Source organism: Metopolophium dirhodum, chromosome 5, assembly GCF_019925205.1.
Source record: "Metopolophium dirhodum isolate CAU chromosome 5, ASM1992520v1, whole genome shotgun sequence".
NCBI lineage: Eukaryota > Metazoa > Arthropoda > Insecta > Hemiptera > Aphididae > Metopolophium > Metopolophium dirhodum.
This window is the reverse complement of record NC_083564.1, coordinates 30,495,539-30,557,263: the sequence shown is the minus strand read 5'-3', so window position 1 is coordinate 30,557,263 and position 61,725 is coordinate 30,495,539. Positions and strand designations below refer to the sequence as shown.

The following is a 61,725-nucleotide window of genomic DNA, read 5'->3' as shown; positions in this document are numbered from 1 at the left end:
TAATGTAATTATTGTACTTATGTGTGATTAAAGTAGCTCTTTTTTAGTTTACTTTTAGTCACTGCAATGGCCTCGACTATATTATAAGAATCGTCGGTGTCGAATGATATGTGTAATAAAATTATTAATATAATACGTAAACTCTGGAACGTTATAGCAGGTAGGTACGCCTTACCTGTATTACGTTATAATAATAAAATATATAGTTGGTACACCGTTGGTGATTAATGATTATATATCCTATGGATCAACACACGTCAATTCAGAAAATATTTGTTTGACATATAATTAGCTTATATAGGCGGTTACAAACATAAAGGCCTAAACTCAGAATAACATATCATACCTAAGGTCTAATGGTTGCAAAACGAGATTTTTGAATAAGGAAATTCAATCTTTTACCGTGTGTTCTGCTATGTTACGTGGATTAACAGTATGTTCATCCAACCAAAATGTTGGGAAATCCACTGAACAGGTTTAGACACAAAACTGATCCGTGCACCAAGTATAATTAACATTCAGTCCTAAAATAAACGTCCATACACTTATTTTATACCATAACATTGATTTAATAAGTTTTTAAATATTTTCATTTATAATTTGACCAAAATTAGAGATACTGCTTATTACGCTTAGCACGGCAGTATTATAGTTGTAATTTTTGTAAGTTTTTACTTTTTCCAATGACGACATACGTTTTTAATTTCAATGCAGAATATAGCACGAGTTATATTATATAAAAATAAAATTTTGGACACGAGTGTTTTATAAGTCATTAGTTTGGTTATTAAATCTTCCGGCGTACCCATAGCTCTGTCACTCTATCCTGCTCGCGTGTCAAAATTTTAAACACTTATTGACAACTCGTCCGGAATCTGAATTTTCAAAGCTATTATATATTATAATAAATTATCAAAATCTTCCTGTTTCGTTTTGCTTTGAAATATCAAATCAAAAATGTATGTTGTCATCTACATTACGCTTGTTAATTTCCTAGTGTATAGACTATAGGTATTTTCGGTTGTACCATATACGTGAGACTGTCGTAGATACCGACTGTAAGTATATGTACCATTGTATAAAAACAAAATATGTATTTGTGTATTAACATAATATTATGTATTATTGTGCAAATGTGCTGTATACCGATTACCGACACGGCTTATTTGTATACGATTTCGTTATTATGTCCAAGCGTTCAGCAACAATTAGTACGTCAACAACAACTCCGTCAGCGAGTTAACGTGTGCCGTTGATATTATAATTATTCCATTCGTTCGATTGGGACTATAGTCACTTTGTAATTTATATGCAACAACGAATAAACGAATAAGTACAAATTTCAATAAATAGAGTACCTAGCTATTAGTGCAACTGACCTGCCAGAATTATATATTTACTACCTATATAGATAAGCTGAAATAAGAACCATGTACGTATTTTGGAATACTTGATTATTATGTTTTTTACTAACTTGTAAGGGGGGAGGGGAAGCTTATCCATTTAGTGGTTTTTTTTTTTGTAATAATTTTGATTTTGAATATCCCTAGCTAAGGTTAGTCCATAATATTGTCATTTGAAAGTTAACACTTACTACGGCATGTCCAGATATCTATGAATACAAAAGGTACATGGAAGTAAATACATCTTGATAATAGTTACATAATAAATAGTATACAATTAATGCATAATATCATATTATATTAAATATTAATACATATCGTTCCAACTCAGTGTAACAATAATCCAAGTATAAAAAGACATGACATTTCTTTAGTTTGTGTTAACTAATATTACTTATATAAAATTAAAAATATTTAACATTTCGTTATGTAATAACAAATTCTGAAAACACCCAATATAAGATAATCAATATTATAAAATTAAACATATGTCAACATTTATTTTGGTGTTAATTAATAATAATGTTTAAATCACACATATTGAAAATGTTAAAATACCTACATATTATTTCTACCTCAAATTGTTTTCGTCCGATGAATAACTGTTGCATTTAACTTAATTGTCGCTTTCAATTTCTCTTCCTTCCTTATTTGATTAATTAATAGGTGGATCAAGCAAAACCCAAGTAATAAGAATATAACCTGTACCAAAGCAGTCCACAATATCACTTTTACGACACTTGCTGAAATACCTATAAATACCAAAAAGTTGTAAAACTTTCCAGCAATGGCCAACAAACGTCGAACAAAATTGTTGGATAGGTTTAAATGAATTATGTTACATAGGTGCCGCTAAGTTCACAAACGTATATTAATAGTGAAATTTTTAAATAATAATACAATTTTGATGTCCCTTAATTATTACAAATAATACAATAGATGATCAATATTAGGTTATATATTAGAAAAATCTTAGTATTTTAAATTAAATGATATTATATAACATATAACATTAATAAATAACACAAATATTAGTAGGTAACAGAAAACCAAATGCAATTGTAGCGATATTATTACTCCTAGATTATGTATTTATTTATGTTTTTAGTTAAGGTTTCGGAAAAAAAAGTCTGTAGGTTGTTATTAGCCTGAAGGTTATGTTTTAATCGGTTTTAACTGTGGGTGATGGTACGGTTTGGAACACGTGTAATGTGTATATTATGTGGCGAGGATTTGTCACTGAAAACCCGGGTGGTCACTCATCCAGGTGCTAGTTACCCCAGCCGATACTTGGCCTCAGAACACGTTAGTGACTCAGGCCAACCACCGTTACACACCAGGCAACAATTATACTACTATAGATTATTATAAGTATTTAAATTTCAAAACATATTATTTTTGCCATAACTGTTACTATTTTATAATATATTCACATTGGATCAACGTGTTTTTCATCTGACTGCTCATTTTCCCCAATCCTTCTCGAAACCAATATCAAAGATTAATAAAGGTTAAAACAAAATATAATATTAATAACCGTTGTCAAATTGTTTCACTAACCATAAATGTGATCCCCATCAAATTTGTTAGATGTAGAGTGTTTTTCTTTCTCCCGTTGAATAAATAATTGTATACCATTGGTTTCAATTAGATACATAATATAGCTTATAATGGGCAGTTAAACATCTTACTATTTTTAACTAACTAACATACTATTAATCTATTGGATTAATACTGAAATACAAAATGAAAATGAGTTATTTTAAATAAATTTAAATAAAGAACATGCTTATGAACGGATACCAAATTATATAGGAGCGATATTATTGCGTTTTTAATTATAAATAAATAAATAAAAATATTTTCGTAGAAATGTTCATTACTATTCCATAAATCCTATGCTATTAAATATAACTGTTATTGTGGAATAACTATTCAGATAGGACGAACGAATATTTTATTTGTGAAAAAATATAATTTTCACCAATGTCACAGTTTTTCATTATTCGCGCGTGTGGTCCCTTACTATCGAATTATAATATTGTATTATGTTTTGTATTTTGATCTTATAACTGAATGATAATATTATTAATTATTATTTTGTTATTTTATTATTTACCCATATTAATTGTACTGCTGTTTGCAGTTTCCATTGTAATGTTAACTGTTGTTTCGTCGGAACTATTTAAGTTACTAGCTTTACATGTATAAGAACCTAAATCCGATGTATTCGTTCGGAAGATGATCAATAGGTTTTCTAAAAAAAAAATTTTTTTTTATTAGTTTTTGAATCATTGGCAACACCTGTAAAGCGATTAGAATTTTCGTGGTTGATTACATTCGGTATTGAGTAACACGTTTGTATGTGGTGCGAGGATTCGTTAGTACTAAGTGGACACTTTACACGGGCATTTGTTGTCTCAGTTGTACAAGTACGTAAAACATCAAATTTACGCTCAGCATATCACGTTTACCATAGTTTGAAAAAACCCACACTTACAAACACATATTATAATAAATACTCATACCATCAAGTTTCATAATATCGATTGGATATAATTTTTTTAAATAACAAAGCTAAACGTGAATTTGCTATTTTACGTACTTGTAAAACTGAGACAACAAATGCCCGTGTATAGTGTCCACTTAGTACTATTCGCCTATGTATATATATTATATAGGTATATAAAAATATATAAAAAGGTATTCATTATTATGATTTGAATAATTTAAGTCAATCGTCGTGGCTTTGTCTATAGTTAGTATAGGTATACACGCTTACCGGTCGCTTTAGTACGTTCGTTGTCAAGTAGTAGTTGACCGTCTTTGTACCAGGTTACAGTGGGTATTGGATTACCCTCCACTGAACAAGGAATCATTAGATCTGAGCCGACGGGTATCATTGTACTAGGCAAAGATACATTTACTCGTACAGGAACTGCAGCAGAAAAATATTCAGTTAAAATCATTGCGTTGCGGTTTTAGTTTTATAAACGTACAAACATTATTTTTGATATTTTTGATTTCCAGTACACTTATATAACTTATATAATATAAATTAATAGTTTGCATTGAGATAAATATTTTAGATGCTACTGACAAATATTTATACATAATATTATTAACTATTTGTTAAAGTGTCTGCTAGGATAATACTTAATTAAAGGATGTGGCTTTCACTCCCCAATAATAAATGCGTTTTTCATCTACAATTATAAGTACAAACTATGAAAGCACCGTATGCCATAATTCAAAAATTGTTTTAAGAAATATTATTTACTGAAATAAATATTCACGTATGCATGTAATTTATTAAACTTGTAATTTGAAACCAATGTACCTATTCATAGTAATAGTACGTTATAATTAATATGTATACTTATTTATGTATGTACTTCAATTATTACTTAATTTTTTTGAATGCTCTTGTTGCCACGATTCATCGGCTAATAAAAATATTGCCAGAACTACCTTCGGTAAAATTCTCAACGGATTCGGGTGATCAATCATTTTTCTGAAATAAAAATAATGCCTTACTTATATAATACAATAAATAACATACAATTCCAGGTAGTTTTAATTAAATTATAAATATATAATATATAAAAAGGTCTGTTTTAATTAAAAAATATTCATATTTTAGATTTTCAGCAGTGCAATAAATGTATTGGTTTACATCATGTAGCAGTTAAAAATATATTTTCGAATTTAAGAGTGGTTTCTGAATTCTGATAACAAATTAAATTTATTTGAAATCTAGTTTGATAGGGCATCGAAATCAAAACTTAAATTTTAAAAATAATTGCATATTACGACCAAATAATATATTAATTAACAGTAACTGTAATTGTTGCACATCACAAGTTTATTTATTGAGTATCAATAAATTACTCTACAATAATACTATACATTTTCGGTAATCTAAACCTCTAAGCTTCTCTCCCAATTATAATTTTACGGATTATCAATTTCAAAACCGAAGCTATCAAACAAAACATTAGTCATGATTTTATAAATGAGAAATGGATTATGAAAAATCAAATAACTATTTTATTTTACTTTCTGTCACCATTAGCTATCTTATGTAGATAGTTATAAGCAAAATAATAATCGATTTTGTGTATGCCCATCTTTAAAATAATAGTTTTTCAGGGAAAAGGGATTTTTTACAAGAACTAGAATCGGACACTATTTTTTTTATATATATTCCTTATTTCCACATATTCCTTATATGTATATAGATCCAGCACTCATATACAATAAACGCCTAGTCAACATCACCAGTAAACGTCATATCATTCAAGAATACCCAGAATTTCAAAACGCCTTATTGGTACAATGGTACCAGACAACCTAGAAGAAACTTTTAATGATGACAGCAGCACAAAAAGCCTAGTTCCTAAAGCCTTTCTAACCAAAATTAGTATTATATAAAACGTTTGACTAGTATTAACCTAATCTAACATATAATTATATAAATGTAATAACGGAATGATAGCAGGTGGCCACACTGATAGCCGCCGCCGCCGCCGCCGCCGGTTCTCCAGGCCACCGCCCTGTCTAGGTACGCCTGCCTCCTTCTGTTTATACATGACCGCGGTGCACGACGTTTATGTGCTCCGCGACGTTGTAGCTGCCGTTTAAATTGTTTGTAATCGTTGATGTCATATCGCAAGACGCGACGTTGTTTAGTAAGAATAAATGTTTCAACCGACATTTTAACTGTTTTGTTTCAATCCTGATCTAGTCGCTAACGGGAGTATCTAAAACTCCTCCACTACGATTTAGGTCAAAAGAAAAATTCAAAACCAACTAAGAACAATATGACCTTACGTATACCTACCGACTACACTACTATTTTGATTTATATTCCTAGTCTCAACCAAATCACGGGAAACGAAAGAACCGAAGAAGCAAGCAATGCAATAACCTCTTCGGATGCCATATAACTCAATTGTTTTACCGTACACGATGCTAAATCTATAACCAAATTCATTCCGAACAACATATTATATGGCTACAAGGGTCTTCAAAACTAAACAAAATTAAAAACACCATACTCAGATGGCCCACACCACCGGACATCACAAGACAAATAGAAACCTCAATCAACAGAATGCGAAGCGGACACACATCGTTAATCCACCAGTACCTGATGAAGAGGGAAGACTCCCCCCCATATTTTCCAGTTGTATCACACCTCTCACAAGCAAACACATCATATCAGAATGCCTCACTTTTGAAACAGATAAACGTAAAGCAACAGTATGAAACATTCTCTCAGGGGCCCTCCATCAAGACAATATAAAAAACACAATTACATATTAAATAATTAAAACCATGTTAATTAATCTTTTGTATAAATCTGTATATACTTAATATTAATATAATTTAAGAAAAAATGTTAACCTTAATATAGTCCATGCAGCCAATGACCTCAGACGCCGAGGCTTTAATAAATAATAAAAAAAATGTAAAAACTTTTATATTTTAGCTTTTAATTTTAAATACCGATGTACACGAGGTAATATAACCTTAGTCGCAGAAGCCTAATAATTAATATTAATTTTGTAGTGATCTAAAAATATTATTTGTGGGAACTTTTGAAGTATAATATTATTACATTGTATTCACACAATGACATTTTTAAATGAAACGTTTTCGGTAGAAATTAATTCCAGCTAATGACGTATTTTTAAAAGTTGTAAAATAAACTAATTTACAGCAATATTCAATACCGTATTATAATATTATATACATATAGTAAAATAGTCTGATAAGTGATAAACCGTCTTCGCTCAGAATGATGTTTCATATACAATGGTGTTATATAATATCAATAATTTTAAATTTAACACACTCATACAGTGCTCACACGTCACCTAATGTACAACAATTTACAAAACTGATTTTGCGTAAAATACACTTTTTTAATTATTATTACTTTAATATTAACTTATTACAGTATTTAACAAATGAATATAAAATAATACATACACTTACTCGTCTTCTTAAATAACAGTACCTATATAGGTTAGGTTTTATTAACATGGATATAATCGATAATATATGTAATATGTACGTAGAATAAATAATTTGTTAAGAAGTCGTTTTTTTGCGTGCGATTGTGAATTAAATGGTAACTATTAGAGCATTTTTATGACTTAGCATATTATTATCTCTTCATCGTAACATTTGTTCTATATGTACCTATATACAAGATAAAGCGGGTGATATAATAATATTCTGATAATTTTATTTTTATTTTTTAATAATACTTAATTAATATTATGATTTATAAGGCACTAAGGAAGTATATAAAATTGCAATTAAAATGTTTGTATCAACTTTATTACACGTGTAATTTTATCAATATTAAATATTAAATATCAATATTATTTATTAATATTATCGGATGTAGACATTAATCTATGAATAACAATTTGACAACTCGGTTAGGTTAGGTTATTATTACTATTAATTTATATGCGATAAGCCTGTGTACAGAATGTATCGAGTTCGAACTACGGTTTCGGTGGACCAATTTTTTGCATTTTTTGATACTTAAGAGTTATATTTACACTTACGTACGCCTCACGCGGGGTCCACGTTCTACCACTATCTACCGCCTACTTGATAAATGATAATATACTGCTCACATAATCACAAGCGAATCTCACAAGCACCGCCGATCGCGATGGCTATAAATTAAAATATAATATAATTTACACTTAATAGGCTGTTTTCAAAAGACCCGAAGGACTTGAACAATTACAAAAACCTAGCAATTGTGTGTCAGCTACCTATATAATTATAAGCATTAAAATATAATACAAAAAATTAAAAACCATATTATGTTCAAAGTTTAAAATATATACCTATTGAATACAATTTAACTTACTTTTAGGTATATTTATATTATAATTTTCAAACATTAACAATAATAATTTTTTGTAAATTATTGTGTATAATTCAATAAACAATTCTGATATACAATAATTGCACACTTTATGTTTCCCAATAACTATTTAGTTTATTAAAAAGCTTTTTATTTTAACTAAAAATGTATCCAACACGGTATTTGGTTATGCGTAATGTATGTAGAATTTAAACTATGGGCGAAATCCCATCGAGTTAGTGACCATTGGATAAATTCTGAAATTCCATAACCTCCTCATCAAGAAAAATATCCTATACACGCCTTCAGCTTGCATGCGTACCCATATGTACCTATCTTGGAGAAACAATTCAATGTTCACACATGACCAAATGTATTGTAAATATTATTAAAGAATTGCAGTTTTAATAGCTGATACTGTTCTGGACTTCTCGGTTCTCGCCAGTTATACTAAAATAGAAAAATTACCATTTTTGAAATTGTTTTTGGCATTATCTAGTTCACCATTTGACTGAATTATTGTAACCCGGTTTCAAAATTTGCAACACACTTCTTTCCATTTTTTCATTAAAATACCCATCGGAGGTTACTTATAAAAATATCAACTACTTAACAGTATTGGGTTCTAAGAAATGTATGCAATTATTCAGGTACAGTAAAACTATATTGATTTTTTAATATATGATTATAGGTATTAACAATATTCAGTAATAATATTCGTAATTTGTGGAAATTGTTCAATAGATTTTAGAAACACGTGTTGTTGCTATCAATTATGATTGTCTAATTTACTGCTTTAGACATTTGGTACTGAATTTTCATATTAAAGTGACAAATATCATATATCTTCGGTATGTGGATGAATAATGGTTAAGTCAAATTTGTGTACATTTAAATCGAAAATAAAATCACTTTTATTTGTTAAACATAAATTATGTCAAACATTTTTTTTTGCGAATGTTTACGTTTTTGATCGTGAACAATATTGGCTGATAAAATATAGTTATAATTTAAACATTACATTTTTACTTGTAGTTTTACAATATCAATTGTGTTTTTTTAACATCAACATTACACAATATTATATAGATATTATTGACACATTCAATTAATCATGGATAAATTAATTGTATATTATGTAATAATTGATAATAAGATCAGCCTAACATTGTATAACACGTCATTTGAAATAGATACGCCATGTACCCGAATTGCCTATCCATATCGCCGTGTGACTATAATGTTACTAACAAAACCCGAAAACAAAATGTAACGAATATAATATTATGATAATTATTTAATTAATTTAGGTTGGTGCGAGGGAATGGATTCCCTATTATTTTTCAAAATTTTTTAGCGTATATTTTGTTAAAACGCCTTACCAAAATTTATATGTATCTATATCAGAATTCAAATGTGTAGTTTTTGAGTTGTTAAAATGTTTAGTCTAAGGATAAAAATCCTGGAAAAATATTTTAATAAATTATATACTTTGTGACTTTATTAGATGTAGTATTTATTATTTTATTATGCAGGGTCGTTTTAACAAATTATGCTTGGTATATTGCTTAATCAATAATAATTCCAAACGTTTTTCAATCATCTAAGTTTTCATATCTATTTTATCCATAACTATAGACATATTATAATTATTAGTATAAAATGTTATGTAACTGAAAAACTACTCGTTAAAATATTGGTTGTCAAATATATCGTCAACACAATGCACAATACATATAGTAATACTTATGAAACCATTAATGTGCAATGGAAAATTGATACAAATGTAGGTAGGTACTTATTATGATTAATTTTAATGAACAATTATTATAAGAACTGTTAAGAATTATAACACATAAGTAAACAGTTTACTATACGAAATACAAAATTTGATTCCAATTACAATTCAAATAAATTATTTTCATAACTTTACCATATAATTACATTGGACTTAACTATGTATGTTATACAGTCACGAATCCATTGAATGTGGTACTTAACTTCTGTAAAAATTGCGAATGGATTATTTGCTTCTGAATCCTTGAGGCTCATTACTTCCGCAAAATAATAACAATTAGAGTGTAAAAAGCATAATTCTGCACCGCATTCTCCCTCACAAACACCAAGTTCTGAAACTAAAAATATTTTATTCGTAATACTTAATTTAATCATACGACTGTCATTGGGTAGTAGCGAGGAACAATATAGATTTACATTATATTACAATATTATGTGATAAAGTACCTGTAGTATGTGGTAGATGTGGTTTAAAACTACAAATATTTTGTGTTGTCTTGTACACACGTCCTCAATTAAATTATTGTATATAACATTATTATACACTTATTAGATACAAAATATAATTAAGTAGTACAATAGTAGTTGTACATACACCCTTTAGAGTTCAGGCCAATGAAATAAAATCACTAAACAGTCCTTAATGACATCTAACAATGCGTAAACAATTAATGCACACCCATAGTCCCTCGTATAATATTATATAAACACGTATCTACTAATACATCAATTAACTATTAAGATATATATCCTAGCAGCAGGGTCTTCAGAACATTTCTTCTCCCAAGGTCGCAGAAAACTGCTCTTTACTACTGCAGTAGTATGTATTTGGCGACTTTGTCTCCATTTTACAAGAAGATGAAAAAAGTTAAAGGATGTGTAATCAACCTCATGTACACACCGTATCTTACTATTATAATCTGCAACCAATGGCAGTCATTTATAATCAAATAAAAGTTTGAATGTTCACGTGAACCTAAGATCTCTCTAAACACTTTAAAATGAGAATATCGTAAAATCCTTTCTTAATGCTCATCTAGATAATTATAGGAACCATTATTCCAAAATTCAAGTACGTACAATTTGTAGTTTTTGAATCGTAGCGGCGAATGAATGGGCTAGTGAGTGAGTGAGTGAGTGGTATTTTGGCCTATATATAAATGAATAAATGTACAATGTAAAATTAGTACACATTTACCTATTATGATTAATTATTACGAACAATTATACAACTGTTCAAAATTGTTAAACATAAGGAAAAAAAATATATTTGGTGGCCAATGTCACAATCCTAACCTACTATTCATCTGCCCCAGGCTATCAACATATCGTGACCACTTATTATCTCTTTTAAACTCCACCAACATCCCTTTCGATACAATAAATATATTCTCAAACCAACAAAAAAATATTATATTAAATATTTTATATTTTGTCAACCATACAGGCTTTTTCAGGCAATTACAATATGAATAAATAACTTTCATAACATTACCTTAATTATATTAGACTCTATTGTATGTGGTATATAGTCTACGAATCCATTCAATGTGGTAATGAACTGATGTAAAAAGTGCGATTGAATTATTTGCGTCTGCTTCCCTGAGGCTAACTACTCCGGTTAAATAATACAATTTAGAGTGTGAAAAGCATAAGCCTGCACCACTGTCTCCCTCATCTACACCATATCCTGGAACTAAAAAAAATGTACACATAATACTACATTTAATCATACGACTGCAGTCGGGTAATAAGGTAACTGTATATCAAAGTTCACATAATATGTATACAGTTTCCTGTGCTTTCGTTACATTATGTTGTAGGGTTTAAGTTTATTTATTTGAATAAATAACTAAATATATATAGATTTAACTTATTGTAATAACATATTATATACAGGGATATTACAAGGATATTTAATATTGTAGGTTATATTTAACTATAGTATATTATGGATAAATATATCGACGACCCCATCGACCAAAGTGTTTTTCCGCTATATACCATACAAAATATTCTAACCAGTACGTTTATATCTTTGATCCGAGAGTTAAATTTCGATGTGGGAACAAAATATTTTGATAAGCAGTATGTCGAGCAACCATATATTATAACAACATACATGGACCTACGTTAGTTGATCTTATTTTTGTTTTATATTTAACAAAGTTCTTTCCCACCATAAACATAATGCTATAATTTTTTTTCGATCGTTTGAAATTTGACCATAGAAGATGTTTAATTGTCATATTATAGGTTATTACCATTATGTAAGTCGATGACATCTCTTCTATCGAAAATCCTAGAGTATACACATTTTTTGTGTCAATGATGTCTTGCATACATAAATTGAATATTACTAAAATAATATTCTTATGTCGATTTACAACTGTGCCAGCCGGATTACTTTTTAGATTTTACTATTTTATAGATCATTAACTAGTTAAGAACGAATTCAATACATCATAAAGTATTATAATAATGTGTTAATCAATAGATACGAAAAAGTGGAGACCAACTCGTTATGTATATAGTTTGTTTGATATATTTTGAGTTATTACACTTATTGTAAAATGTGATTTATTAATTTAATAAAAGTAAAGTTTGTAAAAAAATCAATGATTTTATTATATTAATGTTTAAATATTTTATTACCCAATGGAAAACCGGCACAACACTTATCAGGAGTCACATATGATTCAAATCCCAATGTATACATATCCCGGCACGTTGTCATGTTGATGTATGGTAAACCAGTTTTTAATAAAATAGGACTTTCAATGCCTTCTTTCGTTTTTCCCCAACCAACAATCTGTAAAAGTGTCGATTTGAAAAATTCACATTAGCATTTTCTATATTATATTGTTTTTTTTAGCTATTTATAAATAGGTATACTTATTAAGAACATTTCCATTTTTATTAGTTTTTTTAAATTTATTGTCGATAAATTTCTGTGTCAAAATACTTGACAACTTAATATAAGGTTACTCATGTGTAGTTTTTATTACGAACTCACCCGGGAACATTACTTACTTAAGATTAATTAGTAAATCTACAATAGTTTTTGATCAATATCGGAAATCATAATATTGTTAAAATCCATCAAAATAATATTAATAAGAAAGTTGTTTATGGTTAGAAATAAATAATCATTTGTAAATATATATCTATCTATAAATCTAAGTTTTTAAAAATTTAATATAAGTATCCCTACCTATATCTAAAATAAATTTCTTTGGAAGTCAAACTAATTTTGTATGAGTTGCTTAGAGTTTGTTTCTGTAATTTATTTTCTGCCGTAAGTTAATGAATTCTGATCGATCGTATTTATTATTGATTGTAGTATTTTGTTCAACTTCAAAAGTGAAAAATTGGAAATACTTGAAGTTTTCACCGAATGTTTATTTTATTATATTTTACATATTTTCACATTGTACAGCTTTCATGATAGGTTAACACGTTTTGAGTTGTTTATAGTAATTTTAAATTTTATTAGTTTTTTTTCTATGAATGTTTTTCTTTGGTTTAAAAATTTAATAGAAGGTTACTCATAAATTAATATAAATACAGTTAAAAATAAAAATTCATAGAATCGATTTTGTATATAAACATTTTATAATTTGACGTAATACATACGTAAAAATATGAACATATTACAATAATTTTGTAACAATAAACTCTTATTCAATATTTATAGGTACGTAATTTACTGTAGTTAATTCGCATTTTAAATAAAAATACAAACCAACCTTTCCTTCATCTCCATTGGATACATTGTAGATACCATTCCAATCCATACAAACAGGTGTTATACCATTACTAAAAAAAACACTGTTATGTAACACAACAACAGCTATATCTACAGCATAATGCCCGAAAAATCCATAATAACCATCTTGCATTAGAATCCTATCCACCTGTACATTAATTGTCTTAATTTATATCATATATTATGCCTTACAAATTATTTGTAGACTTTTAATTACGTATGACTAACATTAATTATTTGAGGATATTCATTGTCAAAAATTTTAAAGTTTTTATAATATTTTCCAGCAGCAACTTTGTAAAGATCGTCGATTATTATTATAGTATATGGCATACCTTTTTTCCAAAAACAATGAGCCGCTAAAAATAATATTTAATTTTTTTCATTCTTTTTTTTTTTTAATTCATTGTATATATTTTACCAGAAACGACTAAATTTCGAGAAATAATTGATCCTCCACATTCGAATTCATAATTGGATTTTTTTTTATATATAGCGACATTCCAAGGTGCCGTTCCGACATTTGCTGTTTCACCATTATTGATCAATATTTGGGTTTTGATAAATGGTCTACCACAATCTAAAATAAGATTTAAATATAAATATAAATTAAAATAATAAGGATACAGTAAAAGTGAAGTAAATTAAAGAGTATATATATATTTATACAATTAAATATACAATCACCTGGCTCGCATATATATAGTTCTTTATCCCACAATCCGTTAGACTGACAATGTAATTCAATTGGAGTTTCAATTTTTCCATTTGGTAGAGAATAAGTATCCTTACATTTTGGTATCGCTATCGTGTCAGGTATCGATAGATTTGAGCAATTAGTCTTCTTACCATTATAAGTACATTTAATATCTAAGCTATCAGATAGTAGAGGTGGACACATTTCTATAAACATAAACAAATTATAATTAAACATAACCAAAAATCAAACTAATAATATGTAAATAACTAATATGTAATTATTATAATTTACAAATTACAATATAAAACTTACTCAAACATAATTTATCATAAGCTGTTTTCCATTTTCCATTTATCTGACAAACCCGAAAACTATTGGGATAAACATTATGATATCCAAATGTACAGTTTTCATTTACGGTAACGCCATGATTAATTAATGTCCCGTGAGATAAACTTTCATTAGAATATTCATAAGTATATACAACTCCTTCGACCTTTGGTAAAACGCATGTATTCACTGAAATAATTGATAATAAGTAATAATTATTAATAGGTACTATGGAATAGATATAATATTTCTGACGATTTAAAAATGTACATCAAACAATTACGCTTGACCTAACGATTTGATCTTCGTTAATTTTAACAATAGTAACACTAATAAAAGAATTCGGGTACAATAGAAGTAATGTAAATTAGTAACATAAATAAATTATATTTTTATGTTTTTGTGAAAATAAATTTAATTACATATTATATTGCATCTATATAGTTCTTTATCCCACAATCCGTTAGACTGACAATGTAATTCTTGTGCGGCCTCATCTGGTCCATTTGGTGCAAAATAATGTGTTGGCTTACATGATGGTTTTGCTATTGTGTCAGGTATCGATAGATTTGAGCAATTAGCATACTTACCATTATAACTACATTTAATATCCAAACTGTCAGATAGTAGAGGTGGACACATTTCTATAAACATAAACAAATTATAATCAAACATAATAAATCAGACTGTTAATATTGATAGAAGTAATTATTACAACATACAAATTAAAACATAAAACTCACTCAAACATAATTTATTATAATCTGTTTTCCATTTTCCATTTTTTTGACAAACCCTAATACTATTTAGATAAACTTTATGATATCCAAATTTACAGTTCTCATTTACGGTAACGTCATGATTTATTAATGTCCCGTGAGATAAACTTTCATTCGAATTTTCATAAGTATATACGACTCCTTCGACAGTTGGTAAAATGCATGAACTCACTTGAAGATAAATATAAAATATGATAATCAGTAATAATTAATAGAGAATAGACATGTTGCCGATGATTTAACAATGTACATCAAACGAGTATGCTTAACATAACGATTATTTGTTCTTCCTAAATAATTTTTACAATTTATTGTAAAGACAAATAAATTGAACATGAACTAAAGCATTTGGGTAAGTAATTACGTAAAAAAGTTTTTTTGTTTACTGTAAAACATAATTAAATGAGAAAAAACAATTATATTAATTAGAGATTACAATTACATGGATTGCATTTATGAAGTTCATTAGTCCACAATCCGTTGGTCAGGCAAAGTATTTCAAGTGGACTCTCCTTTAGGCCATTTGGTAGATCATAAGTAGGCTTACATTTTTGTGATGCTATTGTGTGAGGTATCGATAGAGTTGAGCAATTAGCATACTTACTATTATAACTACATTTAATATCCAAGCTATCAGATAGTAGAGGTGGACACATTTCTATAAACATAACAAAGTTAAATTCAAACATAACTATACGTCAGACTCATAACATTCAAATAAGTAATTATTGTGACATACAAATATCAATACATAACTTACTTAAACATACTCAAATTAAAACCAAACATAACCAAAAATCTGACACATAATATTTCTATAAGAAATTATTAAATCATAAAAATTACAAAACAAAACTTACTCAAACATAATTTATCAGAATCTGTTTTCCAAATTCCATATCTCCGACAAACCCTAAAACCATTAGTATGAGCTTTATGATATCCAACTTCACAGTTCCCAATAACAGTAGTATTAGGTTTAACTAATGTCCCGGGAGATAAAATTGAATGAGAACCTTTATAAGAATGTACAACTCCTTCGACCGTTGGTAAGACACATACATTCGATGTACTCTGTCAAAATATTAAATGTTACGAATATTATTTCATTCTTTCTAAAATATGAAAGTCTTGAAACAAAAGCGTCATTAAATAAACAAAGCCAATACAATAAATTAAAATTTTTTATGGAAAGCTATAAAGAAACAAATGTTTGTATGTACTTACATGTTTGTTCAAAATTCCACGAATCCATGGAACATAGTATTTTATGTCTAGAAAAGGTAAGTTTCTATCTGTATCTATTATATTCCAGTCACTCGATATCCCAGATAAAAAATATGAATTAGAGTGTAAAAAGCTTAAGCTTTGAAAGTAAAAATCAGTAGATTCTCTAAGTCCTGAAACAATCAGTATTTTATACATATGACATAAATGAAAGATTTTGTTATTGTTGGGTGAATAGGTAAATATCCATTACATTTTTCGAGGAGGTTCAGATTTTTTATTTTTTTATTTATAACTTAACTACTACAAATTTTTGCTGGGTCCGGTGGGCAGTGCACCTTTAAAACCTACGTTGTTTCTTTGTACCCGCCTTTTTTCCCGAATCGAAATTCCTGAATGAACTTTTTCCCGACTGTTATTGTTCCCGAAACAAAAAATTTCAAAATTTAATTAATAGCATATTGTCACGGTTCATTACTGCTGATTTTAATACATACCAGGAGCTACAATTTCGGAGGGCGATTGCGCATAATATTTTTTGGTAAGTAATAAAATATTATATTATTTATTATATTATTTTAGATTCTGAGTCGTTTTACAACGGTGTTTATTTTTTATTTTTATTTTTTATATCCTGTTTACAAAATTTCTATCAGATAGAGTGCTTCGATTTTAACATATAGTACCTTATCTTTTAGCTAATCGGATCAAGATGGTACTTTAGAGAGGTCATTTTTCGATTTTCTCAATAGTTATTTAATGCCACGTGAAAAATTACTGACAAATTACGAAAAACCGCTTAAAAAGGGATTTTAATTTCTAACGATTTGTTTATCACCATAGCAACAAATAAAAAATTATAATATTATAATATTAATTCTACTTAAAGGCTATAATAAATAATATAAATTAAAAAAATCCAGTCTGATAAACCGTCTCCGCGAAGAATCGTTTTTCTTATACAGTGATATTATATCATTGAATTCAAGTTTAATACAATCCATTATACATTGTCCCACTTGTAACCTACCGTATAGCAGAGCGACATCCACTTACCTGCTTTCTTATATGTATTTATTTTTATTATACAACCTATACAATTGGCCGCGTTATACGTACTTATTATAAATTATCGATTTTTTAATATGTAATTATCACGCCTTAGCATTTATTATTACTTTTATTTTTTATATGTATTTATTTTTATTATTATAAATAAAGGCCTCAGCAAGGTAATAAATTGGCCACTTTAAACGTATTATAAATTATCGATTTTTAAATATTTAATTATTGCACTACATTTATTATAATATTAATATTATTATTCGATTCGGGTAAAAAGTGTTCGGGAAAAAAGATTTAGGGTATACAGACTTTTGGAAAAAATACCATTCGGGATTTTCGATTTGGGAAAAGGTTTCGGGTTTTCGGATTTTCGGGCAAAATACCATTCAGGAAAAAGTTATTCGGGAATTTCGATTCGGGAAAAACACCGGTAACCTTGTTTCTTTACCAATAGTGTGGCCTCTCGCACTACACGTACAATTTGTGCGAATTTTTTAAGTAATTATATTTCTTTAAATAATTTTAAATCTTTATGTTCAAATTGTTGGAAAAATGAACATGGTTTTATAATATCAATCGATCTAAAAAATAATCGTTTCTACAATAAAATTGAAAAATTAATAAAAATTAATATTTTTCATTTAATAAATGGATGTTAATCAAACACAAAAGAATTTTAGAAATAATATAAAAAAAAAAATTTTAAGAGTTGCATTTATTATTATTTATGATATTTTATTATTATTACTATTAGAAATAATAGGTATATAGAATACATCTTTACAAAAAACATTGCATTTGCATACCCATTATCATAAAACTATCGGTGATCTTTTGGTTACTGTATAAAGTTTTAACTATTTAAAAAACAAATAATATATAGATTATGTAAACAGTTATTAAAAATCCCCTTTTCCCTAATTTTTTTTTAGATTCTTCAAACTATTTAGACAAGTACAAGAGTATTTTATTTTTACCTCCAAAGTACCAACATGATCCCATATTCTATTAAAAATTGAATTAAATGATCAGAATATATATTTGTATTACCCAATTTGAACCTGATGCAAGTGTTCACAAGGTGTTCACCAAAAATATTTAGACAAGCACTGTTTATGATATGTGGAAAAAATCGTTGTAGTACAATATGTTCAAGATGAGACTCTCTTTTTAAACCAGCAATCTGTAAAAGTATAAACATTTTTTATGATGTACAATTAATATAAAGGTATAATATTAATATTTCATTATGTAAGTGTCAATAATGAGTTCAAATTTATTTTCTAAATAACGTCTGACTAAACAAATTTTTTAAATTTGGAAATCGATCGAATATGAAATAAGAATAATATTTAGTGGTTGCAAATTTTTTTTTTAATTCTTGTTGCCAGTGGAGTTGTAGAAGTCCTCACAATAACAACAAATGTACTCACAGAACTCATACGAGATAATACGGATGTAAATATAAATAAAGTTAGCCCATTTTGTTCAAATTATTAATATTTCAGATCTAAGTCTGGATGTATATTTCAGTTAGTTATTTGGTTTTGTACGTTTGTTGGATCTAATTTGTGACGAAAATGAACTGAAAAAAGCTAACCCACAAAACTTTTGTTCAAATCCTAGCACTTTGTAGAAATTAAACCAACCAATCAATTTCATATTATATTTTATGAATTTAATAAAACTAAAAATTACGTTTATAGTTAAACAAATTTACCTTTCCATAAGCTCCATTCTGTACATTATAACTACTGTACCAATCGATACAAACGGGTGTAACACCATTACTAAACGAAATTTTGTTTGCTAATACAATAACTGCTAAACTTTCAGCAGCGGGTCGAGTATTGGTATCCATGACATACGCTTCATCAAACAGGTAAATCATTTTTGCCTGCACAAATGTTGTAATTTATATAATACATATTATACAAATTATTTTTAAACTTTAAATACCTAGTTAATAATAATTATTGTAATGATATATACATCATTACGCCAACACAGCTTCACCATTTAATATCATCATAATACTACTAAATATGTTATTACCAAAAAACCATAACGAATATCTGTACCCACTACCCATGTGCCCATTATAATAACCAAAATATTATACATAACAACAACATTCATAATAATTACTCTTTAATCAAATGACATCACAATATATGATAATTATTATTAAAGCCTTTTTTTTTTTCTTTATTAGTAATACACAATCTGTACACAATCGGCACAATAAGATTATGAGCTGAGACACAATAAGAAACATGAAATTATGAGCTAAGAAGCCACCCATCGATGACACTTATGTATTATTAAAACCTAATAAATATCTGTACCTATGCACTTTAATAATATTCTCAAAATATGTACACAACTATTAATAACCATAAATAAAGTTTCATCTATAATATACAAGCTTATTTTTGATTTATTACATACTTACTTCGATATAATAGTGATTGTTCTCATTGTCAGTTTGTAAGGGGATACCAATTTTATATGAATGTTGACCGAATTTGCTAATTGAAATTTGCTTCCGATTTATACCGTAATTCCAAAAAATTTGAGCCGCTAAAAATAATATTTAATTAATTTTCATTCCTCCTCAAATACATTATGCAAGGACTTTACCAGCAACTACTAAATTTGGAGAAATAATTGATCCTAAACTTAAATGTGAACATATGTCTGTTTTTTTACGTGTTGCATAAATATCAACTATCCAAGGTGTCGCTTCTAATAAATGTTCTTTTTTACTTTCATTGGTTACTGTACCGCAATCTAAAACAGTGTAAGATATTATATGATTAGATGTAATATTAGAAGATCCATGTTTAGATTAATAGAAGTAAGTCTGGCATCTATTAGTTACTACACAAACAAAAAAAATATTATATGTATATCATTAAGTTATTATTTCGTACCCATTCCAATATTTGTTCCATACCCGTGTCGTGCACACAAATCATTGCTCTCGTCCAAACCATCTGAACAATGCGTACGACCATCGCAAACCGATGACCATTCTATACGCAGTCCATTTGAACAATAAAACATATCATCAATGTCTCTATAATGTTATTCAAATGAACAACAAATTATTGTTTTATATTAACTATACAATGATAAGCAAATATGAGAGCTATAGAAATATTAACAATTAGTATACAATAAATTCATGATGATAATAAATAATTCGATTGCAGATGTTATGTCGGAATCCGATTGCCTACGCGTTGTCAACATATTAACAATAGGATAAAATGAGAGGATAGTAAATTAAATTTGTTTTTTGCATAATAAAAATGTAAAAAAGAAGAGATTTTAATCTTCTTGATCACAATGTGCAGTGACTACCTAGTTAGTAGATTAAAATATATAGATCGGATATTGTTTGATGGTCCTTATTAAGACTTTAGGTCTCTAAGCCCCCCAGGATCCAACCACCACTATTTTAAACATTTATATCAACATAAATTATGTTACATAATATTTATTTATACTAAAGTCACCAACTCTGAGGAAGATGATACAGCTTGTCGTCTTTCGAGTTTTCTATCACATAAAATTCTGGATCCTGAAATAGGTAATGAATTATTATGCATTAAATACGTTAACAGTTTTAAGGGTATTAAGAATATTATTTATTGTTTTAATTCGTGTTTGGATCATATCTTCATCAAAACAAATAATCTAAATTCAAATAAAATTATAGCAGGAGATATTCAGACATTTACTACAGACCATTTTTCTACTTTTACGGCAGTGCCAATATCAAGCAAGGCTAAGTATAATAACACAATTATTAAAAAAAATGTTAATTACAACCTCTTATGTATGCTTTTAAAACAAGAAAATTGGTCTTTCCTTAATAAATCAACTAATGTAAATGAATTAATTGATATATTCTATACAAAATTAAACACTTCTATTGATAAATCCAGTTTTGTAGTAAAATTAAATTCAAAATACAAAATTATTAAAGAATGGATGACTAATGGACTCTTAACTTCAGCACGTCATGAAAACGACATTTCCATAATGGTTAGTAAACATCCTAACAATATAAAATTACGTGAGTATTACATTAAATATCGAAATTATTTTATTAAAATACTAAGAGCCAGAAAGATAAATTTCTAAAAATCGGAATTTTCTAATATAAGTACTAACCCAAAACTTGCATGGAAATTAATTAATAATTTAAGAGAAATAAAGAGAATATTAGCAACTATACATAGACCTATATCTATGCTCTGTAATTTTTCAAAAATTATAAAAACCAGACTTATAACATTCGTAGAAAAGAATAAACTATTATTCAAAAATCAATTTGGTTTTTGTCCTGGTAAAAGCATGACTGGAGCTCTATATACTACGATTAATATTTTGTACAAAGAGCTATACCAAAATAAAAAAGTAATGGCAGTCTTCTTAGATTTGTCGAAAGCTTTCGACACAGTAAACCATGCAGAACTTTTAAAAATCCTACCTAGTTTCGGAATAACAAAAGATAGCCTTATGTGGTTCGAAAGTTATTAAATGAATAGAAAGCAAGTGGTATCGATTAATGGCGTCTTAAGCTATGAGGGAGTTATCAAATACGGAGTGCCTCAGGGTAGTGTTTTAGGTCCTGTTTTGTTCATCTTATATATAAACAACATTTGTAACTTAAGTATTGATGGTCTCATTACCACTTATGCTGATGATACCTGCTTTCTATTCTCCAGCAACACTTGGGACAATGTTCATCATAAAACAACCATAGGAGTAAACAACATATTTAAAGAATTGAATAATATAAAACTCACATTGAATATAAATAAAAGTGTATTTGTTGCCTTTTCAATTTATAATTCAACTATATCCACCCCTGTGATACTAGTGATTTAAATTTAAACTTATGCAACTGCCAAAAATTACTCGTCTGTCACTCGAGTGAAATATTTAGATCTAATTATTGATTGTAATCTCCGTTGGAAATTGCATGTCGAGTTTTTAGTTATGAGGTTAAGATCTATTATTTCTAAACTATTTAAACTGAACAAACTTTTACCAACAGAAATTTTGCTGCGTATTGTATATAATTCACTATACAAATCAATCTTCCAATAGGGTTTATTAGTTTGGGGTGGTTATTCTGACAATGCAATCAGGCCTCTTGAGATTCAACAGAATCTTGCCGTAAGAATTTGTTTATATAAAAAAGAATTATATGGTTCATCTACTACTAATTATAAAGTTTTTAAAGCTCTACCGGTCAGATATCTATACAAGCAGTTCTATATTATGTTTCAAATTGATAATTTTGGTTAGCAAAAAAATAACAGAAGAGAAAATAGGTCATATGACATGCAAGTAAACTACACTAATAAGAGTTTTGTGAAAAAGTTTGTGGACTATTTAGGTCCAACTAATTTTAATTCATTGCCGCTGTACCTAAAAAAATCTATTTCTATTAATGTAAATAAGAATAATTCTATAACTAATAAAAAAGCTACTGTAAATTACTTATTACTTGAACTTAAGTGTGTATTTTCTAGAATTTAAGTATTTAATATTGTTGGTAATCACAAATTTAGTTTGTTTAAGTCTCGTTTATTTAATCTTTTCATTTTTTTTTTATTTTTTTTTTAAATATTATATTTTATTGTATACTATCAACTCATCTACCTTGCCACAAGCATTGCTTAATGAGGTAGATTAATTAATAATTTATTGTTACATTGTTACACTGTATGTGATTTCGTTGTTTTGATAATAATAAATTATTAAATTAAAAAAAAAAAAAAAATCAGCACTTACAGTTTGAATTCAATGGTATCATAATTAAATTATAATTACATATATCTTGCATTCATATTTAATGTTATTATGTACGATGGCATAATTTCAATTAATAATAGAGCTGAAGGGGACAAAGTTTCTGACCAGTAAATAAAATAAAAAAATGTAAAAAGAAAACTAATCATTTCTCTTGCAATTTATTTCCTCCACTTAAAAAGTTTGTCCCAATTCAAACACTATCTTATATTATTTTATATAGATTACCATCAGAACAAATTCAATTGTAACGTTTCTGTTTGTAGTCATCGCCGAATATTAAGAAGTGTTTATTTTGTTTTCAGAACTTGTATTTTGTCATTTGATATATTTTACCGTATACCGTATACATTTTAATTACGTACCAACGCATTATGTTTGAACTGAATAACTATATATAAGTATTAATTGATATTGTGAAAATTATTTCCCAGAACCTAAAAATACAATATTTTATTTTATTTCTTAGTAATAAAAAAAGAAGTAATAGTAACGTTTCTCATCAAACTTCCAGCCTATATCAGGTTGATTTTTATAAATATATATTTAGAGAAAAATACCTTCCTTTCCAACACTTCGGAGTAAATCTCAAAATCCTTGTTTGAGAATCTTCCTGGGTTGGACCACCTATTACTTAACTTTTTTTGGGACTAAGTGTAACCTACCTTTTCCCCAAGGTTCAATCTATCTCTGTGCCAAATTTTATCGCAATCGGATAAACTGTTTAGTAATACATAAAGGAAATGGAAATTTTTTTTGTGTTTTATATATATATAAGGATATAGATTATAGGTAATTGCATATTTTGTAATACAATATTTTATAATTTTTACGAGGAATCAAGCAAAATATTTGACTTCATTAATATATATTACAAGATTATAACATTTTGATTAAATTTGTATTATATTATAAAATATAATATGAATAAGTATAACTATTTTTGATATTGTATTTTCATTTTTGGCGTGTTATAATAAATTATTCTTTTTTACTACTTATATTTTGATTGATTGATTTATTACATTATATTATTATATTATATTATAATATGTGTTATTTATTATTACTATTATATGTTTTTTTTACGACTAATTTTCCCACGTTCAATTAATTTAACTTTTTTGGTATGTTTTATATTTAAATACAATGAATATTATACCAAAATAATATCTTCAAAATATAATCTATCTATTTATTTATTTATTACTATATTTTTTACGTACCGAAAATTAAACATGAATATATTATCCAGGAATACGCCACCGTCATTGCCATTGTGAGCTTAAATTAAAACAAATATATTTAAAAATATAATCAATAAATGTTTGCACATAAGTTACATCAAACGAATAAATAAATGTTTTTTTTTTTTATTTTTTATTAATTAAAGTTTTACGGACGTAAATTATTGTTGTTGAATTACATTTTTTTTTTAGCATTTGGAAAAATAGATAACAATTAGTTATAATATAATAAATACATATTAGTAATAAAGATACTATTGGCAACGTTTTAAAGTATTTACAATCAGAAGAAAATTAAATAAATAAAGAAAAGTTATAACAACAGGTCATGTGGGCGTCCACGCTTGAGTCGGCGTACAGAAGGTGGGACAAATAAATAGATAATATTGAATGATAATAAAATATAAATATGGATACCTACCTTTATTAAAAACTGAAAATATCTGTAGAGAATTAATCGGATAACTCTATATAAGAGTCGACAATATCAATACAACTTTACAACACTAGACTTCTAGACACATAATGTCGGCTCTTATAAAAACTTCAGCTAATATCGCATAATGCTTGAGTGTTATCAGTTTCTTATTATGTAGTATAATATGCGATCATATGATCGATCAATGGTCAAACTACATATAGATATGTGGCAAAGGAAAAATTATGATTAATTAACTTTTTCAAACCTGATTAAAATATATACTGCAAATATGATTAATATATTAATAATAATGTATTTACCATATTATATTATATAAAGATTACATAATAATTGGGTATACACTCGTACCAAAACGCATCTCTCGGTGGTTTACGTCAAAGTTCAATAATTTGACCTTAAATATAATAGTATTTTAATCAACTGAAAAAATTAAACTAACATTTTTAAAGACTGTTATCTTTTTTTTATAACCGTTTACAATCTAAAACGAAATATTCTGTGTTATTAGCTTCCCTCACAGTCACATATCAATATATTATACTTTACCATCGAAACTTGTAAAAATGAACTATCTAAAGAACAAGTGATTTTAAAATAAATTACAATTCTTATTTCTTTATTAGTCTTTAAATTTTACAATTTTTGCTTTGACTCCTATGGTCATTAGCATAACATTGTAAACATAAATACATTACATTTATAATTGAAAAAGAGAAAAGAAAAAAAAAGATACAAAAAACAGTTTTAAATTAGTTATTTTGATACTTTGTACATTGCAAATGTTGGCTAAAGTAGCTTAAGTAATTTAATTGTTTTAAGGAATTCAATAGTCAGTTTCGTTGTCTGGATTTGGACCTGGACTTGCTTCAATTTGGTGGATTATATTGAGATATGTTTATTACGTACATTCTACATTCTTCGAAGATGTGTTTGGCCGTGATTGTGGTGCCGCATATTGGTAATTGGCATATTGGTGGATCACCTTTATTCATTAAATATTCATGAGCAAATCTGTAATTGTATGTATCATTTTTTGTCATATTTAAATTGTTTTGAATTTTAAGGCATATTCAGGTTTATATTTTTTATTTTTTTTTTTCAAATTGTTTTCTACCTAAACCAAAATCCATTATTCTATAATTTGAATTCACCCGTTCATCAACCGCAATTCTGTAATTATCTTTTTTGGTGAACGTATGGACACCTAGACCCAATATCAAACAAGTATGGGTATGAATTAAACTGTAGTCAATTTTCATAAAAAATGACTAAAAATATAAACAACATATTATTGTGTAATTTATTGATGCCATTATTTTTGTAATACTTTTTTCACCAAAGTAAATAGAATGTAAATTGCACCATCGCGATAGTAAGAAATAAGAATTGTAACTTGCAGTAAAACTAAAATCACTTTTTCTTTTGATAGTTCCTTTGTACAAGTTTTGATGGTAGAGTATATTGAAATGTGACTATGTGAGAAACTGATAACACAGAATATTTCGTTTTAGATTCTAAACGGTTATAAAAAAAGACAACTATCTTTGTTGATTAAAATAATATTATATTTTAAGGTCAAAGTATTAAACTTTTACGCAAACCGCTGAGAGATGCGTTTTGGTACGGGTATTTACAAATGTTATTTAACCATGATATAATTTAATATGGTAAATAAATTATTAATAATAAATTAATTATATTTTCAGCATTATGTTATAATCAAATTTAAAAAAAGTTAGTTAGTCATAATTTTTCCTTTGCCACATATCTATGTATTTTAACCATTGGTCGATCATGCGATCGCATATAATCACTACATAATAAGAAACCGATAAAACTCGAGCATTATGCGATATTAGCTGAAGTTTTTATAAGACCCGACATTATGTGTCTAAAACTCTAGTGTAGTAAAGTTGTATTGATATTGCCGTCTCTTACATAGAGTTCTGATTAAGTAAACAAAATAATAAATTCTCTACAGATATTTTCAGTATTTAATTCAGGTATTTACATTTCGTTATTATTCATCATTACCTATTATATTTATTTGTTCGTTTGATATAACTTATGAACATTTATTTATTATATTTTTAAATATATTTGATTTAATTTCAGCTCACAATGGCAATAAAGGTGACGTATTCCTGGATAATATATTCATGTTTAATTTTTGGTACGTAAAATATATAGTAAAAAATATTTAATAAATAATTCATATTATATTATAATCAATCAATCAAAATATAAGTAGTGAAAATTAATAATTAAAATACAATGTCAAAAATAGTTATTCATATTTTTTATGTTAATTATAATACGCCAAAAATGAATTAAAAAAAGTAGTTAATTATAACACGAAAAAAATTCCCAAAAATCGAGCTAAACTGCATTATTTGAATATATTTGTGCAATATTCAATTTGAAATAGTGATAAGTGTTTATTACGAAGTAATGTTATCTTAGTTACAGGCACCATAGGAGATTGTTTGTGTTTTATTTGTTATTTCTCTAAAGTATATTAAGTATATTAGTTTCAATAAATAATAGGTACATAAATATGTTTCACCAGTTAAAAAAAAGTCATGGTGGCGATACGACACCCAAATCCAACTCGTAATTACGCCACTGGTAAATCTGTGCAAATTGTTCACACAAATACGAAGTTCTCCCGAAAAAAAACGAAAATTCCCGGGAATATATTTTTGTAGTAATATTGTAGTAATTCCCGCGAATATTCCCAACACCGGGAATTTCCCGGGAATATAATAAGTTTTTTAAATATTGATTATAGATTTCAGTTTTAAATTAAACTTATGGTTGTAAATGATCCAAATGACATCTCTTTATTGATATTATGTCAGTTTAAATATTTATCCTTTATAAAAAAGTTATAAAGTAACGATAATTTAATTTTTTTAAATTTGTAATATGGTAAATGATCACAAAATAAACGATCTAACTTTCATTTATCTATATTGAAAAAATAAAAATAAACATACTGAAATTAAAATACTGAATAACTTACTTATACATATTATAATGAACAACATATATTTATATATAACTATATAGGGACTTCAGTCTCTTTATTAATATAAACAAAAGCAAAACTGTACTCTTAATTAATACTTTTATAATAATAATGTATTATGATTTATGAACTTATGATAAAAAAAGGAAAACAATTAATAAAGTATCCAAACTACTACTTTGTATTGAAATACGTTGTGAAAATAAATATAACTAGGTACTAAATACATTTTTATTTATATATGTAATGAATAAAATAAAAATAGAACTTGACTTTAGTCTTTTTGTTTAAATCACTTCAAAATAAAAGTAAAACAGTACTCTTAATTTATACTTTTGAACAAAATATACTAGTAGACTGTCGTTCTTTTCCAACTAGATTTTAATTTTAATTTTTTTTTAATATTCCCCAAGGAAATTTTCCAAGAGGTTGGGGAATATTCCAGGAATATTCCCTGTTCCCGGGAACATTCCTTGGGGAATATTCCCAATGGTACATCTGTCTCTGGCCACTTATACTTATTGTCCGTACTATCAAATAGTTTAGCAGCATCGGTTTCATGAAACGGTTTCAATCCCTGAATATTATACAATATTGTATCTTTAAGTACTGGGGAATAATTTTTAGTTTTTACAATAGAAATGAAAACCTAAATATTTATAGTTATTTAGTTCAAACATATTGCGTTGGTATACATTGTATAAGTTATATGGTAAAGTTTATCAAATGACAAAATAAAAAGGTGGATAAGTGGATGTCGCTCTGCTGTACAGTAGGTTACAAGTGGGTCACTGTAATGGATGGTGTTAAATTTGAATTCAATGATATAATATCATTGTATAAGAAAAACGATTCTGAGCGAAAACGGTCAGTCAGCCTATGATTTGACCAAGTATATTTGATAATATTATTAGTGTGAATAAAGTAATTTATATATAACCTATTTACGTGGAGCCTTCTTTTAAATTTTCAATCCTTAGCCTTAAAAGTTAAAAATGTATACATTTTTAACTACAAAATAATTAATAAATTATAAATTTGATAAATGTTGTCAAAATTTGAACTTTAAATGTTTATAAAAAAAAATTGTGAATATGTATTTTTAATATTTTTCAACTGCTATTAGAACGATATATCAGGAGCCTTATATTAAATATTCACGCTTTTTTACCCAACAAATAAAATTTTATTGATATTTATAGAAAAAAAAACTAAAATAATTGAAAACTTACAATGTCCGTAAACAGCTCAAAAAGAGTCAAAATATTTTCAAATTTTATGGTGTATAGGAAATGCAATTATAAACATTAAGTCAAAATTTCATGTCCCTACGGTCATTTGTTTTAGAGGTTCACCAAAAACCAAAATCGATTTTCTCGAAAACAGATTTTGCGTAAATATTCCCGTTTTTCCTTAATTTTTCTTTTGTTTTTCACGTTGCTTTTGAAAACTACTGAGAAATTTTTAATTTTGACCACCCAACTTACCAGCTAGATTCACTTTCCTATCAGAAAAGTTACTGTTGAAGAAAATCCAAGCACTTTTACTGTCCTAAAAGGTGATGACAGACACAAAAAAAAAAAAAAAAAACACACATCCCTGTAAAATCAATACATTCATCGCTTCGCTCAGAATCTAAAATTCTGAAAAAAAAATAAACACTTCTTAATATTTGGCAATGACTACAAACAGAAACTTAACAATTTAGTTTGTTCTTATGGTAATCTATATAAAATAATATAAGATAGTTTTTGAATTGGGACAAACATTTTAAGTAAATAAAGTAGCTTGCAGGAGAAATGATTGGGTTTCTTTTTACATTTTATTGACTGGGCAGAAACTTTGTCCTCTCCGGCTCTATTGTTCATTTAAATGACATGAATGCAATATATTAAATAATTATAATTTAGTTATGATACCATTAAATTCAAACTGTTAATACTGGTTAAAACAATAAATAATATTCTTAATAAACTTAAAATTGTTTACGTATTTAATGCATAATAATTCATTATTTCAGGATCCGGTATTTTGTGTGATAGAAAACTGGAAAAACGACATGCTGTATCATCTGGCTCAGAGTTTGTGACTTTACTATAAATAAATATTATTTAATATAATTTATGTTAGTATAAATGTCGAAAATAATGGTGGTTGGAGCCTGGGGGCTTATAGACCTAAAGTCTTAATAAGGACTATCAACGATTTATATATTTTAATCTACTAACTAAAGTCACTACACATTATGATCAGGAAGATCAACATTTTTAGTATGCAAAAAACTAACTTTATCTTCTGTTCTTCGCTCTTTTTTTTTTATTGCTAAAATGTTGATTACGCGTAGGCAATCGGATTCCGACGTAACATTTAATTGTATGTTCAGAAATCAAATTGTTTATTACAACTTTGAATTTATTTTATAATAATTCTTTATACTTCTATAGCTCTCGTATTTGCTTAACATTGTATAATTAATATTAAATTTGAAAAACATTATAGAGACATTGATGATATGTTTTATTGTTTAAATGGACTGCGTATAGAATGGTCATCGGTTTGCGATAATAATAGGGATTGTTCGGATGGTTCAGACGAGACCAATGAGTTTTGTGCACGATACGAGTATGGAAGAAATATTAGCATGGGTATAAAAAATTAGCTTAATGATAAACCTATAATATTTTTTTATGTTTGTATTTTGTAACTAGTAGATGCCAGACGTTTTAATATTTATCTAAATATGGATCTTTTAATATTACATCTAATAATATATTATCTTATACTGTTTTAGATTGCGGTAGAGTATCCAAAGAAATTAAAAATGAACATTCGTTAGAAGCAACACCTTGGATAGTTGATATATATGCTACACATAAATCAAAGATATCTCAATATTTAGGTTTAGGATCGATTATTTCTCCAAATGTAGTAGTTACTGGTAATGTCCTTGCATAATGTACTCGTATTTAAGGAGGAATGAAATTTAATGAAATATTATTTTTATAGTGGCTCGTATTTTTCGGAGTTCCGGTATAAGATTCAGCCAAAATTCAAAGGAAGAATATGATCGATATTTGTGTAAAATTGATATTCCCTTACAAAATTACAATGAGAATGATCACAATTATATCGATGTAAGTTATTAATTATTTTAAGTCCAAAAATAATTTGTATAATAATATGTATTATTTAAGTTACAACATTTGTGCAGACAAAAATTATTTACCTGTATGATGGAGCTAATTATGAAGATTTAGCAGTTATTGTGTTAGAAACCAAAATTTCGTTTAGTAATGGTGTTACACCCGTTTGTATCGATTGGAATAAACGATATAATGCACGGTTAATGAAATATTCTCAGAATAGAGCTTACGGAAAGGTAAATTTGTTGTTCTATATGTCTATATACGTAGTTTACTAGTTTGTAGTTTAAATATATAAAATATAATATTAAATTGATTGACTGGTTGAATTTCTACAAAGTGCTAGGATTTGGACAAAATTGGGAAGTTCCGTGGGTTAGTTTATTTCAGTTCATTTCCGTCACAACTTAGTCCGACGAACGTACAAAATCAAATACCTAACTAACTTAAATATACGTTCTGACTGAGATCAGCAATATTAATACTTTGAAAAAAATGGGCTACCTTTATTTCTATTTACACCCCTATTACCTCGTATGAGTACATTTGTTGTTATTGTGAGGGCTTCCACAGTTTCACTGGCTACAAGAATAAAAAAAAAAAACGGGAAACCACAAAATATTATTTATATGTTCATATTATTTTATTTATTACTAGCTGATCCCGTGCACTTCGTTGCCTGTTAAATGTACCAACTCTATATGACTCAAACTTTGTTGACATTTTATGTTTTTGCTTTGGCACATGAAATCGAAATCGAAAAACGTTACGTTACAAAAAAACTTTACTTTACGAAAAAAATTGCAAAATATCATATTTTTATCATACGAGATTTGAACTTCGTAACCACCGTCACCATAGCAACATAGCAACAATCATTACCATAGCACCGGACATGTTGCTATAGCAACCCCCGTTACCATAGCAACAGATGTAACTATAGCAACCAAAGTTGGAGATCGTTGCCGGCTGACTTACTAATTAGCTATCTAATGGACTCTCGTGGGCTGTAGTATACGTTAATTTTTAATGATCACTCAAAAAAATAGAATCGAAATCGAAAAACGTTACGTTCAAAAAAAGTTACTTTACGAAAAAAATTTCAAAATATCATATTACTCATACGATATTCGAACTCGATATACGCGCTTATCAGTTATCACACGATAATTAGGTGCGACTGCGCCGACGCTCGATGTGTTTGATACTTCGACCATTTGAGCATAATATAGCGAATTTCGCGAAAGTCGGACGTGGACGGTACGCCGCGCTCCGAGACCATCATTCCTCCACAAACACACGCACACGCACACACACTTATATATATTTTCGATTTTTCAATGTAAATTGTAACCAATAGCAGTCGAGTCTTTAATTTTTGTTTTATCAATTACCATACAAATATTACCTAGGTATGTGCTACTTATGATGAGCAAGGAAAACAAAGACATAAAATGTTGTACTTCATTGCAGACTCGTATGCAATATGATTTAATTTTTCAATTCGTTATTAAATAATATTCGGTGTATGGTGTTCAAAATAAAATTTATCTTAAATTTTCTGTTGGCTGGAATAAAAATTCTGATTCGCAGCAGTATATTGTTAGGTAGGCAAACTACCTGCGGTAGATTGCGGACCCTGTGCTGTTTGTACGTAACTGTATGGTTTTAACTCTAAATTATCGAATTTATACCAAGTTTGTCGTTTTTACTTAATTCCATATAATCAATTAATAAAAATCGTAACCTAACCTATATAACCGTACTAAAATTGGATGAATATAAAAAACCAAATTTAACCATTTTAAATTTGCCTATCTTCTTCCCAGAGGTCTAATTTACACACAAACATTAATTTATATAATATAATATATATATATATATATATAAACAACCATTAATAAACAAAAATTTCTATCGTAAATCTCAAAATTTTTGAAATCTCCATTTTTGAAATCGGTTCAGTAGTTTCGAAGATTATCCCAAACATACAAACAAACGCTATCATTTTATATAGTATATAAAATTTAGGCTGATTGACCGTTTTTGCTCAGAATCGTTTTTCTTATACAATGATATTATATCATTGAATTCAAATTTAACACCATCTATTACAGTGACCTACTTGTAACCAACTATACAGCAGAGCGACATTCACTTACCCACCTTTTTATATTTATAATTATATCGTTGTCGTGGTTACAATAAAGTTGAAAAATCACTTAAATAATCTTGATGAAAAATAAAAAGTCGTATCCAGCCTAAAAAGTAAAAACATATATATCTGTTTAATAATGTTTATACTTTTACAGATTTCTGGTTTTAAAATACGGGATCAAATTAATCATACTGTATGCATATTTGAACAATTTTTTCCCGAAATCTTCACCGACATCAGAACTTGTGAAAAAAGGATTAATCCATTCGATTTTGAATCTTGCATTTGGTTGAAATTGGGTAATAAAAGTTTATATTGTAACGTGCTCAACTTGTTCTAGTTGAAATAGTGAAGGTGTTTTGAAATAATTTACAATGATGATTGTATAGTTTGTATTTATTATCACTCAATATAATAATTGTGTAGAATATTCTAAGTCCAAATAATTAATTTTATTTAAACTGTGTAGCTAGCGAGTTGTGACATTAGCTTAGTGACTGTTCCGATAGTGGCTGGTTGTTCGTCTGATAAACGCTTGTCCATCAGTGTACCTCGTAGGGTCAGTCCCTAATCCTTACGTCCCTCCTATACTTCGCACAACCGTACATGGTCGTCTTGCGGTTAGACATAGTGCGGGATTGTCGCACGACGGATGTCTAACATATATTTATTGGTATAGTGGATTTGTGGTGTTATTTTGTATAACAGCAAAATGTCTACACGGACATATTTATATTTACGCAGCGCGTATAATATATGATTACGTACATATTACGCTATTACTTAGACAGGTATTTAGATAGGTAGTCACAGCTCGCTAAATTTTCTGATCATTTAATTCAATTTTTATTAAAATATGGAATGTGCGATGGTTGGCACTTTGGAGGTAAAAATGTAACATATAATATTCTTGCGCTTGTTTAAATAGTTTTAAAAATCTAAAAAAAAATTAAAGAAATGGGGACTTTTATGATTTTTTACATTATCTATTGTTTTTTTTTTATTTTTTAGAGTAGGTAGTTTAAACTGTGTATAGTAACCAACATATCACCGATAATTTTATGCTGATATTAACGCAATTGCAATGTTTTTTAGGGTTTCGTACGATTAAACAGGACCTTATTACTAAGGCTCCAATGTCCGTCCGTCCGTCCGTCCGTCTGTCACCAGGCTGTATCTCATGAACCATGAAAGTTAGAAAGTTGAAATTTTCACAGATTATGTATTTCTGTTGCCGCTATAATTACAAATACTAAAAACCGTAGAATATAAAATATAAGCAGTGTTGCTAATATGTTTATAGAAGATGGTACGGAACCCTTCGTGCGCGAGTTCGACTCGCACTTGTTCGGGTTTAAGTTTTTTTTTTTTTAATATATTCTATATACCTATTGTTTCTATAAAATATTAAATATCCTAGTTGAACAGTGACACACACACAAATCTTCGATAAGAGTGGAATTTCGTATACAATGATATATCATTGAAATCAAATTATTTCTATATACATGAATTTGAAATATATTTTGTGACTGTTGATATATTTTGTCGTGATTTCAAATTGAACAATACAAATATAGATTCTGGGAGAAGGAATGAATGTACTGATTTCCCAGCAATTCATCTTTTAAAACTTATGAGGAATCTTATATTCAATTTTCAAAACTGGGATTTTAGAACAAATTTATGAATTTTTCAAAGAGAAGTGTTCTTTAGAAAACTAAAAATAATTTTTCACTGACTTTTTATATATTAATTAGTAGCTATGTACCGGCTGCATATTTGAGCTTTTGGACCCAACGAAATTTCAAGTATCCATAATTATTCATTATTCAATAACAACAAAACAATAAAATCATTCATTGAGAATTCGTTAACTTGCGTTTGAAAATGAAATTTTAAAACATTTTCAACTTTATACGCTCATTAAAAATTAGTTTGACTTTCCGGTAATTTTTTTTTATCGAAGGTATGGAAAGTGACGTAAATTGGTATTTATTAATGATTTTGACGAATTTTGTCAAAATCCTAACTACAGACGTATAGAAAAAAATTTTGTGGAATTACGCTTAATCTTTTAGACTCTGAGGGGAGTGAGGAATCTAGTGGTTTTACAATAGTGTTTATTTTTTTATTTTTTTATATATCCTGCGTACAAAATTTCTACCAGAAGGAGTGCTTTGATTTCAACATATAGTATCTTATCGTTTAGCAAATTGCATCAAGATGGTACTTTAGGGAGGTCGTTTTTCGATTTTCTCAATAGTTATTTAATGCCACAGGAAAAACCACCAACAAATTACAAAAAACTGCTAAAAATGGGATTTTAATTTCCAACGCTTTGTTTATCACCATATAAACGAATTAAAATAAAGATAAAAATAACTATTTTAGTTATTTTGTTGTAATTTATAATATTAAATCAACACATAGGCTATAATAAAATATAATAACAATATAAAATATCCACACCAATTGAAAATCGAATACTTAATTCCACTTTTTATCATGTACACAGATAAAAACATTAAAAATTAAAAAAAAACACATCATTGTATTATCGACACATTGATTGTTTCGCACAAAATCAAAAATTAAGAAAAATTAAAAAAAAACAAAAATTTTCAACTCAACTCCTAGTTTCAAAATTCAGATTAAAATAAATACAGCCAAACTTCCACAGTAAAAAGTCACATGGGTAACAAAAAATCGTATTTTAGAGAAAATCTGATTCTAAAATTTGGTTTGGTTCTCAAAAATATTTCAAACGGAAATTAACCCACAAACAAATGCCTAATATTATTAATTTATATTATTGTTATCTAGTGCATAAGATTAACAGAAAATTAATAACAAACTTAATATTTAGTACCTTGTATCAAAAATGGTAGAGTATTGAATAATTATGTTTTTGTGAACAATTTCCAGCCTTTTTAAAAGTATTTCAAATATATATTCCAAATACTAAAAATAAAATATTCAGAATATGTATTCGAATACTTTTTTTTAGTATATTTAGATTTCAATAGCAAAAATATTATTTTTTCAATTCTGTGTTTATAAATGAACATTATTATAATCTCGATAATACACACCTATCTGGCTATCTATTAGTTTATATTCAAATTATATAATTAATAAGTAATAAGTAATAGTTGGTAATATATAAGAGTATATAACTAATTACTACATATAAATTATATTAATTTGAATATAATTTATCACAATTGAAGAAAATTCAATATAAAATACTCAAAAGAGAAACTACCAATAAAATGGAAAAACAATAATATGAAAATGTGTGGAAAGCAAAATTGTATGAGACGTGCGACAGGCCACACTATTTGTGAAGAAATAACGTAAGTTTTGAATGTGCATTCCTACCCGCTGGATCCAGCCAAAATCATTGGAAGCTAAGCAATAAATAAAAAATGAAATCTACCACAGAAAAATTGAATGGATTTTCACATATAAACCCAACAATAACAAAATCTTTCATTTGCGCCTTATGAATAAAATACCGCTTGTTTCAGGACAAAGAGAAGATGATGGAGTTGACTTTCAAAGCTTAAGCGTATTACACTCTGATTTATATTATTTAACTGGGGTAGGGAGTTTCAAAAGTCACCTGGATAAAAATAAATTAGGATTTAAAGCTATAACATACCAAGTTCCATGGATTCGTGGAATTTTGTTCAAATATGTACGTACATTTGTTTCTTTTTTGGTTATCAATTAAAATTTGTAATTAATTGTATTGGATTTGTTTATTTAATGACGCTTTTGTATCAATACTTTCATATTTTAGAAAGAATGAAATAATATTCGTAACATTTAATATTTTGACAGAGTACATCGAATTTATGTGTCTTACCAACGGTCGAAGGAGTTGTACATTCTTATAAAGGTTTTCATTCAATTTTATCTCCCGGGACATTAATTAATCCTAACACTACTGTTATTGAGAACTGTGAAGTTGGATATAATAAAACTCATCCTAATGGTTTTAGGGTTTGTCAGAGATATGGAATTTGGAAAACAGATTCTGATAAATTATGTTTGAGTAAGTTTTGTTTTGTTTTGTAATTTTTATGATTTAATAATTTCTTATTGAAATATTATGTGTCAGATTTTTGGTTATGTTTGGTTTTAATTTGATTATGTTTAAGTAAGTTATGTATTGATATTTGTATGTCGCAATAATTACTTATTTGAATATTATGAGTCTGATGTATAGTTATGTTTGAATATAACTTTGTTATGTTTATAGAAATGTGTCAACCTCTACTATCAGATAGCGTAGATATTCAATGTAGTTATAATGGTAATTATGCTAATTGCTCAAATCAATCGAAACCTTACACAAAAGCAAAAATATCATGTAAGCTAACACATTATTTTGCACCGAATGTACAAGAAGAGGCTGCAAAAGAATTACATTGTCAGTCTAATGGAATGTGGGATAAAGAACTATATAGATGCAATATAATGTGTAATTAAATTTTTTTGTCATAAAAACTTAAGGCTCTAATTCAAGTTACTTGTATTGTACCCAAATGCTTTTATTCGTTTTACAATATTGTTAAAATTAAGAAAGATCAAATTATTAAGTTAAGCAGAATTGTTTGATGTACATTTCTAAACCGTCAACAACATGTATATTTTTTTAGGTATAATATTCATTATTACTTACTACCATTTATATTTATATTCCAGCGAATGTATGCGTTTTACCAACTATTGAAGGAGTTGTTTTTACTCATGAAGATTCTAATGATATTTTATCTCAAGGAACATTGGTTAATCATGGTGTTACCGTAAATGAGAACTGTACATTTGGATATCATAATGTTAATCCCAATGGCTTTCGGGTTTGTCAGAAAAATGGAAAATGGAAATCAGCTTTTAATAAATTATGTTTGAGTAAGTTTAGTATTGAATTTGTAGGTTCTAATAATTACTTATTTCAATATTATTTTGTCTGATTTTTGGTTATGTTTGATTATAAATTTTTATGTTTATAGAAATGTGTCCACCACTACTATCTGACAGTTTAGATATTAAATGTAGTTATATTAGTAAGTATACTAATTGCTCAAATCTATCGATACCTGGCACAATTGCAACACCAAAATGTAAGGCTATTTATGTTCTACCAAATGAACGTAAAGAGACTCCACTTGAATTACATTGTCAGTCTAACGGATTGTGGGATAAAGAACTATATAGATGCAATATAATATGTAATTTAATTTTTTGTCTTACAAATCTAAAACTATAATTTATATATATTACTAATTTACATTACTTTTATTGTACCCAAATGCTTTTATTTGTGTTACTATTGTAAACAATTAAGGAAGAACAAATCATTAAGTTAGGCATAATTGATTGATATACATCACTAAACCGTCAACAATATGTCTATTTTTTTGGTATTCTACTCATTGTTACTTATTATCATTTATATTTTTATTTCAGCGAATGCATGCGTTTTACCAACTGTCGAAGGAGTTGTATTTACTTATGAAGATTCTAATGATATTTTATCTCAAGGGACATTAGTTAATCATGGTGTTACCGTAAATGAGAACTGTACATTTGGATATCATAATGTTAATCCCAATGGTTTTCGGGTTTGTCAGAAAAATGGAAAATGGAAATCAGCTTTTAATGAATTATGTTTAAGTAAGTTTTGTATTGATATTTGTATGTAGCAATGATTACTTATTTAATTATGTTTAATTATAATTTGTTTATGCTTATAGAAATGTGTCCACCTCTAGTATCTGATAGTTTAGATATTAAATGTAGTTATAAAGGTAACTATACTGATTGCTCAAATCTATCGATACCTGACACAATAGCAATACCGTCATGTAAGCCAACACATTATTTTTCATCGAATGGACAAGAAGAGACTGCCAAAGAATTACATTGTCAGTCTCATGGAATGTGGGATAAAGAACTATATAAATGCAATATATGTAATTTAATTTTTTGTCATAAAAACATAAGAATATAATTTATTTATATTACTAATTTACATTACTTATATTGTACCCAAATTCTTTTATTTGTGTTACTATTGTTAAAATTAAGGAAGATTAAATCGTTAGGTCAGGAAAAATTAGTACATAGTACCTACCTATTAATAATTATTACTTATTATCAATTATTTCAGTGAATACATGCGTTTTACCAAAGGTCGAAGGAGTTGTATATACTTATGAATATTCTAATGAAAGTTTATCTCACGGGACATTAATTAATCATGGCGTTACCGTAAATGAAAACTGTACATTTGGATATCATAATGTTTATCCCAATAGTTTTCGGGTTTGTCAGATAAATGGAAAATGGAAAACAGCTTATGATAAATTATGTTTGAGTAAGTTTTATATTGTAATTTGTAAATTATAATAATAACATATTAGTTATTTACATATTATTAGTTTGATTTTTGGTTATGTTTAATTATAATTTGTTTATGTTTATAGAAATGTGTCCACCTCAACTATCTGATAGCTTAGATATTAAATGTACTTATAATGGTAAGAAGACTAATTGCTCAAATCTATCGATACCTGACACGATAGCGATACCAAAATGTAAGGATACTTATTCTCTACCAAATGGAAAAATTGAAACTCCAATTGAATTACATTGTCAGTCTAACGGATTGTGGGATAAAGAACTATATATATGCGAGCCAGGTGATTGTATATTTAATTGTATAAATATATGTATACTCTTTAATTTACTTCACTTTTACTGTATCCTTATTATTTTAATTTATATTTATATTTAAATCATATTTTAGATTGCGGTAGACCATTTATCAAAACCCAAATATTGATCAATAATGGTGAAACAGCAAATGTCGGAACGGCACCTTGGAATGTCGCTATATATAAAAAAAAATCCAATTATGAATTCAAATGTGGAGGATCAATTATTTCTCGAAACTTAGTCGTTTCCGGTAAAGTATATACAATGAATTAAAAAAAAAAAGAATGAAAAAAATTAAATATTATTTTTAGCGGCTCATTGTTTTTGGGAAAAAGGTATGCCATATACTATAATAATAATCGACGATCTTTACAAAGTTGCTGTTGGAAAATATTATAAAAACTTTAAAATTTTTGACAATGAATATCCTCAAATAATTAATGTTAGTTATACGTAATTAAAAGTCTACAAATAATTTGTAAGGCATAATATATGATATAAATTAAGACAATTAATGTACAGGTGGATAGGATTCTAATGCAAGATGGTTATAATGGATTTTTCGGGCATTATGCTGTAGATATAGCTGTTATTGTGTTACAAAACAGTGTTTTTTTTAGTAATGGTATAACACCTGTTTGTATGGATTGGAATGGTATCTACAATGTATCCAATGGAGATGAAGGAAAGGTTGGTTTGTATTTTTATTTAAAATGCTACTTAACTACAGTAAATTACGTACCTATAAATATTGACGTATGTCCATTTGTATGTATACAAATACTGTGAGATTCTCTGCTAAAGTTTGCATAAATATTGACATGTACAATACATAAATAATATTAATTGCAAGTGAATACCACTATGCCAAGTAGGTTATTGTGGGTCTTTGTAATAGACAGTATTACATTTAAATACAATGATATAATTTAATTGTATACAAACACTGTGCCGACGGGACCCCAGGACAAAAATCACGGAGGGTATCAGGACCGCGGTGCGTTGTGCTGTGGTCTGCCGATTCTCTCCCCTTTTCGTCCAGTGGTAAGTCTGAGAGAAGACAGTCGGCCTATTTTAAAACAATACATTTAAGTTACAATGTAATAACTAAGATGGTTATTAAATATCTAGTTTCGTCCAAAATCGAACTTAATACAGAAAAAAAGATTTATGGCGACAGTATGAAGAGTTTATTGTTACAAAATAATTTTAATATTTTAATATTTTTACGTATGTATTACGTCAAATTATAAAATTTAAATGTTTATAATATACAAAATAAATCCTATGAATCTTTATTTTTAACTGTATTTATATTAATTTATGAGTAACCTTCTATTAAATTTTTAAACCAAGGAAAAACATTCATAGAAAAAAAACTAATAAAATTTAAAACTACTATAAACAACTTACAAATGATATTGTTAAGATCCATCAAAATAATATTATAATTTCCGATATTGATAAAAAACTATGGTAGATTTTTTAATTACTCTTAAGTGAGTAATGTTTCCGAGTGAGTTTGTAATAAAAACTACTTATGACTCATAAGTTATGAGTAACCTTATATTAAGTTGTCAAGTATTTTGACACAGCAATTTATCGACAATAAATTTAAAAAAACTAATAAAAATGGAAATGTTCTTAATAATGTATACCTATTTATAAATAGCAAAAAAATCAATATAATATAGAAAATGCGAATGTGAATTTTTCAAATCGTCCTATCAAAAATACCAACGACATTAACTTTCCTATCATAATAGATGTTGAAATTTGAACATCGAAGCATTATTTCTTCTAGTACAAAGTTTATACGCAGTAAAATAAGACAAACATCATAGTAGAGTCAATACATGAATCGCTCTGCTAAGAATCTATAATAAAATCTCAAACTTTTTTACACTTTTACAGATTGTTGGTTGGGGAAAAACGAAAGAAGGCATTGAAAGTCCTATTTTATTAAAAACTGGTTTACCATACATCAACATGACAACGTGCCGGGATATGTATACAATGGGATTTCAATCATATGTGACTCCTGATAAGTGTTGTGCTGGTTTTTCATTGGGTAATAAAATATTTAAACATTAATACAATAAAATCATTGATTTTTTTACAAACTTTACTTTTATTAAATTAATAAATCACATTTTACAATAAGTGTAATAACTCAAAATATATCAAACAAACTATATACATAACGAGTTAGTCTCCACTTTTTCGTATCTATTGATTAACACATTATTATAGTACTTTATGATGTATTGAATTCGTTCTTAACTAGTTAATGATCTATAAAATAGTAAAATCTAAAAAGTAATCCGGCTGGAACAGTTGTAAATCGACATAAGAATATTATTTTAGTAACATTCAATTTATGTATGCAAGACATCATTGACACAAATAATGTGTATACTTTAGGATTTTCGATAGAAGAGATGTCATCGACTTACCTAATGGTAATAACCTATAATATGACAATTAAATATCTTGTATGGTCAAATTTCAAACTATCGAAAGAAAATTATAGCATAATGTTTATGGTGGGAAAGAATTTTGTTAAATATAAAAGAAAAATAATAACAACCAACGTAGGTCCATGTATGTTGTTATATATAGTTGCTCGACATACTGCTTATCAAAATATTTTGTTCCCACATCGAAATTTAATTCTCGGATCAAAGATATACACGTACTGGTTAGAATATTTTGTATGGGATATAGCGGAAAAACACTTTGGTCGATGTGGTCGTCGATATATTTATCCATATATTATAGTTTCAAACCACATCTGTCACATATCATAGGTACCTACAATATTAAATATCCTTGTAATATCCCTGTACATAATATGTTATTACAATAAGGTAAATCTATAATTATTTAGTTATTTATTCAAATAAATAAACTTAAACCCTATAGCATAATGTAACGCAAGCACAGGAAAATGTGTACATAGTATGTGAACTCTGATATACAGTTACCTTATTACTCAACTGCAGTCGTATGATTAAATGTAGTATTATGTGTACATTTTTTTTAGTTCCAGGATATGGTTTAGATGAGGGAGACAGTGGTGCAGGCTTATGCTTTTCACACTTTAAATTGCATTATTTAACCGGAGTAGTTAGCCTCAGGGAAGCAGACGCAAATAATTCAATCGCACTTTTTACATCAGTTCATTACCACATTGTATGGATTCGTAGTCTTTATACCAAATATAATACAGTCCAATATAATTAAGGTAATGTTGTGAAAGTTATTTATTCATATTGTAATTGCCTGAAAAAGCCTGTATGGTTGAAAAAATATAAAATATTTAATATAATATTTTAGATTCTGAGCGAAGCGATGAATGTATTGATTCTACAATGATGTGTGTTTTTTTTTTTATTTTTTTTTTTTATTTTTGTGTCTGTCATCACCTTTTAGGACAGTAAAAGTGCTTGGATTTTCTTCAATAGTAACTTTTCTGATAGGAAAGTGAATCTAGTTGGTACTTTGGGGGTCAAAAGTAAAAATTTCCCAGTAGTTTTCTCAAGCGACGTGAAAAACAAAAGAAAAATTAAGGAAAAACGGGAATTTTTACGCAAACTCTGTTTTCGAGAAAATCGATTTTGGTTTTTGGTGTAACTCTAAAACAAATAACCGTAGGGACGTGAAATTTTGACTGAATGTTTATATTAGCATTTTCTATACACCATAAAATTTACAAAATATAAATTGACTCTTTTTGAGCTGTTTACGGCCATTGTCAGTTTTCAATTTTTTTAGTTTTTTTTTCTATAAATATCAATAAAATTTTATCTGTTGATTAAAAAAGCTTGAAAATTTAATAGAAGGCTCCTAGGTTATTGTTTCAAAGACAGATGAAAAAAATTAAAAATCCTTAGTCACAGTTTTTAATTATAAGCATTTAAAGTTCAAATTTTGACAAAATACGGAAAAATCACGAAAAATAGCAAATTATTTTGAGTTGAGAATTCATAAAAATTTTTCTTTTTAAATCTAAGATTTGAAAATGTAATATAAGATTACTCATAAGTTTGTCTACCTTTATCAAAAAAAAAATGTCTAGAAGAAACTTAAATTAAATTTTTATGAGCGTCTGAAATTTATATTTTTACAACATTTGATATTTACTCGATTTCTCATGTAAAAATTTTCTTATTTTATTGTAATTAAAAAACGAATGACTGTAGATACTTTAAAATTTCACTGAATGTTCATATTAGCATTTTCTATACACCATAAAATGTTGAAAATATTTTGACTCTTTTTGAGCTGTTTACGGACATTGTCAGTTTTCAATTTTTTTAGTTTTTTTTTCTATAAATATCAATAAATTTTTATTTGTTGGGTAAAAAAGCGTGAAAATTTAATATAAGGCTCCTTATATATCGTTCTAATAGCAGTTGAAAAATATTAAAAATACATAGGCACATTTTTTTTTTATAAGCATTTAAAGTTCAAATTTTGACAACATTTATCAAATTTATAATTTATTAATTATTTTGTGGTTTAAAATGTATAAAATGTTTAACTTTTATGGCTAATGATTGAAAATTTAAAACAAGGCTCCGAGTAAATAGGTTATATATAAATTACTTTATTAACAATAATATCATCAAATATACTTGGTAAAATCATAGGCTGACTGACCGTTTTCGCTCAGAATCGTTTTTCTTATACAATGATATTATACCATTGAATTCAAATTTAACACCATCCATTACAGTGACCCACTTGTAACCTACTGTACAGCAGAGCGATATCCACTTATCCACCTTTTTTTTGTTTGTTTGAGAATATATTTATTGTATCGAAAAGGATGTTGGTGGAGTTCAAAAGAGATAATAAGTGGTCACGATATGGATAGCCTGGGGCAGATGAATAGTAGGTGGCAAATGTCACAAACTATATTTTTTTTCCTTATGTTTAACAATTTTGAACGGTTGTATAATTGTTCGTAATATTAATCATTTTAGGTACATATGTAATAATTTTGCATTGTACTTTTGTCCATTTATATATAGGCCAAAATAACACTCACTCACTCACTCACTCACTCACTCACTCACTCACTCACTCACTAGCTCATTCATTCGCCGCTACGATTCAAAAACTACAAATTGTACGTACTAGAATGTTGGAATAATGGTTCCTATAATGATCTAGATGAGCATTAAGAAAGGATTTTACGATTTTCTCATTTAAAGTGGTTGGAGAGATCTTAGGTTCATGTGACAATTAAAACTTTTGTTTGCTTATAAATGACTGCTATTGGTTGCAGTTGCAGATTATAATAGTAAGATACGGTGTGTAAATGAGATTGATGTGTAATCCTTTAACTTTTTTCATTTCCCTGTAAAAATGGAGACAAAGTTGCCAAATACATACTATTACAGTGGTAAAGAGCAGTTTTGTGTGACCTTCGTAGAAGAAATGTTACGAAGACCCTGCTGCTAGGTTATATATCTTAATAGTTAATTGATGTATTAGTAGATACGTGTTTATATAATATTATACGAGGGACTATGGGTGTGCATTAGTTGTTAACGCGTTCTGGTGTCATTTAAGACTGTTAAGTGATTTTATTTCATGGCCTAAATTCTAAAGGGTGAGTGTACAATTAAAATTCTACTTCTCAACTATATTTTATATGTAATATGTATATAACAATGTTATATGAAATATTTTAACTGAGGATGTGTGTAGAAGACACCACAAAATATTATAGTTTTAAACCACATCTGACACTTGCTATAGGTACTTTATCTATATCGTTGTAATTTAGCACTTGTTTTTCAGTTGTAACGATAATAATGTAAATCCTATTACCCAATGACTGTAGTATGTTTAAATTAAGTATAATTTATAAAAAATTTGAGTTTCAGAACATGGTGTTTATGAGGGTGATAGCGGTGCAGGATTATGCGTTTTACACTCTAATTGTTATTATTTTACCGGATTCATGATTCTCAAGGATCCAGAAGCAAATAACTCAATCACAGTTTTTAAGTTCAGTACCACATTCAGTGGATTCGTGAACTGTATAAAATACATAATTAAGAATAATATAATAATATTATAGTAACGTTATGAAAATAATTTATTCGAACTGTAATTGGAATCAATCTTTGTATTTCGTATAATTAGTTTTTACTTATGTGTAAAAATTCTTTACAGTTCTCATGATAATTGTTCATTAAAATAAATTATGATTGATACCAATTTTTCATTTTACTTACATTAATAGTTTCATAATTTTTACTATATTATGTATTATGTAATATATTGACATTGTTTTTGACAACCAATATTCGAACGAGTAACTTTTGAGTTATATAACTTTTTATACTAATTATAATATGTCTATGTTTATGTATACAATAGATTTTAAAGTTCAAATGATTTAAAACGTTTGGAATTATTATTGATATATCAATACCAATTACCAAGTATAATTTGTTCAAATGACACTGCATTATAAAATAATAAATATAATATAATACATCTAATATTAAGTCACAAAGTTTATAATTTATTAATACATTTTTCCAGGATTTCTATTCTTCGACTAACCATTTTAACAACTCAAAAACGTGACCAATCTACTTTGTTATGTATGCATAATATAATTTCTCATCACTGTTTTTTATGGTAAAGCATTTAGACAAAATAATACGCTAAAATTAAATTAAAAAATAATAAGGATTCTTTCCCCTCACGTCCCACCCAAATAAATTAAATAATTATCATAATAAATTTGTTATAATATTTTTTTTCCGGTTTTTATTAGTAATATTATGGTCACACGGCGATATGGTTAGGCAATTCGGGTACATAGCGTATCTGTTTCTTCGTTATCCCATGGTTATACAATGTTAGGCCGATATAATATTATATTATGGGGACTAAAGCGTTATCCATTCTAAGGATTGAAAAACAGGCATTTTATATTTCAGTTTATATGGGTCTTGTGATTGTGTTGAAAGTAAATTAACATTAGTGTGTGTAATTCATATTACCGATCACGTTGTATAGTGACCGGATATGTACTTCCGTCATTTTACCTACGTGCATGCACATCGCACATGTCACCATTTATTACTTTATAAAATAACAAACATTTTTTTTTCAAAGAATACTGTCAGTGACTTCAATCACTAAGCTCAGTAGGATGTTCTGATTTAAATTTTGAAAGCAGATAAGATATCTCTTCTAAATTTACTATGCTTTAACTGTCGTACATTTTTGATATTCTATAAATTTGAATTATGAATATGATCTAGTTTTACTCTTTTTGTTAGTACATTTCTAAGTAATAAAAATAATAGTCAGAAAAATTAAATTGTCAATGCATAGATAATTTATTGACAAATTCAAATCTGCTTTTAAAATTAAAATCAGAACATTATATCATGCTCCAGTCCCCTTAAGACGATATGATAAATCAAAGTCTCAATAGTTGTAACAGGGCTGTGACTTGGGTTCGGTACTTGTACCACAATTTCTCTTAAGAGGACGTGATACCCGCATGTGTTGTCTCCGTCGTACAAGTGCGTAACATAGCAAATGTTATGCTCAGCATAACACGTGTATAGTTACAGCATAGTTATAGCTTAAAGGAGAGTTGTTATCACTACAATTTTTTTTACTATAATAATAATATATTGTATCGTTGAATGTAATTATTTGTTTGCTAAATAAATAATATATTATTATTATATGCGTAATTATTATGGTATTATTGGTGTATTGTTTTGGGTGTTCGCGTAACAATACTTAAAGGACTAATTAGTATACACATTGTTGATCACCGCACAAAAGGACATAATGATATGCAGAAAAATAATATCGGCAAACCTAGGATCCATTTCTTAGATTTATAAATTAAGATATTTAAACATGAAAAATAATGAATACCACACGAAATTATTAATAACTATCCAAGTTTTCTAACTTCAGATAATCGATAGGTTCGAAAAAACCAGCAATGATAACAAAGAATATATTTACACCTTTTAAAAGTACCAATTAAATGCAAATGCTATTAGAAATCGGCAAAAAAACTCGAAGTCCGAACTACTATATAAAACGTGTACGCACGTTCTCAAAAAAACGCACGTCGTTGTAAAACAATTGATACATTCATCGTTCCACCCAGTGAATGTAAAAGACTTCACCTAAAAGTATAAGACGAGCACAAATACAATTCGAAAGATGAATCCTTGTTAAAATAATATTATATTATATACGTATCGATAAAAATGATGTTTGGGAAAATAAGCCGTTAAATGGCTTTAAATTACGCGGTCGTACTCGCGCTGGCTAGCAATAAACGACGTCGTAACCGTCGTTTGGGCAATGTTTGTATTTTTCAGTGACTGCTTAGACCAAAATTGTTTTTTATAACTCACTTACAATTTTGTCTCCAACAGTATTAGATACTTGTTCCATACTATACCGAAAAAAAAAACACTGTTAATAAAATAACATGGCCACGATGGAGATCGAAATAGACGCAATCCTGAGGGAGATGATTAACAGGCTTATTGACGAATTTATCGTTGAAGAAAATCAAGAGCATATCGATGAAGAGCAAGTCCCAGAGGACATCAACGACATGAAAGACCCAGCTTTAGATGACGTCGTGAACACCCTTTTGGGTGAGATAGTCGAAGCTGTCTGCGTCAAAGTCAAAGAAGGGCAGCATTTGGATTACGACAAAAATCAAGAGGATATTGAAAACGAGAACAATCAAGAGCCTATCGACGAAAAGGAAGTCCCAGAGGATATCAATGACAAAGAAGACCCAGATGACGTCGTAAACACCTTTTTGGGTGAGATTGTTGAAGCTGTCTGCGACGAAGACTCATTGGAGGCTATGGCCGGCGGAGACGCAGAGGCAGTTACAGTTCCGGAACAGATGATAGAGACACCGGCCGAGGGCAAAGAGAGGGACGGAAATGGACTGGCCAGGATAACTGAATTGGAAGCACCAAAACCAGCGGATCCCACACCTCCACGTGGACGCGCAAGGCGAATAGTGGCCACCACGTGGAAGGGTGTGAGGCGGGTCACACGCCTGATGCTGTGCGGATGCTTCCGAGGAGAGTGAAGCCACAGTCCACCCATCCCTCCTCCTCGGACCGAAGAACACCAGACAAGACGGCGGCGACATGGGGGATTGATACGTGATAGAGCACTTTACGGTGTACGGCGGTAAGTCACCCTGTACGTTTTCCGGCAACCCGCGGAAAGACGAGGTCGTGGTCGATGGCGTCGCGAGCTCGCGGTTGCTGACACGCGAGACCATCTGTGGCTGCTCGGCGATGGCCCAGCAGCGTAGATCGTGAGAGGAGCGACGGACAGACGACGACAACGACGACGACATACGACGACTAGCTAGACCAGCGTGGGCCACGATACCGCCCCGACAGTACTTCAACGACAGCTGCAGCTTGCACGAAGGTGACTCGTGACGGTGGTGGCGGAGATCTCAGAGCACGATGGGTGAGCGATAGAGCTAAGGTAAGCTATGGGAATACGGACGTCGCTGCATCGCCTGACCCGCAGAAACTGATCAAGTTTCAGGGTTCAGCGGTGCGCGACTCCACGGCGGAGAGGCCATCGGCGCGGCAGACACTGTGCCGACGGGACCCCAGGACGAAAATCACGGAGAGTATCAGGACCGCGGTGCGTTGCGCTTTGATCTGCCGATTCTCTCCCCTTTTCATCCAGTGGTAATTCCGCCGGCCTAGCCACGCCTCTGGTCGCCGCTGATTCCACAGCCCCAAATAGCTGTCTTCGCTCTCTCAGTGCTTTGGTGTTTCCGTCGTCGCCGTCACAACAGTCGTCTTCAGCACCTGCGCATCGTCGACGCGCATGACATCGCGCACTAGCCGCTCGCCGTCAATCGTCGTCCAATGTCGCTCCCGCGGCCTTCACAGTCGGGTCCAACCCGCCGTCACGATGGTCGTCACCCGCGAGCAAACGCGCCAGCGATCACACTCGTCCGCCTTAGGGACCGGCCGCGAAAACGTATGGAGGTGACCAGTGGCCTTTGCATCTGCACGCACCTCGCCATCACGTATCAATCTCCCCGCTTTTGTGTCTTGTTTGGTGTTTTTTTTTTTATTTATATTATCATTTTTTCCATGTTCAAAATTGTTAAATTTTCTGACCATTTTGCGTCAAACCTTATCTTTCGGCTCAACAAACATACATTTTTTTTGTTTATATATTACCATTAATTCAGACCATTTTGCGTCAAACTACTTATTCTTTGGCTCACCAGAAATAAGTTTTTTTTATATATGTCATCATTAATTCAGACAATTTTGTGTAAAACTTCTTTCGGCTCAAAAAAAATAAAAATTATGTGGTTAAAATATTGTTTCTTTTTTTCGTATTAATAGTGTATTTGAATTTTTATTTATTCAACATAATAATAGGTAGAATAAAAGGTACCGGTATATTAATATAAAATATAAAACTAACTATAAAACAGAGACCCGTGTGGCCCTTGGGTGATTTTTGAGACGGCCAATGAAAAAATTAGATGGGCGGTCTCCCAGGCCTCTGCTTTCTAATATTATATATCAGAAAAAAAGGTATATTTACGAAAAACTTAGAGATTATAAGTTTGAAGATATATAGAAAATATTATCAGATTAAAAAAGGTATATTTACGAAGAACTTTGTATTTATATTTAAAGATAAAAACTTTTATATTTTATTGATTAGCTTATTTATTAATCTATTAATATAAATAATTTAGTTTGTGTATAAAGATATCAATCTTTACACCCTTTTCCTCGCTCGGACCTTATTCGCGTTCCCCGCTAAATGTACAGGCCTTCGCGGTCGTACTTTGTTCCCGGCGGGCCCGCCGCGGTGGAGATAACGTGCAAACCGAGGCCGCCGTCGCACGTATTTATCGATAATTTTTTAGAAAAGTCGAGTTTTACCACTTTACGTCGCGTAGGTATTACTGTATACAGGCGTCGAAAAGTTCGATTTTTTTTTATTGATATATTTACATGTATTTTTTGATTCAATAAACTGCGTTATTATTATATTATATTTGACTGCCTTTTGTCCTTTTGCCTACTCGGTCACGCCGTGGCTTCCTTATATTGGTATTTATATATTTGATTTGGCATAAATATACACGATAACGCCACTGCATCGGTCTGTAGGTAGGTGCATGTATATATTATAATAAATAAATGTATAAATATTAATTATATAATAAAATATCCTAGCTAAAGTCGAGTCGACTATACTAAAGCCTAAAGGTATGTTTAATCATGAGCATAAAATCAAATTAATAACTAACCTCCATGTATACAATATGACTTGATGAGGATCTATTTATTTATTAATATTGTGACTGCTCGATCATGTTTGTCATGTTCTCGAGAGCCATGTGGCCGCCTCGAACATTTCACGGTCGCCAACCACGGACCGAGACCCGAAAGCCGGAGTGCCGTGGATTTTTTTTTATTATTTAAGAAACGTGAATACATTTGACACAGTAATAGGACAGGTGACCGACGGTGAAATAATAACACCTCAATTTGGGGAAAGATATTATATATATATGAGTTTATTTGAATAAATTTGTATTAAGTTGGTGCCGAGAAAGCCGAAGGCATAAAACTCGGTCAAAGTAAAGCTATAAAGATAATAATAATACAAGTACAATAATAATAACATAATAATAATAATAATATAATAATAATAATAATATAATAATAATATAATAATAATACCCTAAATAAGTACCGGCCACGGTGAGAATAGTAATAAAGATGTACCCAAAACGTTACCGGTAGATTAGTGTGGGTCCCGTGCCGCCCCTCGGCGCATCAGCGAAACGCGTGCTACTCGCTCATGGTACCGGGAGCTCAGACGGGAAAAAAGGTAGTGATGGCTTTTGCTGGTGTCGGTCAGTTCTTTGCGACCTTTGGTGGCACGGAACACGACAGGTGAGGGAGGGGGGCACATATGTACAGATAACGTGAGTGGCCGGTACTCTGGGCCGTGGGTACTAGGAGGGGAGCGTGTGTGCGACTGCCGGAACGGTGGTGTAGTACGGCGGAGACTGAGGCGCGGGGGATAGTATTCCTTATCTATCTCGTCGCATTTCGCGCTCTCCGGTACCTGCTAGTACAATTATAAACTATGGTAGTATCGTTTGCGTTGGACGTCACAATATATATTATATAGTAACTGTAGCAGTATTTGTATGCTAATTATGAATTACCAAAATAAGAAAGTGGCTATTTGATTACCTCAACCAGTTAATTCACCTGACAACTGTAATATTATATTGATATGTATGCATTTATCAGTTCATATATCATAGGTAGGTATATACAATATGTTTTTTTGGTTTGTGTAGTACCTATCGTTTGCATTGAGTGTAGTTATATACTACGGCGAAAGTCATTCGAGGTGACTGACCTGCTAGACACCCAAACAAATTCGTTGGCTATATGATTTGCATGGACGCCCGAAACTTTTTAAATTTTTTTTCACGTAATTTATTACTTATTTTTGCTTTTTTAGTGACAGTAATGAACGCTGTCCGCGATCCGACGCAGTCGGATTGCATACCTTATGACGTGACCCGGCCGTCCCACATTGTCCGCTATCCGACGAAGTCGGATTGCCCACCCAGATAGCTGAGGTGACTGACCTGCTAGACACAAAAAAAACACGGGGGCTATATGATTTGATGCCCGATTTTTTTAAAAATTTTTTTCACGTAATGTCGCGTTTTCGGCGGTAGTAAAGAACGTTGTCCACAATCCGACGCAGTTATATAATATTATGTAATATTTCAACCAAATTAAAACCAAATCCGTACAATGAATCTCAACGTTTCCTTACACTTCATGTAAATTTCAATACTCAGTAATAATTTCTGCAATTTTTATTTTTTCGACATTCACAGTGGCAATGGCAGTCAAATAATTGTATTATGAGGAGGCTGAAGGATGAGGGATGAAGCTTATTTTTTAACATGCACTTTGATCGTTAGTAACATAAATTAAGGATTAAGGAATTTAGATCAACTCATTACAAATATTTACATAAAAATATCAATAATATAATATATTATAACATTATTGCTACAAATATTGAAAAAAAAGGTCATGAGGGATATATCCTAATCCCCCCCCCCAATATTTTCCCACTCATCGTGGTGAAGCAAAATACTTGACATATTTTACTAATACGATATGTTATATAATTATTGATAGATATGTAATGCCTAGTATAATACTATAGTATGTTGAATTATTATTCTTCAATCATTAGGGATGAGTTTCACGCCGTTTTGATTGAAATGACAGTTCTTCGAAACAAAAAAAATTGATTTACATATTAACATCAATGATGATTATTATTTTAATACTAATTCTTATTACAATACTATTTCAAACTTGAGTGTGAAGCGCCATCTAAATGTAAAGACATTATTACTAAGCAACATCAACGAGTCGTTCACTAGAGTGCGCTACGGAATTACGTGTCATTTATACGATCGTAGAAAAATTCGTATTTACACTGTGAATTATAATAATATATTTTTTTAAATGGCCATACAATTACCGCGTTATACAATTACGAACACGTTAATTAAATTGTCTGTGTTAGAAACAAAATCGAAAAATAGAATAATAATAACACATTACGTCGAGTTCGGTTAGTCGTGAAAAAAAAATTACAGTCCAACACGAACGATACGCCCACACGGCCCGGGTAGCATAATATTATTATATTATTATTGTTAAGCGTTAAACGTTAAACGTGTGAAAATGGGTTTGAATAATTATTATTGTCTCCGTAGATAATAATATTGTTATCGCCCGAAACGGCACCAAACGGACTACCATAAAAATTAATAAAATAACATCAACTAAAACTAGTCAAGAGACGTGAAATTTACCAGATACATTTTTACCTATAAATATATTTACTGTCTATTTAATATTTTACCAATTATCTTTACTGGTAAATTAATTGTTGCTCGAAAGCAATGTAGTGTGGCCCCTCCAATCAAATGCAATCAAAAACGCCTTTCCCTAATTGGAATATTTATAATCTTTTTTATATCAACTGCTAATAAGTACAAATACAATAATTATTTAATCTTCGACATTATTTATATTTTTTAATTTAGCTTTTAAAGTTAAAGTTAGTACGTGTTAATAACTATACATTGAGAATTACTATTTAGAATGAAAAAGTAAATAAATATAAATGTTTTGACTTTTGAATATAAAACCAAAGGAAATGCTGTGTTCATTTTGATAATTTTATTTTATTATTTGTTAATATTTTACTATGAATAATTAAATATTCATAATATGTACTGATACAGAACAATAGATCCATTTTTAGTTCTATATTTTTATTATTAGGAAAAACAAATTTGACGAAGTTGTAAAGGTACATAGATACAGCAATCGTAGTTATAAGTACCTACCTAATAAGGTACTAATAAAAACGATGGCTATAAACGATTTAGCAATTTTATACTATTTACTTTATTGGTAAATTTAGCGGTATTTTTTTTATGTAAAAATTCCATGAATCAGAAATTGAATAAATTCATTATTAAAGGAAAAATTGAGGGTGAGTATGGTTGGTGAATTATCCTGTATACTAATATAGTGGGTATACCTAGATCATCATGTAAATTACGGGATTGGTAAATTGGGTCCCAAATGATCCTTACTCGGTAAATTGAGTCCCGGGGAAAAAAGGTAGTAGGTAAGTTGGGCACCGGGGAAAAAAAGAAGTCGGTAAATTGGTTCCCGCAAAAAAAAAAAAAAATAATATTATTTATAAATTGTTTATAAAATATTATTAATTATATAATTATTTTTATTCCAACGATAAAATAACGATACAGTCTTAACAACTCCGACAACACTCACAGTCAATAAAAGTCAATAATTTTGTTACATCGTACCTTTGATTAAACGCAATTAAGATACCGATAAGTAGGGGTTTGTACGTACGTATATATACGTGTATGCCGGTATCTTAATATTATATAAGTACGTATATGTTTGTCATATTATCGTGTATCAGTTATCACCAATTTTTATGATTTACCTGGGCTATTTCACTATATTTTTAGTAGTGTACTGAACGTCGAGAAGTGATTATCGTGTTTTCAGTAATAGTTACGTATTTGAGTGTTTCTATTACATTTTGGAAAACGGAAGAAGTAATGATTAGCGAAAAAAACATAACTGTAATTGTAAAAATATATGGTTATAAGTTTAGGTTTTACAAAATATTGAACAGAGATGGACCTGCTATAAAAGTACATGTAAGTGTTGTAAGAGACAATGTCATAATGATGTTGATTCCAAAATTTATAATCATCTCCGGAGTCACAACAAACCAACCTTTTTTTTATTAATTTGTATTTGTAATATTTTTAATCATAATAATTAAGTATACAATAGAGTTTATTAAATCAATATCAATGAAGTTTTTACCGAGTACAAAATATATATATACTTGACCAAACTTAACTAATATACCAAACTTATCTCGGACCCAACTTACCTACTACCTGGGCTAGGTAAATTGGGTCCCGCGAAAAAAAAGTAAGCTACTAATTATAAACATGTCATTTGTATTATATATAAATATATATAATATAATATAACCTAACCTAACCTATATAATTTGTACTCGGGAAAAACTTATCCTGTGTACTTATCCTCATTACACACACACACACAAAGACATACACCTACGTATTCGATAGTTAGGTATACAATATAATTAATAGTAATGTATTATTACAGCTCGGAAGTCTGTCAGAGTTTCAGGTAATTGTGCACTCCCGAGGAAAGCATAGAAATCGCTTTTTAAATTTTATACAAATACCTGCGTGGGAACCATCCGTTATCGGCGACGGAGAATTTTTTTTTTATTAATATTACCTATTATTATTGTTATTGCCTCAAAAACTATCCTACCTACTGCTTTTAATAATGAAATAAACAGTTTTTTCTTCTTTATCATCCACAAACGTCTAATTGTCCCTTTCACTTAATGAACGGTTTTTTTTTCCTTATTTATGAATACGATAGGGATTTCCTCGAAATTCGACCCGTACTCGAATTGTATTGTTGTTATATTAAAAAGATTTCGAAACCGATAATGTTATTTTCTTTTGAATAAGGAATTTCGGGGTCGACCACTCGAAATCGTATGCAGCCAAGTTTATTTCGTACAAGCTGCATGTTGTGCCCTATAAATTAATGTATTTTGCTTTTGTCGCTAAACTTTGCAATTGCTCCACGTCGGACGTAGATATAAAAAAAAGAAAACGCAATTATTAACCACTGCCATGGATTATTTTACTTAATTTTTTTGCGATTGCCCAATATATTCTAATATCTTTGTAGATTTCTCTTTCCGGCACACGCACCTGCAATATTAATATGTACAGACTACATGTACTCGCGATAATGTAGTTATATACATTGCAATAACAGTGGTTTAAATAAAGTAATAATTCCAGGCTTTATAGCATTTTGACAAACCAATATAATAAATAAATAATAGTACCTATGTATAATATTCCGGAAAGTCGCGAAGACGAATAAATATTACATTTTTAAATATCACACGAGGATAAATCTATACCGCCCCCGCGCACACGTCATGATTCTCAACGGTACAGCAACAATAAGTATCACATGCATTGTAATCTTTGGGGAAATGATATTGGCGTATATAATATATAACCACTTCTACCTACGCGTTATAACGATACAGCTGCTCTAAAAGTTGATATACCTATTATAATATACAGCTCATAGTAGGAATAATGGATTAGATATTATATAGGCGTATAATATATACTATATGACACCAATTGAAAAAAAAAAGATTTTTTTGTTTTCACATAATATGTCGTATTGTCCGTGATCGCAATAATGTACTGCTGAGTGGCTGTGGTGGCGGGTAGGCGAGCTATTGTGCTAACTTTTAAAGTGGCCAACAACCGCGCGTAGTAAGCTGCCGTCCTGCAGGAGGAAGGCGAGATTGTATTGTGAAAATGTGAAATGTGCTTATTATTACCATGCGAAACAAAAATTTGATCGTCAAAATTTGTTCGCGAATCTCGCTGCCCGAAATAATAATATAACTTTGACAGATTTACTACGTTATACGGGGTGATTCGCTAGAGCTTTGCTCAGCCCGTTGTGTTTTTATATTCTATAATAAATTTATTCAAATTGTGATTTATGGGATTTTTAAATACACGCTTCTCAAAAACCATAATTTGTAACTCTTAAGATTTTTTTTACTACTTGAGGAGTGTCCAGTAGTAATGAAAACTCTCCTTTTTAAATGAGAACCATCCCTTTTAGTACACAAGTCGAACACAAAATTGCTATGTTGTAACGCTCGTAAGACATTGACAACACACTTGAAATATTTATTATGGACGAGATTATTATAATATAGGTAAACAATATTATACATAATAATCTAGGGCTATAATATTATATTTTTCGTTTAATTTCTATTGCATAAATTCTACAATTCGATAAGTGTCGTGTGATACGTGCACAAAGATGGATTATACGTAATATTGATTAATTGAGATTAAGTATTCATATATGGATCACAATAAACGATACCTAATACTTGTTTAGAAAAAAATATCAGTGACATCGATTTGCGTTTGTGCGGATGAGTGCAGCTGACTACAAAGTGCGATCGGTCGTATTTAGCAGGTACCTATACCGCATACCTATTACGTGGTTCGCCTCGGTATCGATCACTCTTCCGGGAATCGGTAACGGTCGCAATATATTCCGCGAGACGTTTATTGCGCGTCTCAAAATTTACTGCTAATTGCGTGTGTGAAATTATTGGTTTTCTCGACCCGCGACCAATTTCCAATCAGGTGAATCCTACACACACACACATAATAATAATATTTTCGACGACCCGTCGGTCCGCGTTACGGTCGATTTTATGTTATATTGTTTTTTAATCGATTTTGACCAAAAAATTAACAACTCGTCTGAGCTACTGCGTCATTTATACCCTTTGGGTGAGTGGAATATTATTTTTACCTCTGTGAGTGATATATGTATATACTTTGTAGTTATAATTTATAGGAGGTATTTGTTAGTTTTGTGTCCATTATTAACTGTTAATTATATGCATATTGTACCTATGTATTTAAGTGAGTTTTAATTTTTTAATTGACAATGCACAATATTACATTACTATACAATAATAATATATAAATTAATTTACCCATAAGGCCAAATATTACCCAATATTGATCATTATACAACTTTTCGAACTGGTTCTCAAAGTTCCTATAGGTAAAAATAGCTAATATTATATTATTAAGATCTGATGACTGTGATTTTCCCCCAAAAATCCGGGAAGGATTTTTATCCACTTCAGAACAAACTTCATATTGTTGCAAATTGTTAATGGAAAACTTAATTCTGGATTTTATGCCACCCAAATATTTTTCAGACATTGAAAAAGAAATCCAATGTGAAACATATCTAAATCAGAGAACCACACTCAGAGTCAAGAAAAACAGCTGAAAAAGAAATGATTTTCGGTGAACAAAATAAATAAAAGAATTGAATGACTGCCAAATTTTGAGTTTACAATTCGTAAAAACTGTATGTTGTAAAATAATATATATATCACATAACTTCTATTTTTGGTTGTTATTTATTTTAATTTACTTTGTCTTGTTTCGTGTCGGGTAAAAGGTTGACTTGAAACACTGCAAACGTTTTATTGTTTTAACCTGTACTATAGTTTAATATACAATAATACAAGTTCATCAGGAATTGAGAACAAAGCCGTATGTTACTCGTTTATTACCCGGTTTTCAATTATCATATATATATATAATATACCTATATAATTCACGGGAACCAACTAGTAGACGTCCCCTACATATTGTGACCAAGGTTGTTTACTATAGATAACCGTGGTCGTGACGTGAGCTTAGCCTAAGCTTGGTACACTCAATAAACGTTTACTGTTGAATGGCGTCATTTCGGTGATATTACCGCGGTATATAGCAGCGGGTATTGCAGAAGACCGAGTGACCGTCCGACACAATTGCACACATTCAAAGTTTTATTTAGAGGTCTATTATAGTTGCGAAGTGCAGTGTAGTATGTAACTGACACTGGCGCTCGCCATCCCTACGCAATAATGTCCGTTCTATGCAAACGCCACTGCAGTGCAGGTGCGTACTATTATAATATTATACGGATAGGAAATGTAATATAATAATATACCTATATTATAATAATTATTATTATTTCCGAGCCGCGTATTTCCGCGTCGTCCGCGACAAACGGAACCCCGCAGACACACTTTATGAATGCGTCATAAATTATAACGATATAATACGTAAATGTACTTATTATGCACATATACGCAATGCCTATAATTCAGGTACCTGCTATAGGCCTATAGGTAGATAATTTTGGGGAGCAATAAACGTCGTCGCTGCCCTAAGACCGTCAATCGATTTCACTATATAGACATAAACATGGCACGCGTGTCGAAATAATATTATAGATCGTATTTTTACTATATAGACTCACGGAGATTACTTGCGCCTCGCTCGCGTAACAATGGGTAAATGATTTTAGGGGGAAACTGCGGAGAACGGAGTCGACCGCGGATTTTATTCGCGCAAACGGGCAAAAGCAATTCAATGTTGACCGCTTAAGTCGAGGTTTTGTAACTGCTGGTCCACGGAACCTCAGGGGGCCAAGGAGTGGTTTTGGTTTTTTTTATTACAAACAAGCCGAAAAAAATTATTTTTTTTTAATAATTCAATCTATTCTATGGCTCAGTTTAAATCGTTGTAACTTCGGGGATTAAAATCGGATTTTTAGATTTGTTCGATGGGGTGGCGGCAGGGGGGGGAGTTAGGGATCTATACTGTGATGGATACTTAGTATCTTAATAAAAAATTTTAAAAAGGATTACTCAACATTTTGGGAACTAGCCGACTGCCGGAGGCGCTTAAACTGAACTAGCGACCCCCAAGCACCCCCCTAATTGCGGCAATGCGTGTAATATAATATAATAAATCGCGAGCAATGTATATATATATATGCATTATAGTATACTTTATATATAGTTTTTATGCATCGCAGATGAGAGACTGCTACATAAATTATAATGTATACGCTGTCGAGTGATGTCGACGATGAGTGACGAAACCCCCGAATATGCCGAACAAAAAACTAGTTCTTCTCATTTATATATAGTTCTCCGGTGCGTATATGTATATATATATATAATGTAACTCTTTTGTATAACGACGTGCGAGAGTGTTTGCGTATACTTACTGTGTTTATGTCTAATATATATATACATATAATATGTATATGTACGTGTGTGTGTGTGTGTGTGTGTGTGTGTGTGTGTATTAAAAATAAAGAAGAAAAAACCGCTTTGGTGGGGCAAAACTATGTATAGGTACCTATATACCACCGCCGCCGCTTACGCAATAATATTGTTGCCGTAAATATATTTGACAACGCGTTTTTAATGCCCCAAGTTCCCATAGCTTTATCTTAAAACCGCCGCTCGGTATTACATATTATTATGTTCGTACGATGTATACTTATACATAATATATTATTAACGTTTATATGGGCATGCACGTGTGTCCGTATTACAATACCGGTCAGCGGCTACAACTGACGAGGGGCCCAGAAATATTTACTTTCGACCGGTAAGCGAACGCTCGTCGCAATAATACATTCACTTGGGGTAGTTCCTATATATAATATCAATTTTATATTACTCGCACAAACATGTCGGATATACAGGGCTTCTATAACCTATATTGCATTCTCACCACCATTTCTTAATTTAATTATGTATTATGTATATTTGGAACTTTCAAGTATTTTAGGTAAATTTGTTTCCAAATTGTATACTATTTTACTATACATTTTCAAGCTGCTACTATATTTTTTTTTAGCTGGATCAAGACGTGTCCATAATATAATAATAAGCGTAGACAAATATTACATTATTATGGCTCTGATGACTTAGGATAATTTTTTTTTTTATTATTTATCGTGAAGCC

At 29.3% G+C, this 61,725-nt stretch overlaps 3 protein-coding genes across 16 annotated transcripts; 1 reads left to right on the top strand and 2 right to left on the bottom strand.

Annotated features, from left to right (window-relative positions):
- Positions 1-1,686: 1,686 nt before the first annotated feature.
- LOC132944561 (vascular endothelial growth factor receptor 2-like) lies at positions 1,687-7,723 on the bottom strand. 5 transcript variants are annotated; one of them, XM_061013992.1, is made up of 6 exons: positions 7,401-7,632; positions 4,811-4,917; positions 4,403-4,743; positions 4,186-4,341; positions 3,523-3,660; positions 1,687-2,155 (listed from the first exon to the last, which is right to left on the bottom strand). In XM_061013992.1, exons 3-6 carry the CDS (start codon positions 4,515-4,517, stop codon positions 1,980-1,982), a joined length of 585 nt encoding a protein of 194 aa, XP_060869975.1. In that variant the 5' UTR covers positions 4,518-4,743; positions 4,811-4,917; positions 7,401-7,632; the 3' UTR covers positions 1,687-1,979. The 5 variants fall into 5 exon arrangements, with proteins under 5 accessions (XP_060869975.1, XP_060869976.1, XP_060869978.1 ...); XM_061013993.1 differs by having other exon boundaries at positions 7,407-7,632; XM_061013995.1 differs by lacking the exon at positions 4,403-4,743 and having other exon boundaries at positions 7,407-7,723.
- A 2,573-nt stretch (positions 7,724-10,296) lies between these two features.
- On the bottom strand, positions 10,297-25,381 carry LOC132944560 (uncharacterized). Of its 2 annotated transcripts, none has more exons than XM_061013991.1 (21): positions 25,207-25,381; positions 25,030-25,087; positions 21,497-21,557; positions 20,905-21,050; positions 20,612-20,761; positions 20,424-20,551; positions 19,689-19,865; positions 19,019-19,151; positions 16,904-17,076; positions 16,537-16,750; positions 16,119-16,334; positions 15,641-15,847; positions 15,320-15,541; positions 14,880-15,086; positions 14,555-14,770; positions 14,289-14,447; positions 14,096-14,226; positions 13,848-14,015; positions 12,754-12,910; positions 11,594-11,794; positions 10,297-10,430 (listed from the first exon to the last, which is right to left on the bottom strand). In XM_061013991.1, exons 1-20 carry the CDS (start codon positions 25,243-25,245, stop codon positions 11,604-11,606), a joined length of 3,153 nt encoding a protein of 1,050 aa, XP_060869974.1. In that variant the 5' UTR covers positions 25,246-25,381; the 3' UTR covers positions 10,297-10,430; positions 11,594-11,603. The 2 variants fall into 2 exon arrangements, with proteins under 2 accessions (XP_060869974.1, XP_060869972.1); XM_061013989.1 differs by having other exon boundaries at positions 10,302-10,436; positions 25,207-25,380.
- A 596-nt stretch (positions 25,382-25,977) lies between these two features.
- LOC132944543 (uncharacterized) lies at positions 25,978-47,027 on the top strand. Of its 9 annotated transcripts, none has more exons than XM_061013953.1 (24): positions 26,522-27,112; positions 27,199-27,495; positions 27,608-27,665; positions 30,544-30,604; positions 31,023-31,168; positions 31,315-31,461; positions 31,530-31,657; positions 31,735-31,902; positions 33,979-34,123; positions 37,358-37,527; positions 37,674-37,887; positions 38,095-38,316; positions 38,541-38,747; positions 38,849-39,067; positions 39,306-39,512; positions 39,593-39,811; positions 40,009-40,215; positions 40,325-40,540; positions 40,648-40,806; positions 40,868-40,998; positions 41,079-41,246; positions 42,471-42,627; positions 43,603-43,803; positions 46,457-46,592. In XM_061013953.1, exons 3-23 carry the CDS (start codon positions 27,614-27,616, stop codon positions 43,800-43,802), a joined length of 3,543 nt encoding a protein of 1,180 aa, XP_060869936.1. In that variant the 5' UTR covers positions 26,522-27,112; positions 27,199-27,495; positions 27,608-27,613; the 3' UTR covers position 43,803; positions 46,457-46,592. The 9 variants fall into 9 exon arrangements, with proteins under 9 accessions (XP_060869935.1, XP_060869939.1, XP_060869942.1 ...); XM_061013954.1 differs by having other exon boundaries at positions 26,523-27,112; positions 31,067-31,168; XM_061013955.1 differs by lacking the exons at positions 26,522-27,112; positions 27,199-27,495 and adding an exon at positions 25,979-26,511 and having other exon boundaries at positions 31,067-31,168.
- Positions 47,028-61,725: the final 14,698 nt, after the last annotated feature.

Excerpts from the sequence above, each read along its gene's own strand:
- LOC132944561 (XM_061013992.1), bottom strand. The coding sequence starts at position 4,517 with ATGTATAAATATTTGTCAGTAGCATCTAAAATATTTATCTCAATGCAA. Across the intron at positions 4,342-4,402 it reads AAATATCAAAAATAATGTTT|TTCCTGTACGAGTAAATGTA; the intron begins GTACGTTTATAA and ends TTTCTGCTGCAG. Across the intron at positions 2,156-3,522 it reads CAGCAGTACAATTAATATGG|GTATTTCAGCAAGTGTCGTA; the intron begins GTAAATAATAAA and ends TGGTATTTATAG.
- LOC132944560 (XM_061013991.1), bottom strand. The coding sequence starts at position 25,245 with ATGCTAAAAAAAAAATGTAATTCAACAACAATAATTTAC. Across the intron at positions 17,077-19,018 it reads TTGCATCAGGTTCAAATTGG|GACTTAGAGAATCTACTGAT; the intron begins GTAATACAAATA and ends TGATTGTTTCAG. Across the intron at positions 16,335-16,536 it reads TTCTGATAAATTATGTTTGA|AAATGTGTCCACCTCTACTA; the intron begins GTAAGTTTTGTT and ends TTATGTTTATAG.
- LOC132944543 (XM_061013951.1), top strand. Across the intron at positions 39,812-40,008 it reads ACTATATAAATGCAATATAT|TGAATACATGCGTTTTACCA; the intron begins GTAATTTAATTT and ends CAATTATTTCAG. Across the intron at positions 42,628-43,602 it reads TTGTGCTGGTTTTTCATTGG|TTCCAGGATATGGTTTAGAT; the intron begins GTAATAAAATAT and ends CATTTTTTTTAG.